This window comes from Leptodactylus fuscus, chromosome 1, assembly GCF_031893055.1.
Source record: "Leptodactylus fuscus isolate aLepFus1 chromosome 1, aLepFus1.hap2, whole genome shotgun sequence".
Lineage (NCBI taxonomy): Eukaryota > Metazoa > Chordata > Amphibia > Anura > Leptodactylidae > Leptodactylus > Leptodactylus fuscus.
The window spans coordinates 216103986-216176074 of NC_134265.1; the positions used below are offsets into that span (position 1 = coordinate 216103986).

The 72089-nt window shown below is 40.5% G+C and overlaps 1 protein-coding gene across 1 annotated transcript; it reads left to right on the forward strand.

Moving 5' to 3' along the window:
- Positions 1–1819: 1819 nt before the first annotated feature.
- ELAVL1 (ELAV like RNA binding protein 1) lies at positions 1820–49183 on the forward strand. The gene is made up of 6 exons (XM_075283655.1): positions 1820–1955; positions 11554–11735; positions 21220–21323; positions 30243–30396; positions 31002–31227; positions 47281–49183. Exons 2-6 carry the CDS (start codon positions 11564–11566, stop codon positions 47603–47605), a joined length of 981 nt encoding a protein of 326 aa, XP_075139756.1. The 5' UTR covers positions 1820–1955; positions 11554–11563; the 3' UTR covers positions 47606–49183.
- Positions 49184–72089: the final 22906 nt, after the last annotated feature.

Consider the following 72089-nt stretch of genomic DNA (forward strand, 5'->3'; position numbering starts at 1 on the left):
CTACACCCTTGGCCTGGTCCAACTCATAGAATCTCATGGCTTTCAGTAACACTGTTATGCCGATGACACCCAAATCTACATCTCTGGACCAGACATTACCTCCCTGCTGGCCAGAATTCCAGATTGTTTAGCGGCCATAGCCTCCTTCCTCTCCTCCCGCTTTCTCAAACTCAACATGGAGAAAACAGAGTTTATCATCTTCAGCCCATCCTGTATGGCCCCTCCACCTGACCCATCTATCAAAGTTAATGGAACCACAATTACCCCTGTCCCACAGGCCCGATGCCTTGGGGTAACCCTGGACTCTGACCTATCCTTCAAGCCATATATTCAAGCCCTCAACACCTCCTGCCGCCTCCAGCTCAAGAACATCCACCGAATTCGCCCCTTCCTCACCCAGGAAACTACCAAGATGCTCGTCCAGGCCCTCATAATCTCCCGCCTAGACTACTGCAACACCCTTCTCCATGGACTCCCAGCTAACACCCTCGCCCCCCTCCAGTCCACCTTAAACTGCGCTGCTCGCTTAATCCACCTCACCCCCCGATCTTCATCGGCTGCTCCCCTCTGCCAGTCCCTTCACTGGCTACCTATAGCCCAGCGAATTGAGTTCAAGCTACTAATGCTAACATACAAAGCCATCCACAACCCGTCCCCTCCATATATCTCTGAACTAATCTCCCACTACCTGCCCACACGTAACCTCAGATCCTCCAATGACCTCCTACTCTGCTCTGCTCTCATCCACTCCTCACACAACCGTCTCCAAGATTTCTCCCGTGCATCCCCCATACTCTGGAACTCCTTACCAAGACACATAAGACTGACCCCCACAATCACAGGCTTCAAGAAGGCCCTGAAGACTCACCTATTCAGGAAGGCCTACAACCTCCAATAACACTATCACTGCACTGCCATCTGTACAGTCTCCCCCTCTCCTTCTGTCTCTACCCCCCTTCCCTCATAGACTGTAAGCCCTCGCGGGCAGGGACCTCTGCCCCACTGTGCCAGTCGGTCATTGTTAGTATTATATCTACCTGTATATTCTGTGTACTGTATGTAATCCCCAAATGTAAAGCACCATGGAATTAATGGTACTATATAAATAAATAATAAAGAAGACCATGTGCCCAAGGACTTGAAAGGTCTTCTTTAACGCTTTCCCGACATCCGCCGTACTAGTGGAGCGAATGTCGGGTGTTTAAAGTGATCCTATCATTAAAATGCAATTTTTTGCACTAGTATGGCGGATGTCGGGAAGGGGTTAAAGAAGACCTTTTAAGTCCTTGGGCACATGCAGTTTTAAATACAGCGCGTTCCTCACTGCTTAGCATTATGGCTGGGTGACAGTACAGATCTATGGACAGTAATGTCAGGAGGGTTGTTCCTCACAGACTGTCAGAAACGCTCTACTTCTTTCACATTCCCTTTAATTAGATACGATGGAGACTGCGTTACAACTGCAACCAATTACCATGTCGCCCTTAGTCTACATTAGACAGTTTGTTTCATAACTTCGTCTGAAATAGTTTTTCCACAGTTTACTACAAGTACGTAACACACATATTTTACCTAGAAATAACCAGTAACGTTACAATCGTATACGGTTTCATTAAGCGGCATCTACGCCATTTTCCCGCTCGCACACCCTTACAAACTCTCGCCTGTCTATGTAGCCGGAAGCGTCCAACAGAGCGCCCAATGTGACGAGCTGTGAAGGCAGCCATTCCTGAGCGAGCTCTCATTCGCTTAGCCAATGGTCTGGGGCGGCAGTAGGGTTTATGCTGCCCACTGAGTTTGCGCAGCTCTTCTCCGCCATGTTGCTTTCCTCTCGTTTTGCCTTTTTTTTCTCCGTGTGACGAAAGAAGGTGCTGCTCTTTTCGCGCTAGGAACTTGCAGGAGAAGACAGGAATCGCGCTGCTCGATAGTCTGCCTGGAGCGGAAAGCTTCAAAGGGTAAAAATGACCGAATTGTTGAAATAATAGCTAGTAGATGTGAGGTGGTGCCCGGAGATGTAGTCGAGGAGGAGTCTCGGGCTGCTCTCTTCTATAGGCCGCTTGTATGAGGCTGCAGTGCGGCCTGTTCCTATATGCTGAAGCAAGTGCCATTGTGCAGTAGGCACAGGCGTCACATCTAAGGTCAAGAGAAATCTGTGACTATTCAGGCGGTGAGGGTGTTTTTTTGTGGAAAGTCCGTGTCGGCCTTAAAGGGATGGGCGAGACGAGGCATCTTCTGTTTGAGCCTCGTGCAATAGAGGATCCTGAGGAATGGATGCAGTAGTAGAAACTTTTTACTCACATGCTTGTATGACTGTTTCTATTGGAAATGCTACTTAACATGTAAACTACCTCGTATCTGTGCTCATAATTGATAATTGTTCAGGTCATTTAAGGGGTTGGCGGCTTAAAGTGGCTGTCCAGGTTAAAAAAAAATTTTTTTTATTAGCCATGGGGTGGTGGGGAAAAAAAACTTGGTACCTGTCTAGAGCTCTGTCATCCTTGTGTGGTCCAGCCATGTTATGTCCCTATTAGCCTCAGCAGTCACGTGCGGCGGAGACTCCTGCTGGAAGAAAACAATGGAGTTGCAGGACTCCGCTGGGATGTCTTGGGGACAGGTGAGTATGTTGTGTGTGTTCTTTGTTTTTTTTCCAAAAAAGACCTTTCTCAGTGGATGATTTTAGTTTGCCAAAAATAGATTGGTCGTGTTTAAAACATTTTCAGTTGGATTAGGAGTTTTTGATGTGATCAGCTGCTTTTTGCTCTTCAATAGCTAACTTCACTTTTTCTTTTTAACCCCTTAATGCATTTTCACATACATGTACGTCTGGGAATGTGGGTAGTTACTGCATCTCCGTATACAGGTACGTGACGGTGATCAAAAGGGTTTAGAAGGAGAGCCCGTGCGATCACTGCGGTAGCCCAGCTATATCTCACATCCAGACTTGCACTGCAGCTGTGGGAATGGTAATAACACTGATCCCCTCCGTTTAACCTTTAAGATGTCGTGGTCAGTAGTGACTGCAGCATCCTAGTTGTTTCTCTGTGACAGTGAATGCCGCGGGCAGCATCGGGAACTGGTGTTAGCTGAGATCCGATCAGGAGTTTAATCCCTTGGATGCTGCGGTCAAAGGTAATACAAAGGGTTCCGCCATGCAAAATGTCCCAACCCACTGGTGTCCCCAACAGCGAAATCAGGGGGTGCCCATATGTATTTTCTGCAGCCTGGGGTCTGACCAATAACCTCAGGCTGCCTGGAGTCCCAACTACACGGTTGTTCCTGCCTGGAAGAGAGGAAGTAAAAAAAAAAAAATCCTATAAAAATGGTCAAAAAGTCATAAGTACCCCAAAACAGTACTAATAAAAAGCACAGATTGTCCCGCAAAAATTAGCCCTTAGCCAACTCTGTCAACTGAAAAAAAATTAATACACATTGCAAAAGATGGCAATGCAAATATAATTGATTTTTTTTCCCCTAATGGGATTCTGTTCTGTAAAACTAGTATTGCATTAAAAAAAACTGTATAAATGAGGTATCGATGTAATCGTACCGACCCATAGAATGAAGGTAACATGTTATTTAAGCTGTATGCTGTTTGGAAAAAAAATTAAAAGGTAAAAAGCAATACCAGAATTGCAGTTTTTTTTTTAATCCATCAAGAAAGAGTTATTAAAATTTATTGTAAGTTATAGGCACCCAAAAATGTTGACGTTACAATGTTGACCCTCATATGGCTACATCACCAGAAAAAAAAAAAAAAAAAAAAGCTTGTACAATTTGAAGACAAAAAATGCCAAATTATTACAACAAACCTGATTGTGGCAGTATGGGAATATACAAGCTGTGTGAGTGTATATCAGGGTACACTCCAAATTTAGAGCTCACAGGTAATAAGAAACAAGAATCCCCCCCCCCCCACCCATCCCAAAAAACAAACAAACAAACCACAGGAGCTATTGGGGGGGATATAGTAGGGAACTTAGTGTATCCAATGTACTCCACACAGCTTACATATTTACTGTTCCCCATTCAGTGAGCATTCACGACTGGGACACTGAATGCTTACTACACCCCTTGATAAATTCGTTGAGGGGATGCAGTTTTCAAAATGGGGTCATTCCCAAAGGGATTCCATTTTTTCTGGCACCTTTGAGGCTCTGCAAACATGACATGGCGCCCAGATACCAAACATCTAAACATACTTGAAAAGCCAAATGGAGCTCTTTCCCTTCAGTGCCCTGTTGTGTTCCCAAACTGCAGTTTATTCCCACATGTATGACACTGGTATATCCAGGATAATGTACTTAATGTCATATGTAGGTATAAACTGCTGTTTGTACACAGAAGGGAAGAAGCACTGTTTTGGTGGATTTGGAGTACAGATTTAGACTGTTTTTTGGACGCCATTACACTTTTGCAGAACCCTGAAATGCCAATTGCCCTACTTTTCGGACGCACTGGACTATAAGACGCACCTAGTTTTTAGAGGAGGAAAATGGGGGAAAAAAATAAATAAAATATTTAATATATGAGAGTTATAGTTTTGTAACAGCTGCAAGGACACATTGACAGGTGACCCTGCAGCTCTACGGGGATGCATAGAGCGTTTTGTTTTTTTTTGTGGGGCCAGGTGTACTTTTTAGTTTTTTTTTGCTGAAAAAGCCCCCCCTCGGCTTATACTTGAGTCAAGCAAAAAAAAAATGTTTTTTTTTTTTTGTTTTTTTTTTTTTGTTTTTTTTTTTTTTGGGGGGGGGGGGGGGGGGGTCTATGACCAGCCGCAATAGTAATGTATAGAATCTCCCATAAAATAGTGGGGGAAAAAGAGGCTTTAAAAAAATAAAGTGAATAAAAGTTCTAAGTCCCTCCTTTCCCTAGAATACATATAAAAGTAGAAAATTACTGTGACACACATACACATTAGGTATCCCTGTGTCTGAAAGTGCCCGGTCTACTGAATATAGGGTAGCTGCAGTGCTCCTGTTCCGTTGGGAAGGGGTTAATAGGAGCACAGCAGAGACCCTATATTCAGCCAGACTGAATTCCAAGTGGGGGGAAAAAAAAAAACAGTGCTCAGGGAATGGGCAGACAGACAATCCCCTTCCCCATCACCCAGCAACTACTGCACCCAAAAACTCCGACCATTTTAATTTTTGAAATTTTCCAGTAGCTGCTGCATTTCCCCCCTAGGCTTATACTCGAGTCAATAAGTTTTCCCAGTTTTTTGTGGTAAAATTAGGGGCCTCGGATTCTATTCGGGTCGGTTTGTACTCGAGTATATACGGTATACCATTTTGGGGAATGTCTATTGCTTAGATCATCTTTTACTTAAATCATAGGCAAAGCGGTGAAAAAAACCAAACCGGTTTGGCACTTTTGATTTTGACATTCGCTGTAAAGGAAAAATATTAGTAGACTGGGCATTTTCGGACACAGGGATACCTAAGGGTATGTTCACATGGCAGAAAATGGATTCTAGGTGTGAACATACCGCGTGGCTACCTGCGACGGAATGCCAGTGCAGTGTATCGACATACCGCTCTGGATTAGGCCTAGTAATTTTAATTAATACTTAAAAATTAATTGCTAGGAAAAAAAATTACTAGGAAGTAGTGGCTGAAATTGTCATGTTAACCCCCTCTAAACCTCATAAGTTTTTTTTTTTTTTTTTTTTTTTGGTTTTTGTTGCTCCACTCTGAGCCATATGAGAGCTTAATGTTTGTGAGACAAATTTTTCTTCATGTTGCTGCCATTAATTATTCTGTACAATGTACTGGGAAGCTGGAAAAAAAAATCAGAATGGGGTGGATTTGAAGAAAAAGTCCAATTATGTGATTTTTCTTGCGGTGTTTATGGTGTTCATTGTGCAGCCAAAATGACATGTCACATATATTCTATGTTTTGGTACGATTCCGAGGATACCAAATTTATATGGTTTTAGTTACATTTTAACCTCTTAACAAAAATTCAAAACTGTGCCAATTATTTTTTTTCTTAAAGTTGCCATATTCTGACACCCGAAACTTTCTTATACTTCTGTACACGGGGATGTATAGGGTGTCTTTTTTTTTTTTTTTTTTTGCGTGGACGGGTGTACTTTTTAGTTATACCATTTTGGGGAATTGCTTTTGCTTTGATCATTTTTTATTTAAAGGGATTGTCCGATCACAAGGATCCTATCTATACTGTTTGCCAGGATGTAAGACTTTTCCTAAATACATTGCTTCAGCAAAACTGCTTTGTTTGTCCACTATCTTACTTTATTCATTTTTTTTGGGACACATCCCTTGACTTATCTGGTCATAAGTCAAGTGATGTATCTGCTCTGAGGGGGGAGGGAGGAGGGGCTATGTGCACGGGAGCGAGCCTGGAAGGGGGGGTAGTTTACCCTTTGGGGGGAAGGGGCCGCCAATATAGACCCGGCATCCGCTGTAATGGAGAGGCGGATGCCAGGGAGTGTAGACGCCAGCACAGATGCCAGCAACATCGCTATGCTTCTGCCCTGCATGAAGCCAGCAGCGGCAGGAGCGATGCTGCTATTCCGGAGGAAAAAAAGTCTATTAACTAAGTCAATTAGGAATTTACATAAGCTAGCACTATACATAAGATGAGAATGACACCTCTCCCTCACAAAAAAAAAAAATTATTGGCGCATTATTCTACTTATTTTTAATTTAAATAATTATTTTATTTAACCACTTACGGACCGCCCATAGACTATATACGTATGGGAAGTGGTTGCCTTGTTCTGACAGGACGTGCCGGTACGTTCTGTCAGAACACAGCTATTGCACAAGATCGTGCAATTGCTGAAGCTGGGAGCTGGCTGTAACTACAGCCGGAGCTCCCAGAGAGAAGACAGGGAAGGTTTATTCCTGTCCCTGCCTACTCGATCGCTGTGTATACAGTGCTCAATGAGCACTGTATACACAGCTACGGGCGCCGCCATGATGCGGCCGCCCTCTGACCCGGCGGTCATGTGATCCGCCGGGATCAGTGTCTTGCAAGAGCTGCTGAGTCCTACAGGACCCAGATCAGCTCTGTATACTGTGTATACAATGTGCAGGAGGCTGTATTCCTCCTCCAACTGGGGCTAAATGTACCAGCCACAGTTGCAGGGGAAATCAGCCTCCTTAACAAAGAAAAAAAGTGATCAGATGTCCCCCAAAGGTCTCTTATGACCTTATGGGGACACCATCTAAAAAAAAAAAAAGTTTACATTTTTTTTTTTTTTTAACCACTTCAGTACCGGGCCAATTTGTGGTCCAGGACCAGACACATTTTAGGTTTATTTTGTATGTGCGGTTTTGAGGTCTGTAACTTTTTTCTCGTATGTCTCAGTCAACTAAGTTTTGCGTCTTTTTTCAGGGACACATAGGGCTTTATTTTTTGTTGTTTTTATTTTCAAATGTGTTTTAATTTATTTATTTTTTTTAAATTCAGGAAAATATAAACAAAATAGGGGGGATTATGGGTCTGGTTTTCAATTAATTTTTTTTTTAATTTAATAACACAAAGTGTCACTGAAAAACTTATAATATAGTTTTTCCTCTCCATTACGGTAATTTTTATTTTGTATGGTGTTGCCGGGGGTGGGGCTATAACCATTAATAACAGCGTTTTATTAGCATATTATTAATTTTTTAAATTATTTTATTTACATTTTTTTTTTTTTTTTACTTTTCCATTTTTATTTTATTCTTTTTTCAGATTGTGTCCCCATAAGGTGATAAGAGACCATTGGGGACATCTGATCACTTTTTTTTTTTTTTTGTACTGGAGGCTGATTTCTCCTATAACTGGGGCTGCTACATTTAGCCTCAGTTGCAGGAGAAATCCAGCCTCCTGCACACTGTATATACAGCTTACTTACTTTGAGCGCTGTATACACAGCAATCGAGAAGGCAGGGGAGGTAATAAATCTTCCCTGCCATCTCTCTGGGAGCTCCGGCTGAAGTTATAGCCGGCTCCCAGCTTCAGTAGCTGCACGATCTCTGTGCAGCTACTGTGTTCTGACTGGACGTACCGGTACGTCCTGTCAGAACAAGGCAGCCACTTCCCGGACATATATAGTCTATGGGTGGTCCGGAAGTGGTTAAATAAAATAATTATTTAAATTAAAAATAAGTAAAATAATGCGCCAATAATTTATTTTTTTTTGTGAGGGAGGGAGAGGTGTCATTCTCATCTTATGTATAGTGCTAGCTTATGTAAATTCCTAATTGACTTTGTAGTTAATAGACTTTTTTTTGTCTAGAGGGGCAATCCAGAAGATCAGGTCAGTGATATTACAGTTTACTTATAAAAGGTCAGTGAATGTTATCTTTTTATCACAAAGATAAAATTGTGAGATGAGAAAACTTTCTTTTAAAGGGATCCTATCAGTCAGACACAATTTTTTGTAGGTACCACGTTGGAATAGCCTTAAGAAAGGCTATTCTTCTTCTACCTTTCCTCGTCTTCTCTGCGCCGCCGTTCGCCTACAATCCCGTTTCATGTCGGTATGTAAATGAGTTCTCTTGCAGCACTGGGGGCGGGCCCCAGCGCTCACACAGCACTGGGGGCGGCCCCAATGCTGCGAGAGAACTCTCTCCCGCGCCGCCTCCTCTTCTTCAGCACCGTCATCTTCAGCCTCTTCTTCCAGCAATGGCTTGTAACTTCTAGGCCTTGGGCAGAGCAGACTGCGCATGCCCACAGGCCACGAGAAAGCGGCCACGAGAAAGATGACTCTGTTGAAGAAGAGGGGGCGACGCTGGAGAGAGTTCTCTCGCAGTATTGGGGCTGCCCCCAGTGCTGTGAAATAACTCATTTACATACCGACAAGAACTGGGATTGTAGGCGAATGGCGGCACGGAGAAGACAACAAAAGGTAGGAGACTAATACCCTTTCTTAAGGCTATTCCGATGTGGTACCTTGTGTCTGACTGCTAGGATCCCTTTAACAATTGACAGTAATAAGCAGTTTCTCTAGGTTCACAGGTACTTGCAGGACTTTTCTCTCTGCATTTTTTTTAAGTGGTTTCTGGGACAAAGCTCCAAGATGATGTCACTGAAGTTCTCCTTCATCCACTTCAGTGCTCAGCCTGGATCGCTTCTCTGGGTCTTCTGTGCAGCCCTGTGAAGAGACGTTTGCCTGATCTCACGAGAACTCACGAGATTAGGCAGGAGAAGCAGCTCCGACACTGTCCACTGCTAATTGGACAGTGTCAGACTGACGTAGCTTTTCTTTTTATCGTCAGAAACGCCCTTCTGACACTAAAGCCTTAATTACCATACAGGGCGCCAAAATTTACGGGGCTCACAGCTCCAAAACGAGGGGGGCTAGGGAGGTAATTCAAAGTGCACTACAGTCTATGCAGCTGCATCTATAACATGGGGCAGAAAGCTGCACAGGTTGCAAAGTGGTGAAAGGTCCTCTTTAAACTTTGGGCACAGGAGCGCTGTTTTGGCTTTTGAAAATTATGCGACTTTTGCAGAGCATCTGAATTGCCAGTAAAGTGAAATCCGCAAACACGTGACCCCATTTTGCTTCACATTTTTGTTTGGAAAATGAATGCAATGCTTGGGGTTAAAAATGTTCAATGCAGCCCTGAATAAAATCTTTCATAGGTATATTTTCCAAAATGGGGGTCGCATGTCAGGGAATTCAACTTTGCATTTCATTGGCTCTGCAAAAGTGCCATGTTGTCCAAAAACCAAACTTCTTCCTTTGTACCCAAAAGGCAGTTTATACCTATATATGGCATTAAGTACGTTATCCTGGGTACTACCGTGTCACACGTGGATGTAAACTGCAGTTTTGGGTACACAGCAAGGACGCATATGTGAAGAGGTGCTATGCGGCTTTTGTAGCACAGATTTAGATGTCATATTTGTAGAGCTACTGAGGGACCAGTAAAGTGGAATCCCATTGGAATTTTTCAAAGTGGAATCCCGCTGAAGGTAGGTGATGTCGCTTTTTTTTCCCTCTAGCTGAAAAAAAATCAGCTAGTGGGGAAAAAACTGCTGCTGACTTCCATTGACATGAATGGGAGGGGGATTTCACCTCAAAATCAGCCTGAAAAAAACTGTGTGAACCTACCCTTACACAGCTCTGTATGCGAAAATTTTACAGGTAGCAAAATATAGTGACTAAAATAACTTAACGTTTTACAGAGTTTGATTTGTATAGAGGTATTAACCCCTTATTGACATCTGCCATAATTTTATGGTGCATGTCTGCAATAGCCATCGCGTCTCTGTAGTCTACAGGTAGCCTCCATCTTTGTGTAGACCGTTGGCACCCAGAACCAGATCTGGGGCCTGGCATTCAGTTGCTATGATGGGAGCCTTTGGAAGGCTCCCAGGTTTGTGTCTCATTAATTTATACTAGCCTCTGCCCGTGACTTTGTCTGTGGGTTGTTGGCGTCGATGATCTGCCTATATTCAGAAAATTGCTGCCATCGATGGTTTGCCTCCTCCAGCGTTTCGGCAGCTCTCAAGCTGTCCTGCTGCTGAACTTGTTCCTCTCACCGTGCCTGTGATTGTTCCGCCATGTCAGAAACTCACTGGGATGCCATATAATGAGCGTGTTGTTGGTGTTGATGATCCGCCTGCTCCGGCGTTTCGACAGCGGTGAAGCTGGCCTGCCGTTTAATGGGATCCTATCATTCACACACTATTTTTTTTCTAGGTACCACTTCGGAATAGCCTTAAGAAAGGCTATTCGTCTCCTACCTTTCGTTGTCCTCTCCGTGCTGCCGTTCGCCTACAATCTCGTTTTTTTTGTCGGTATGCAAATCAGCTCTCGCAGCACTGGGGCGCGGGCCCCAGCGCTCAAACAGCACTGGGGGCGTCCCCAATGCTGTGAGAGAACTCTCTCCAGTGCCGCCTCCATCTTCATCAGGAGCCTCTTCAGCCTCTTCTTCCGGCGGTGGCTTGTAACTTCTAGGCCTTGGGCAGAGCAGACTGCGCATGGCCACAGGCCATGAGAAAATGTCCACTTATAATACTGTGCAAGAATACATATAAAAGTAGAAAATTACTGTGAAACACATGCACATTAGGTATCCCTGTGTCTGAAGGTGCCCGGTCTACTGAATATAGGGTATCTGCAGTGCTCCTGTTCTGTTGGGAAGGGGTTAATGGGAGCACTGCAGATACCCTATATTCAGCCATGCTGAATTCCAAGTGGGGGGGGGGGGACCCAGTCCTCAAGCTCAGGGAAGGGGCAAACAGACAACAAAAACACCCCCTCCCCTTTCCCAGCAACTACTGCACCCAGAAACTCGGACCATTTTAATTTTTGAAATTTTCCAGTAGCTGCTGCATCCCCCCCCCCCTTTCCCGGCTAATATTCAAGTCAATAAGTTTTCCCAGTTTTTGTGGTAAAATTAGGGGCTTCAGCTTATATTCGGGTCCGCTTATACTCAAGTATATACGGGTATTAATGTTGGCTGGTATAGATGAATGTAAATGTTGAACATCTTTTAGCGCGTGACCTTCTTATGACACACTGTTCTGAGTTCTACTTGCCACCCATTTATGTAACTTTTTTTTTTTTTTTTGTTTTTAAATCAGGTAATTTAAGATGTCTAACGGTTATGAAGATCACATGGATGATGTGTGCAGGGATGATATGGGCAGAACTAACTTGATTGTGAACTATTTGCCACAAAACATGACGCAGGATGAGCTGCGCAGCCTTTTCAGCAGCATTGGGGAGGTGGAATCTGCTAAGCTAATACGTGATAAAGTTGCAGGTAAGTTATACAATTGCTGTACATATAAATGCTTTCTTTACAACTGAAGAACGGCATTGTAAATAAAACCGCAAATATTTTTTTCACATTGGCTACAACTGTCACATTCTTTGTGGTATAACTGACATATCAAGTTTGATTCAAATAATGCTATCCATTCAGAACCAGAAATGTGATTACAGATGTATTCTATAGAAAGCTCATATGATCTCTGCTTGTTGGCAATCCTTAAGGTAATATATAAACTTGGAAAATTAATAAAAAGAAGTTAGAACTTTATTAGTAGTTTTTTAGCATTTTTTTTTTTATTCACATCTGAATATATTTAAATATTTTTTTCCTCATACAAGTTATTTATTTTTGACTTCTAAATCCTTGAAGGAGACTGTGCCTAGAACACAACGTATTCCCAACAGGATGTGTTTGGACAGTGGGATCTAACCAATGGCACCTGTCATTGATAGGAACTCTAGTAGGTAGGATTTGTAGGCATTGTCCCACCAGTCAGACTCCTCATCTATCCTATGGATATGGAGGACAGATGGTGTGGAGCTGCAGAGGGTGGGTTCATACCACAGTTTTGCTGTCATCAGTCATAGGATGATAGCAGGGAACATTAACTGTGGTAGAAAGAGTGCAGGACTCTTTCTTCCGTTACCAAAGTAAACAAACTTAATGTAAGACAGCATGTTGTTTTACATTAGTGTCAGTGGGAATAGACACAGACTCGGTCTGTGTCCCGTTACGCTAACAAATTGCTGTCACCTTATGACTGATAATAGTAACGGACATTAACAACCGTAGTGTGAACCCTATTCCCAAGGCTCCCACAAAATTACCCATAAAAGTGTATCTAAAAAGTTGTCTTTTAATAAATGAAAATAGCTTCATTCTCTGTTACCATAAATTACACGGTCTACAAATAAGCATTTGGAGACCTGTGGTAGAATAAAAAAAACCATTTATTCATATTCAATAGTTGGTAGAGCCTCCACAAGCGGCAGTTACAGCCTCAACCCTCTGGGGCATGCTTTCCACAAGTCCTTGTATGATGGCTAGTGGTATTTTATTCCATTAGGCTTGGAGAAGACAGGTAAGTTCTTTCACTGATTTTGGACGGCTGCAGTTTCGGGGGAGTACTGGGGGTGCATTCCTCACCGTTCAGCGTCATGACTGGGTGGTAAGGAACGCCCCCTCTTACAATAGATGCTACTGTGAGGAAGGGCGTTCCTATCTGTCAGAAACGCCCTTCTGATAGTGAAGAGCTACAGTACCAGCACCGACAGCTCTTCACTGGGGACGCAGAAAGGGAAAGCCTTTCTAGAAGTGTATTACACTGCATGTGCCCCAGGAGGTGAAAGGTCCTCTAAGTATTTACAATGCTGAACCACTTTAATCTGTATTCTCTACCCTGGCACATTCTCTTTGAGAGGGACCAGGGGCAACAAGACACATTTATAGATCTCTATCACTATTTATAGATAATCCATAACTGGCTAAAATGAGTACCATCATTGAATAGAGCAAAGTTGCTACATCAACCAGAAAAAGTAATGGTTATCAGCATAGAGTAATAAGCGCTCTTCAATATTGCCACATTTAAAACTGGTGAGTTCTGGCAATGAGTGAAGCTTACAGGCTAGAAACTCTATGGTCAAGGCAAATGGTAAAAGAGAGAACATCCTTGTCAAATCCCTAGTCTAGGTCAAAGAATACAGTCGGTACCCTGTTAGGCCTGAGCCTTACCCTTGGAGAAGGTAGGTTCATGCACGTATGTATTGACACCCCTAAAATTTGTCCAGAAAATTAAGTATTTCTCCCAGAAGTCTTTATTTCAATTGCACATGTTTTGTTATAAATGGGCCAGACAAAATTACTGGCACCCTCAGCTTAATATTTGGTTGCACACCAAGTAACTGAAATCAATTGCTTCCTATAACCATCAACAAACTTCTTACGCCTCTCAAATGGATTTTGGAACCACTTTTCTTTTGCAAACTGCAATAGGCTTTATATTTGAGGGTACCAACAGCAATTTTAAGATCTCCCCACAAGTGTTCAATGGGATTTGGGACTTCTTGCTGGCCACTTAAGAACTCTCCAGCACTTTGTTTCCATCCATTTCTTGGCTCTTCTTGAAGTATGTTTTGGGTCATTGTCCTGCTGGAAGACCCATGCCCTAGGACACAGACCCAGCTTTGAACCTCCACCATATTTGGTTGGTTCTTTTCTTTGTAGGCCTTGTTCTTTTTTCAGTAAAAAGTAGAATGATGTGTTTTACCAAAAAGCTCTATCTCGGTCTAGTCTGTCCACAAGAAGTTTTCCCAGAGGAATTTTGGCTTGCTAGCCCTTACAGATCCGAAGTAATTTGCTGGTGAAAACGACATTGAGATCCCAACGAAGATCTTCATTCCCAACAACATTTTTAACGGCGAATTGCTACAAATTAATCCAAGCTCCTCTTCCTAACACTAAAGGATCCTGAGATATGGGACTGTAAAGTGTCATCCCCTCTTCTGCTTCAGACAGCATCTTAGAACTACGTGGAGGAGGAGGGCGAAGAAGCAGAGCTGCAGATTGCACAGACGGTCATAACTCATCATAGACTGTGGTTTCTGTCCATGTTATCCCCTCTCCTATCAGTCAGAGAGCATACTATACTTTTTGATTGTCACATAGAGGGATAATGTAATACCCCACTGAGCCTAATCAGAGGGGTATTCTTATGTAATGCCCCCTCTGAACATAACCAGGAAGTTTATTGGTGCTGTGATCCAGACATTTATCATCCAGCTCGCATCTCTGAAAGACTTGCACTAAACATTACTCAACACATATACTCATCAATAAAGTTTACATTTGATCCTATCCCTGTCCTGTCTATCTGATAGAGTAAAATATGCCGACTGTCTCTCTAGCGATATCCACTACATGCTATAATGATTGCAGTAATGATCATCACTAGAGATAAATGTATAAAACACTTCTGACAGGCGAAAAAGTTCCATCAATTAGAAGACAATGTCACCAATTGAATGTCACCAGATAAAATCCCAGTTTTTTGGCAGCTTTCATATGGGTATAATACTGGGTGTTTCTTCCAGTAGGTCATCAGATCTAGAATTATGCCTCTTGTACACCAGCAATGATGAAATGCAGAAACTTCAATAAAGCGGCCATGTTTCATCAATCTGAAATTAGATTTAGTTATCACTTTATTTAGGTATAGAGATAATTGTTAGTTATAGGGTAGAAATTTATATTCTTATGTAAGCCCCTATTTAATTTGCATGCACAAAATCGGTTAGTGTAATTCTTCAATTTTGCAGTTTCTTTAAAGAGGACCTTTCACCACTTTTGGGCACATGCAGTGTTATATAGTGCTGGAAAGCTGACAGTGCGCTGAATTCAGCGCACTGTCTGCTTTCCCGATCTGTGCCCGGTGTAAAGAGCTTACGGTGCCGGTAGTGCTCTATGGTCAGCAGGGCGTTTCTGACCATTAGCCAGAGACGTCCTTCTGCCTCGCGGCGCCTATCGCGCTGTGCTGTGGAGCCGGGAGGAACGCCCCCCTCCCGCTCCTGATAATGCTGGTCTATGGACGAGCTGTGTGAGCAGAGGGAGGGGGCGTTCCTCCCGGCTCCACAGCACAGCGCGATAGGCGCCGCGAGGCAGAAGGACGTCTCTGGCTAATGGTCAGAAACGCCCTTCTGACCATAGAGCACTACGGTACCGGCACCGTAAGCTCTTTACACCGGGCACAGATCGGGAAAGCCGACAGTGCACTGAATTCAGCGCACTGTCAGCTTTCCAGCAGTATATAACACTGCATGTGCCCAAAAGTGGTGAAAGGTCCTCTTTTAACACGTGCATGTGTATGTGGCATGCATGCATTCCACACATTGCAGTTTGAGCTTCAGTGTCAAATTTAGAATTTATCTGCAGTTTTTGCGTGTAATCTGTTTTGCTGTAAAGATGCATTACGGTGGTTGTATATATGAAACAATAAGTTGGGTGTTTATATACGGTATGCTGTGCAATTTCAAAAAAAGTTACATTTTGGTGCCACAATCAGTTTATGCACAGTATAGATTTTTTTTTAACATCGTGAATGACAGCAAAATCTTGCTTGTCTTCTGTATCGGTGTTTTTGAGAGTACGAGCTCTTGTTGTAGTTGATGATTGCAGTATTTATAAATCATGTACACCTTGATCTATTTTAGGTATTTTGTGTGTAACTGTACAATTTGAATAGCAGTTTTAGGTGCAAATGTGCAAATTTTTTTTTTTTTTTTTTTTTTTTTTTAAAAAATTTGTCACAATAATAGTTGAAGGTAGACATGGCTATTGATAACTCACTGAGATGAAGGTAATCTTCAGGTTGTCTACTTTCAAGAAATATATAGAATTTAGGGGAGCACTTGTTTTTTTTTGCGTTGTGCAATCCCACCATACGAAGAGAGAGAGAGGTGTGTAGTTTTTTTTTTTTGTTTGCTTTTTTAAATTTTTTTTGTCAGCTTCAGAGCAGATATTTGTTCCTTCCTGCTCTGGTGATTTTTATGAAGCTATGCAGATGTAGGCCTTATTCATATGAGTGAACTTAGTACGTGTTGAACTCTTATTTTTAGTAGATTTGGTGCATATAACGGTTTGGTTTCCACTTTTAGCAACTAATCTGAATTTATCTGCGTTTTTTTTTTAATATATATATATATATCATACTTTATATCACTTATGTTTTATATATAATAAAAAAAAAAATCAGTAAAAAAAAATAAAAAAAATTGCATGAAGGTGCCAGTTCATATAAAGTACCAAGTGGCATTCTGACAATGCTGCAGGTGTCTATTTATTTTCAGAAAATATAGAGGTACTAGCATTTGCCCGTGACTTTGTCTTCGGGTTGGCGTTTGTGTCAACCTACGCAAATGTATGCAATTGTTGGTGGTGATGTGCCATGTCTCAGCCACGCTGTATCTCTGTATATGTACAGTATATGCAGGTGTGGGCCGGCACCGCCCTCACGCGCGCCCGCCTGCCCGAGGTCCCCCGCTGTACTGTGGATCTCTGTGCACTCTTCCCACCCAATGCCCCCTACTTACCCACCCTGACCTGGGACCCCCTGCTCCCTACCCCAAACCCTCCTCCCTCACAGTCCTTCCACCTTCTCGCGCCCCTCCAAACCCCCCTGCTGTTCTTAATGTTGTAGTTTAGCTCCTCTTTGTCCATCTCAAAACTGTGAATGCCATGACTACCAGAGTTGTAAATATCCAGAAACCCCTGGCAGAGAAAGGGTTAAAGTTGTATCTTGATCGGTACAGGGCAAGGTGGTAGTTTCAATGGTGCCCTATAGGGGCACTCCACAACAAACTAGCAAAACGCTGCAGTCAGGATGCAATTTCCTGGGTTTTAGGTAAACCAAAAGGTGCCTGTGTCTTCACTGTGACTGCGGTCATCTACGTCCCTCAGTCTGTTATTCTAGGTGTAACTCAGAAGTATTTAGCAAACTTACTGATAATTTGGGCTGGCAGTGATTTATTTGTTAGAAAACCAAAATAGGATTCCACAGGATCAGTAGTTGTAGTTCAGCATTGTGTTTTTGTTGATCTGCTAGACTAGGCTCTGCTCCCTATATTAGATGTTTGATTTTTGGATGCCATGTCATGTTTGCAGATCCCCTAAGGTGCTAGTAAGGTGGAAGTGACTTCATTTTGAAAATTGAGAGCAGGTTATTAGCTATAAAACATCCGCTCCAGAAGCCACTCTCTGTGTGTGTGAAGGATCAAACAGAGTCTCTTCTAATGGATCAGTGGTTTGCCTTTAGATTTTGGAAGCAGCTCCATATTATTCTGTAGCATGTCTCTAAGGGCTTAATACAGTAGGACAAGTGGCGCACGCAGTTCCCACATAGTTCCTGGTTATGGGGTCGCATGACTGGATAGCAGCTCCTATTGCTGTGCACAATCGTGAAGACTGGGACGGTAATAAACAGTCCCTATCTTCTGCACAGGTGGTCTGGCACCAGACAACATTGCGATCTTACAGATAAACCATTTCATGCACGGTTTTTGGACACCATGTCACATTTGCAGAGTCCCTAAAAATTTTAATTTTTTTCCCTCAACTTTTCTCTTTAGAAGACACTCTTGCTTTTGTGTTGACTTCCATGGATGAGAGATGGTTGCAGTTCCATCTTTGTTAAAATTTTGTATCGCACTTGCTGTGGTATTCTGATAGATACGTTACGCTTGCTGGTTTTCTTGCAGCCTACCCCTTTCTTGTGTAAAGAAAAGTTCCTCCTCAGGGCTTGCGACCTTTATCTTCCTTGTGTACATTTATGTATACATATTATGTATATATAGAAAGTGAGAGATGCCTATTATATCCTGTAAGATCAAAGCTTGGTGGTAGGGTATATGCATGGAGACTGTCAATGTAATAAAAATAAATAAAAAGATAGGCTAGCTAGTAACTGCTGCTCAGCCACTGCTCCGAAACAATCCTTATCGGGCACAGTTATAGTCTGCAACTGCAGATGGCTTCAAATATCCTTTTTGGAGAAAGGTCTTGGTAAGTTGATCATGGCAATGGCAACATTATGTTGTGCTTTACTGCAGGATGAATTGGGACACTTAAAAAATGTAAAGCTACGTTGGAAAAAAAATTAAATATTGAATGCATAGCCCATCAATATTAGATTTGCAGTGGTCAACTGGGATCCCCACAGATCAGCTGTTCCTGAAAGTGCTGCTCCCAGTAATGTTTGTACGAGAGAACAAAGGGGATTTTGGAATATAAAGTGTAGTGACGGCTTCATTGACTGAGGTGTTACCCCATAGACATCCTGAATGGTCCTTCTTCCTATACCATTCTGGGATCTGCTAGTGATGTCTGCAAACCTGCACCATTGTGCTAGAGTCCAGAAAAAGAGCAGGAGGGTACAGAGGGAAAGCAAGGATAGGTAACTGGTAAGTGTTACGTGTGTGGTTTTTTGTTTTGTTTTTTGTGATGTGGACGTTCAGAACGTTGTAGGATATGTTCAGAAGATGCAGTTGTGGTATAATTTAAAACTGTATCCAGAAAATGTATGTAATTTGGATGTGGTTATTTGTGAGATTTGTGGCTCATTCTCCATTTCTAGTTCACTCCAAAAATTTTGGATTGGGTTTAGGTCACGGCTCTGTGTAGGCCAGTCAAGATTACACAACCATATATATTGGTTTTGTTTGTTTGTTTTTTTATGGACCTTGCTTACTCACAATACAAAAGGGTTTTTTTTTTTTTTTTTTTTGTAATATGGTGTGTCTTTTAATTTCTAGTCCCTTGTATCATTGTTTTGGGGATTATATATGGTCAAACCACACTTCAGTTGTTAACTTGATTTGACGTTAAAGCAGCTTAGCTAGTTTCTCTACGTTGTGCTGACAAGATCCAACCATATCGAAACAGTGCTATCCATAGTTGGGACTCTGTTCTTTTTGGAATAGATATACAAGTTTGGCAATAATCCTGCATCATGGTATAAGGCTGTCTGGCATATATGGCAAATTATTTATTTTTTTAATAAATTCTGCAGGCCTTTTGACTGCCACAAAAACTTCTGGGCTTTGTGTTTCATAGCATGGGCACCAAACTCTAACGAAAAGAGCCACTCCTAACCGCTTCAGTGTTACAGTTGACTTTGAACTCTAGTGGTGTTGGGGGAAGGGAGTTAGGGTCCATTCACAGAGTTTTTTGGCGCTGAACCTGTGTCAGAATCAATGTGGACAAAAACGCCTCCCCATAGAGTTTTATGGGTTCTGCTAGCTTTTTTTTTTTTTTCACTAGCAGAAAAAAAGTTTCCTTCAGGCGGATTCCGCCTACAAAACCCAGCGCAGTCAATGGGTGGCGGAAAATCCACGTGGAATTGGCAAACTTACTAATTCCTGAATCATTTTTTTTTTTACCTCGCCAAAAAACTGTGCAAGTGTTGCTGTTTTTAGTTTTTGTGTTTTTATTTTAATATATATATATATATATATATATATATATATATATATATATATATATATATATTTTATTTTTTTTTTTCTGATTCGTAGAGTTTTCTTTTTATTGAATTTTCTGTACAGGATTATGGGGGTGGTCATATTACCTGAGCTTTTTCCATAGCACTTTTAACAGCATTTAATGTTTATGCTTTACATCCTAGTCATGGCAATAAGTTGTAATAGACTGGAGCTGACTCTGAATGTTTTCTAGACATTCTCTTTGGATGGAGTAGATAAGCTATGACCTCTATTGTCACCAGTGGATATAGGTATAGGTTACAATGGGTGTTATGTTTAAAGGTGAGAAGTATAAGTGTTGAAGTTTTAGTCCTGTTTGAGATGTAAATGAGGTTACTCCTGAAATTAAATGCCCTACAGATTTGGCAAGTCTAAGGGTCCATTCACACAGAGTAAACGCGCGCACATTTTGGCAAAATACACGTGTAAAGAAAACACGTATAAAAATAAGACTCCCATTGACTTCAATGACTTCAAAAAGCGTGCAACGTTAACAATGCCTTGCATCAAGGATTAGCTAATGATGCTGTAAAAGTGCAGGGTTGAAATAGTTTGAGGGTCTACTTGTAATGGATATAATTTTTTTTAAATGTAATGACCGTTGCGGACTTGATTGGGGTAGGTTCAGTGTGTTTTGTGAAATCACGAAACAATTACACGTTTACTGCATTGTCTGAACACATGCTTCGAGCACTGTCCAAGCACCTGTGTCATATGACTAGAATTTCAACACCGGAGGAAGTTTCCTATTGCATGACTGCAAGCAATCTTGAAACCTACACAGAATGGTATATTGAAGATAGCGTTTCCTCTCACAAAAACTAACCTTTATTGGCTAAATCTGGTGCTCTGCTGTGAGTCTTACTGTAACTTCCACTTCCATGCATCTTACAATGGAACTTGTCCACCAATATCCAACTATGAAGTGTGGATTGTCAGGTCAGTATTTGTGGGGTTTGCAGCTTTTTTAAAAAAAAAAAAAAATTATGAAGATTGCCTTCTGCCTTGTATAACATGCAGCATTTATTGTAATTGTCATTTTATGTAGGTAATCTTGTAGATGTCATTTTTCATATATAAAATTGTCAGATTATGTGCACTGTTATGTACGTTGCAGAGCTGATGTTTTTTTAAATGAGAGGAAGCTATCCTACCTACAGTAATATAACATAGAAAATCTTAACTTTTCTTCTTGTTTCCAGATTTTTACTGATAGTTGTCAATAGGTATTGCTGGACAAATTTGAATGAAACATGAATGTTTGACAAATATTATCATTTTGATAGCAAGCTCTTATGTTTACTGGAAAGAAAGATGATTGGGTTTACTTTCCCCGATTTTTCTACTATGTATGCAATCAATTCAGCGAGGACAATTTTTTTTTTTAATTGTGTTTTTTATTTTTATGTTTTTGTTTTTTTTTATTTTTCCTTTTGCAGGGCACAGCTTAGGATATGGCTTTGTGAATTACTTAAATGCTAAAGATGCTGAAAGAGCAATAAACACACTTAATGGATTGAGACTGCAATCAAAAACTATAAAGGTGAATATATGTCTTATAAACCTTAAAGAGCAAAGTCCTATGATGGGATATCTTTGGCTTTGACAATGATGTTGCTCAAAGTCTGTCATGGTTCTAGGGCTCTGTGCTTCTGTTCTTCTTCCCTGAATCACACAGGTATATTGCCCTCTACTGGACTATTTTGTAAAGAGACCTAATTAATTGTTGCAGATTTCTCACAAGAGACTGCATACCTTTGTTTTTGAGTTTAACTTTTGACCATTTGTAGACTGTAATTTTAGGATTGGTAATCTTTGGTAGTCTGAGGTGTTTCTTGGATTGTGGTGCAGCTCTACAGTCTTTTCCGTACACTCATGGACATCTCTCCAGGGTTGTATGTAAATTCTATCTTTACCTTTTGGATTTTGTAGTTGATGATTTTCCTCCTTTGCCTTTTGTTTTATAGACTGCTACAGTTAATTTCTCAAAAGATTAAAAGTACTAGTGTATTATTTTAACCCTTCCTGCTTTTTGCCATACTATTAAGTTATGCTGAGCGTACAGTTAACTCTCAACGCCAAAATAGTCAAATACTGTTCTGTAGCAGGCACAGAAGCTGTACCTGCTATATGGCTTCTGAGTCCTCTGACTCCAGCAGCTTAACCCCTTAGGGTCCATTCACACGGAGGAAAATGGTGAAGAATGGTGACTTCAGTGGGTTCCTTTTTCTGCTAGCAATGGGAGGCTTTTTTTTTTTTTTCTTCAGCGCTGAAATCCTGCACCAAATTCCTCACCATTTTCCTGCGTGTGAATGGACTCTCAGATGCCATGATCAATAGCAATAATGACATCTGGGTGGTTAATGAGCAAGAGCAAAACCACCTCCTCACTCCCTCGAGTTTCCAGTGATTAAATCATGTATTCCGAGGGGTGTACATGGCAAGGCCTATCACCTTTAGAAAAATGGTGACCCAGGCAATTTTTTTTCTATTTTTCAAACACGACTTTTGTTATTTTGTTATACTTCCATGTACAGAGCTGTTTTTATGTGTTTTGTGTACGCAGGCATATTTTTAATTGATACTCTAGTGATTCTGTGACATTTTGATAACTTTTCATTCAATTATTTGAGTTAAAACAGGTTCCCCCCCCCCCTTCAGCATATGCAATAATATTTGTTTTTAGTGACAGGCGTAGATGCAGTGATGTCTGATGTATTTTTATTTGAGATCTAGGAAAAGTAGGGAGCATTGTATGATTATTTAAAAAAAAAAAAATATATATATATATATATATATATATATATATATATATATATATATATATATATAATTTTTTATTTTTTTTTTAACTTTTGTTTTTAGACCCTCAAGAGGGAGCTTGGTCACTAATACAATATACTGCAGTATATTGAGAAATCAAATTACTTCTATTACTGATTGCCTCAAATCGCTGCTGCTGTTGTGCAGGCAATGTAGTGATTTACATAGGCCGCCAATCTGCAGAAACCTGTGTCACATTTGACAGAGGCTTCTTAATGGTTGTTGTTTTATGATCAGAAAGGTCTGTGATCACGGGCGCTGCTGCAGGGACTCTGCTATATAGTGCCATTTTTCCTGGTTAAGAGATAGAGATAAATATGTACCGTATATAAATTTATATTTTATTTTTTGCTAAAAGCGTTTTCTTTTTTTTTTTTTTTTTTTTTTTTTTTTAAAATGTTAATATCTGAAGAAAATGGTAGGGTTACCTCAAAAAATTACTAAAACCTTTTAAGGCAGAGGCTCCACTATGCGGAAACGCAGCTTTTTTTTGGTTGCAGATTTTTGCATGCATTTTTTTTTTTTTTTTTTTTTTTTTTTTTTTTTCAGCCAAAGCCAAGAATGGCTACAAAAGGAATGGGAATTAAATAGGAAATTGTTATACTTCTACCTTCTACTAAATCCACTCCTAGGTTCGGCCATACCCACACCCTGCCATCGGATTGCCACATTGTGTACCGTGATTCATCACTCCACACAACGTTTTTCCACTGTTCAATCGTCCAATGTTTACGCTCCTTACACCGAGTGAGGCGTTGTTTGGCATTGACCTGTGTGATGTGTGGCACCCAATCACCACGTTCAAAGTCCGTGAGTTCCGTGGAGCGCCTCATTCTGCTCTCTCACGATGTCTGTCTATGTGATCAAAAGTATCTGGACACCTGGCTGAAAATGACTTGCAAGTTTATGGCGCCCTCCATCGGTAATGCTGGAATTCAATATGGTGTTGGCTCACCCTTAGCCTTGATGACATTCTTTCCCATATAAGTAAGCGTAATACTGATTATATCCAGGCTAAATTTCAGTATGGACTGTGAAGTTTCCCTGATAAGTCTGGGTTTATATAATGCTTTTTCAGTGAAGAACTGTATGTGGTTTTTAATTGCAGTAATGCCTAGCACATATTACCGTACATTTCACCTCAGTTAATGGCCTTTAACCTTTATTCAGCGCACTGTCGGCTTTCCCGATCTGTGCCCGGTGTAAAGCGCTATCGGTCTCGGGACCGTAGCGCTTTAGTGTCAGAAGGGCGTTTCTGACAGCCAGGAACGTCCTTCTGCCTCGCGGCGCCTATCGCGCTGTACTGTGGAGCGGGGAGGAACGCCCCCTCCCTCTGCTCACACAGCTCGTCCATAGACGAGTATTATCAGGAGCGGGAGGGGGGTGTTCCTCCCCGCTCCACAGTACAGCGCGATAGGCGCCGCGAGGCAGAAGGACATTCCTGGCTGTCAGAAACTCCCTTCTGACTGTTAAGCCCTACGGTACCGGGACCGATAGCGCTTTACACTGGGCACAGATCGGGAAAGCCGACAGTGCGCTGAATTCAGCGCACTGTCAGCTTTCCAGCAGTGTATAAAACTGCATGTGCCCGATCTGATGAAAGGTCCTCTTTAAGTGTATTAGAATATGTAGTACCTTTACCTACACTACTGATTATTTATGTCGGTGGACCACTAAAATAGTGGTTTGACATAGCTCAATGGGTTCCCTTTGACTTTAGTGAGGTCTCTCAGCTGTTCATTGTTTTAGGGGGCATTTACACAGTGGAATTTGGCGCGGCCTCCCATTGACTTAAATGGATTCAGTTCTCCGCGCGGTACCCATTGAACTCAATGGGGGAGAGCGTGGAAAACTGAACACATTGAAGTCATTGGGAAGCTTTATTTCCTGTGCGGATTCTGACACGAGTTTTGCGTCAGAATCTGCGCCAAATTCCTCCATATGAATGCCCCCTTAAAACTGAAACCGGTGGACAAAGAAGCCATTTGTGCAGAACTTTGTCAATTTCAGTCTGACATTGCAGTGGAGTCTCCAAAAACACAAAAGTGAATGTAGCCTAATAGAAGTGAATAGTCTTTATTTTATACAGCAGTCTTTTTATGTTTTAGTTTTTGGGTTTTTTTTAAACACCTTTATTGAGAAAGAGCTGCCATATTAATTATGGTCACTACAACATGGACAGAGCTTTGCCTGTTGTAGTGTATTTTTTGAATTGCCACAAATCCTTTAATCAGCCGATTGGCAGGTATATCTGAAGTCAGACATTTACCAATCTGATATTAATGTCCCATTCCAAGGATAAGTTCTAAATAAAAGGGATTTTGCCAGTGCGCTTATAAGTTCTTTTTCCTGGTGGTTGCAGCCAGTCATTATGGTATTACTTTTATTTTTTTTATTTTTTATTTTTTTAAATTATATCTATGGTATTTTGTACTGTGCATCAGAAAAGCAGCTCTGAACTCCTGAAGGTATTTTAAAAACCACTACGCTCATTGGACATATATTCACCTCCTGGTGCACGTGATTAAATATAGTGTCTGATCTGAAACAGAGCGGACATACTAGCTGCCAAGTCTGTGCTTTTTCACAAAGCTGGGACTTGGCAGCATTGTCCGTGATCAGAGATGGCTCAAATGCGACCACGGTATCTGGTTACTTTCACTATCAGATTTGGTAACTGGGTGACGGGATTCTGAAGGCTGCCAGGCCTGCCATAGTAATGTATCTATTGAGCTTTGCCTGCAGCAGGCTTCATTAGTTACATGGCAAATACATTTATTTCAGTGTATGATACAAGGGATCTGAAGGTTGCATGTTCAAGCCCCCTAGGGGAGTTGGGGGTTGTGCGTGTCACATTGAAAGCAACAGGAAAAAAGCCTCCTATTGATTTCAATGGGGAGTGCGTGTATGTTGGCAGCCATAGAAATCAATGGGATCTGTTTTAACACCGCTCGCTCTGAGTTCAGACTGAGCGGAGCGTTTACTCCATGTGAAGGCTCCCTACCTTTCCTATATCACATATAAAGTAATATAAGTAAAAATAACACATTCAGCATCTTGAAGTTCAAAAATGCCCACACTATTAAAATATAACATTTGCCCCATATGGTAAACTTCACATTAGGTGGTGGGGGGAGGACTGTTAATTGCTCTTTCTTTTTGTTTTGTTTTTTGTTTTACTTTGTTTTTTCATCTTCTTCACAGATTTGCCTATTTAAAAATATAAATAGTGAGCAAAACAATTATTTATTCCCCAACATTACACCAATAAAAACTACATATTGTTATACCACAAAAAAAAAAATGCCATTGAACAGTGTGGGGTCTCCCTCAATATGTGAAGTGGGTGACGGCTGCTCCCCATGACTGCAGCATTTAAATAGTTTTAGAAGAAGGGGGCCAATTGGCCTTCTGCAAATGCAATGGTTTGCAATGTATATCTAATGAAGGCCCATAAGTCTGCTTCAGTGTATCAGAATGTGACAGGCAGCCAGTACATAGGTAGTTTAATATAATATGTAAGCAATCAGAAGTTTGGAAGCTCATAAAAATTATTTTATTTAACCAATTCCGGACTGCCCATAGACTATAAACATCCAGAAGGTGGTTGCCTTGTTCTGACAGGACGTACTGGTATGTCCTGCCAGAACACATCGTGCAGCTGCTGATACTGGGAGCCGGCTGTAACTTCAGCTGGAGCTCCCAGAGAGAAGGCCTTCCCTGCCTTCTCGATCGCTGTTGTATACAGCGCTCAATGAGCGCTGTATACACAGCTATGTGCGCCGCCATGATGCGGTCACCGTCTGACCCGGTGGTCATCTGATCCACCAGGCTCAGCATCTTGCAAGAGCTGCTGGGTCCTAGAGGACCCAGATCAGCTCTGTAAGCTATATACTACCGTGCAGGAGGCTCTATTCCTCCTGCAACTGGGGCTAAATGTACCAGCCCCAGTTGCAGGGGAAATCAGCCTCCCTAACAAAGAAAAAAATGATGTTTCCAAAGGTCTCTTATGACATTATGGGGACCCAATCTGAAAAAAAAAAAAATAATAATTAAAAAAAAATAAAGCACGCCAATAAAACGCCATTATTAAAGGTTATAGCCCCACTCCAACACCATATAAAATATTACCGTAACTGAGGAAAAACTATTTTAGAAAGTTTTTCAGTAGCACTTAGGGTGCATTCACACTGAGTATACGCTGAGCTGATTCTGAACGTAAAACACGTTATACATAACTCGCAGAATATTGCTGCGCTTGTATTGACCTGAACATTACAACTGTAACATTTTCCCTGCATAGTGTAAAAAAAAAAAAAAGTATTCAGATGCTCCTAAAGGTCTATTATGACCTTATGGGAGACACAATGTTGTATATATAAAAAGTAATAAATGAACCCTTTCGGGACCAAACTTTGATGCCCGAATGCTCAGGCCAAATTTAGCACTTTTGTATGCATTGCGTTACACAGCAATATCTCTTCTATCTATATCACACAAGGCTTAAAATACCGTATATACTCGAGTATAAGCCGACCCGAATATAAGCCGACCCCCCCCCCCCCCCCTAATTTTACCACAAAAAACTGGGATAACTTATTGACTAGAGTATAAGCCTAAGGGGGGAATGCAGCAGCTACTGGAAAATTTCAAAAATTAAAATGGAGTTTTTGGGTGCAGTAGTTGCTGGGGAAGGGGAGGGGGTGTTTTGGTTGTCTGTCTGTCTGCCCCTTCCCTGAGCTTGAGGACTGGGATTTCTTTTCCCCCCAGTTGGAATTCAGCCTGGCTGAATATAGGGTATCTGCAGTGCTCCTGTTCCGTCGGGAAGGGGTTAATAGAAGCACTGCAGAGACCCTATATTCAGCCAGGCTGAATTCCAACTGGGGAAAAAAAAATCCCAGTCCTGCAGCTGCAGATCCCCTATATTCAGTAGACCGGGCACTTTCAGACACAGGGATGGATACCTAATGTGTATAATGTGTTTCACAGTCATTTTCTACTTTTATATGTATTCTAGGGAAAGGAATGATTTAGAACTTTTATTTTTTGTAAATCTTTTTTTTTTCTTTTGCACTATTTTATGGGAGATTCTATACATTAATATTGTGGCTGGTCATAGACCCTCCCCCCCCCCCTCCTAAAAAGAAAAAAAGAAGAAAAATTTTTTTTTTTTTTGCTGACTCGAGTATAAGCCGAGGGGAGCTTTTTCAGCACAAAAACTGGGCTGAAAAATTCGGCTTATACTCGAGTATATATGGCAAGTACTTATTTGTTAATTACGTTCAAAATTTATTTTGGTAGAAGAATAGTATTAAATGGGAAATAAAAGGTAAATGTTGCTGAATTAATCTTAAAGAAAAAAAGCCTACTGCATATAAACTTATTAAAATTAGATTTTATGTTTGTTCGGACTTACAAGTGGCTACACATATTCATATAGTTTTTCAACATTAAAATAGAATTTATATGGTTTTGTAGTCCTTATAGCTTTTTGTTCTGGACTCCTTGTCCATGCGTAAATTAACCAGTAGTTTAGTATAGTTTATGGCTGTAAACTGCTTTTTGTTATCTCAAGCTAGGCCCCCTGGCTGGTAGAAAAGCAAGTTCTACTAGAACAATTTGAGTGGGAAGTTTTGTTTCACCTCATGGTAGGCAACATAAAGGCAACATAAAGTTTGTTGACAAAAGTGATAAGTGTCCTAATAGCTTCCCTTATCACAGTGTAACTTGGGGACAATAACTTCAGCATATAAAGTAGATGCCAGCACTTCCCTTGTACAAGAGCTCTTGTAAATCACACCTGTTTGACTTTAAATTAACATGACTGCATCAGGGGCTACAGTTTGAGCTGTCAGAGAGAGCTAAGTAAATAGCTAATTAGTGATGTATAGGGATTAAATTAAAATATATTAATAATAATTTAAAAAAAGCCAATACCACGCCCACATCACAGGTTCTAGCCCACCCCAATACAAAATAAGAATTACTATAACAGAGGAAAAACTATTTTAAAAAGTTTTAGTAGCACTTTCTGTTCTTTAAAAACAATAAATAAAAATAAAGCCCTATGTTTGACCGAAAAAATTTGAATAACTCAATTGATAAAAATGTTACAGCACTCAATACCACGCATGTGAAAAAACACAAAAATGTGTGTGGTCCTGAACTAAATTGGCCTGGTACTGAAGTAATTAAGACCTCCTTCTGTTTTGAAAAGTTAGCATGCTAGGATTATACATGCATCGTCTACCATGCAATTGTACTTAAAGTGGATTTCTCCCTAACTATAATGTAAAGCTTACGTTACTGATCTCCGTATACTAGGAAGTAACATTTTATGGGCCTCCTAAGTTTTGACCACAACCTTTGCACACCCTCAAGTTATGTCTCTGATCCGCGTTTTCTAAGGCTAAAATTGAGTCAGTTTGCGGAGATTAAAAGTAACGTTAAAACTAATGGGAACTATAGACTAGACTCGCCTTATGCTTTAGATAGGAGCATATACAGATGACAATAGGAGCTCCATGTTGTGTAATTTCTTTCTCATTATCAGAATGGTGAATTACAGCATAGTAGATGGGATGTAAACAAATCTAGTGTGTGTGTGTGTGTGTGTGTGTGTGTGTGTGTGTGTGTGTGTGCACTTTTCACTACATATTTTTCTGAAATGTGTGTATGGGATCCACTAGAATCTCCTCTACTTTGCAGGGACTATAAAAAGCTGTAACATCACTTAACACTCCCATCCTGCATTCAGCTTGTGTCAGTTGATCCTCCCACTGCCCAGGGGGACCAGCTGAATGCAGGATGGGTGTGTTTAGTGATGGTACAGCAGTGCTTAGTAATAGAAGAAAATTCCCCCTGTGCTCCAAGACCCTCATTTGAGTGAAGAATTGAAGTACTTTTTCTTAGCTTCCCTGGGGCTCTAAAACATAAGAAAGGTATTGTGGTGGATTTTTTTTTTTTTTTTTTTTTTTTTAATATTCTAACAGCATCTACAGTGCTGTGGGAGTGGTTTAAAGTAGTTGGGGGCAGTAATAGACTCCCATTATTGAAATGGAAATACCCCATTTAAAGGGGTAATTGTGCTTGGCAGCAGGAATAAGGGGAAAGCCATGATGTAGGATGGGCCATTTTCAACTAGGAAATTTACAAATCATCTGGGAAATGAGGCGGTGTTGGGGTTCCTTGTGGATGTGTGCAGGTTAGAGAAATGTGTACATTACTATGGTTGTGTTATTAATTCTTTTCTCTGTAATATGCTGATGTCATGTCAAGCAAATTTATTTATTTATTTTTATTTAAAAACCTTTCCTCAACCACCATCCTCCAATGTTTTTTTGTTTTTTTTTTTGAGCAGACCACTCAGTTTTCACTGTACCTATAACGTATAATCCGGTAAAGTAACCAACTTAAGATGGTACCAAATTGCCTTACATTAAATCACATTACTTTGTTTGGTTTTATACAATGATGTGGTGTATTGCAGGTGAAATGTTTAAATGCTTCCCTGTATACTATTTCTGTAGCAGTAACATGCTTGTTGGAATTTTGCTTTTAAATGAGAATAGAGGTTCCATCTAATCAAATGTGTTCTTACAGCCAACAAAATAACTTTCTCTCCCTTTTTCATTTTGAGGTATCATTTGCCCGTCCAAGTTCAGAAAATATCAAGGATGCGAACTTGTACATCAGTGGTCTTCCAAGGACAATGACACAAAAAGATGTAGAAGATATGTTTTCAGGATTTGGGCGCATTATCAATTCTCGTGTTCTTGTTGATCAGGCTACTGGTAAGTAGTGTGTAGGTCACTTGGTGTGTGCAAATTTTTGACGTTGATTGCTGCATTAGGGCCCCTTCACACGGAGTTTACGCTCCGTGTATTCTGTACATTTTACACGTGTAAAATGTAGTTAGCCAATGAGTTCAATGGCATGTTCGTATAACACGCGTCTTTTTGCGTGCGTGCAAAAAGACACGCGTTATACGAAAAAGCCATTGAACTCATTGGCTAACTACATTTTACACGTGTATTTTTACAGATATAAAATGAACAAAATGAGCGGAGCGTATACAGAATACACAGAGTGTAAACTCCGTGTGAAGGGGCCCTTAGAGAAATATTGTTAAAGAAGTTGGCCAAGATTAGAAAACATACCTGCTGGTTTTTTTTTCTTAGGCAGTGATGTCACAGTCATTGGTCATATGGCTATGCTGGCACTCAGTCCCTTTCAAGTGTGCCTTGTTTTTCTAATCTTGGATAACATCTTTAATCTTAGAGCAGCTTACAAAATGCCATGATACTGAGGTAATAGACAGCAATCTTAATATACTGTAAAATAGAAGAGTTATTTAAATATGTAAAGTGTTGTAGCTCATTGTAATTGTTATTTTAAGGTCTATCACGTGGTGTTGCTTTTATACGATTTGACAAGCGATCAGAAGCAGAAGAGGCAATTGCCAGCTTCAATGGACATAAACCACCAGGCTCATCTGAACCAATCACAGTAAAATTTGCTGCTAATCCAAACCAGAATAAAAACATGGCACTTCTGTCTCAGCTGTGCCATTCTCCAGCACGACGTTTTGGAGGCCCTGTTCACCACCAAGCTCAAAGATTCAGGTGATGTATACTGTAATCATGTATATGGTTTCTTCCCTATTAGCAATTAAAATGTAGTCTGTTTTCTCCAGACTAGATTCATTTATTTAATTTTATTTATTTTTACGGGATTAAAACATATATCCCTGGAATCGCACCAACCCATAGAATACAAGTAAGGCATAGTACACATCTGCGTTTGGCAAATCCGTTTGAAATTAACCCCTTAGAGACACAGCCCAAAAGTGACTTAAGGACCAGGCCTCTTTTTTCAAATCTGACATGTCACTTTAAATGGCGATAACTTTGAGACGCTTTAACTTACACAAGTGATTCTGAGATTGTTTTTTCGTAACACATTGTACTTCATGTCAGTAGTAAATTTTCGTCGATATGTTTTGTCTTTAATTATGAAAAAATAGGAAATTTGGTGAAAATTTTGAAAAAAATGCAGTTTTCAAACTTTGAAATTGCAAGCCTTTCAAATAGAAAGTCATACTACCCGAATTTTTTCATAAATATAATTAACCATGTCTCTGATTTATGTAGCAATCAAATTTTAAGCACCCTTTCATTTTTTTCAGATATTATAAGGCTTACAAGTCAAGCAGTAATTTTCCAAATTTTCAAGAAAATTTCCAAAACCCATTTTTCAAGGGACCAGTTCAGTTCTGAAGGGAACTTGAAAGGCCTCTCTAATAAAACCCCCCAAAAGTCACCCCATTCTAAAAACTGCACTCCTGAAAGAATCTAAAACAGCAGTTAGAAAGTTTCTTAACCCTTTCAGCATTTCACAACAATTAAAACAAAATGGAAGTCAAATTTACATTTTTCAATTTCTGTCACTAATATATTCATTTAGCCCTAGAATTTACACATTTACTAAGGTTTAAAGGAGAAACTGCACCCCACATTTTGTTACACAATTTCTCCCGAACACAATACCCCATATGTGCTGGTACCCTAATGTACGGGCACACGGTCGCTCTCAGAACAGATGGAGCACTAATTGGATTTTGTAGGCCAGATTTTGCTAGAATATTTTTCAGGCGCCATGCCCCGATTGCAAAGCCCCCAAGGTGCCAAAACAGTGGAAAACCCCAAAATGTCACCCCATTTTGGAAACTAGACCCCTCAAGGAATTTATCAAGGGGTATAGTGAGCACTTGGACCCTACAGGTGTTTCACAGATTTTTTTTTACCATTGAGATGTGAAAATGAAAAATTACTTTTTTTTATAATAAAATGTCACTGTAGCCCCAAATTTTTCATCTTCACAAAGGGTTAAAGGAGAAACTGCACCCCACATTTTGTTACACAATTTCTCCTGAACACGACAATACCCCATATGTGCTGGTACCCTAATGTACGGGCACACGGTCGCTCTCAGAACGGATAGAGCGCTAATTGGATTTTGTAGGCCAGATTTTACTAGAATACTTTTCAGGCACCATGTCCCTTTTGCAGAGCCCCCAATGTGTCAAAACAGTGGAAACCCCCAAAATGTCACCCCATTTTGGAAACTATACCCCTCAAGGAATTTACCAAGGGGTTTAGTGAGCCCTTTGACCCTACAGGAGTGTAACAGAATTGGCCCAACAAAAGGAAAAGTGACATTTTTTGCTATAAAATGTAGCTTTAACCCCAAATTATGCATTTCCACAACGGGTTAAAAAAGAAAATGCACCCCACAAATTGTCAAGCACTTTGCCCCAACTACAGAAATGCCCCACATGTGGATGTAAAGTGATGTATGGGCACACTGTAAAGTCCAGAGCTGAAGGATCGCTATTGGGATTTTGGAGGGCAAATTTAGCTGAAATCTGTTTCAGGCACCATGTTGCATTTGGAGAGCCCCTGAAGTGCTAGAACAGTGGAACCCCCCCCCCCCCCCCCCAAAACGACCCCATTTTGAAAACTAGACCCCTCAAGGAATTTATCAAGGGGTTTAGTGAGCACTTGGACCCTACAGGTGTTTCACAGATTTTTTTACCATTGAGATGTGAAAATGAAAAATTACTTTTTTTCCAATAAATCGTCCATTTAGCGCCATATTTTTAATTTTTGCAAGTACTTAAAGAATTAAGAGCCCCCCACAATTTCCCCTGAACACGGCAATACCCCATATGGGATCATAATCTGCTGTATGGGTACATGTTGGGGCTCAGAATGGAAAGAGCGCTATTTGGATTTTGGAGGGCATATATTGCTGGAATAGTTTTGAGGTGCCATGTCGCATTTGCTGAGCCCCTAAAGTATCAATAGAATAGAAACCCCTCAAAAGTGACCCCATTTTAGAAACTACACCCATCAAGGAATGTATCAAGTGGTATTATGATTTTGAGACTAAAAATGCTTCCCAAAATTTGAAATTTTTAAAGAAATATGCCATTTTGGTATCCAATGCATTGCACCCACTTTGTATTGTCAGAGACCTGCACTCCTAAAACTATTAAGTGGGCGATCCCGAGGGGCAAAAAATTTATATATGTGGGTATAAACTGCTGCTTGGGCGCACAGCAGGGCTCAGAAGGGAAGGAGCACTGCGCTTTATAGCTTTTGGGGTACAGATTTAGAGGGACTTTCTGGGTGCCATGTTGTTTTTGCAGAGCCCTGGAGGTGCCAGTAAACTGGAATTCCCCAAGAAGTGACCCCATTTTGTAGGGGAAATTTTAGAGTCTCTGCAAAAGTGCCATGGCATCCAAAAACCAAACCGTTTAAGTCTGTGCTCCAAAAACCAAATAACCTTCTTCCCTTCTGTGTCTGGCTGGGCCCTAATATCAGTTTATACCCACATATGACATTACGTACGTTATCCGGGGTACACCAGTGTCATACATGTGCCCTAATATCAGTTTATACTCGCATATGACATTACCCCGGTTACACCAGTGTCATACATGTGTCATACATGTGGCATAAACTGCAGTTTGGGCACACAGCAGGGGTCAGAAGGGAAGGAGCGCGATGCGGCTTTTGGAGTACAGATTCAGATGTTTGGTATCTAGACGCCATGTCATGTTTGTAGAGCCTGTAAGGTACCAGAAAAGTGGATTCCCCAAAGGAGTGAGCGCAGTTTGAAAACTGCACCCCTAAAAGAATTTATCAGGGGGTGTAGTGAGTATTAGTATCCCGGACGTGACTGCACAGCGGATGGCGAAGAGGGAATGTATAAGCGGTGCGGAGGACATTGCAGACACTAAATTCCCTACTGTACCCCCAGTAGCTCCTATGATTGGGGAAGTCACACTGGGGTCACTTCAGGTATATTTTCCCTCGTAAGCTCTAAATCCGGGGTGTCCCCTGATATTCGCTTGCACAGCTTATACATTCCCTGCCTGCCGCACCCAGTTGTGTTCTAATGATTTGGCGATTTTGCGGGTTTTTGTCTTCACATTGGTAGAGGCTATATTTTCTTTATTTTTCTGCTGATGTGGCCATATAAGGGCTTGTTGTTTGCGGGATACGATGTATTTTGTAATGACACCATCTTGGGGTGCCTAAAACTTACTGATTACATTTTATTAACTCTTGTTTTGCTGGATTTAAAAGAGAAAAAATCAATTCTGGTATTGAGTTTTACCTTTTACATTTTTCGCCATGCAGCGTACAGTATAAGTAACATGTGACCTTTATTCTGCGGGTCGGTACGGTTACGGCGATACCTCATTTATGTTATTTTTTTATGCGATACTAAGTCTGCAGAACAAAAACAGATTTGGGGACATAAATCAGTGATTTTTGCATCGCCATCTTCTGAGAGGCGTAACATTTTTATTTTTCGCTTGACAGTGTTGGTTGAGGGCTAATTTTTTGCGGGACAACCTGTGCATTTTATTGGTACTAATTTGGGGTGCATATGACTTTTTGATCACTTTTTATAGCACATTTTGTAAGGTGAGATGGCGAAAAATCACTACTTCCGGCGAGTTTTTTCCGTTATTTTTTACCGCCGTTCACTGTGTACATTAAATATTGTTTCAGTTTTGTTGTACAGGTTGTTACGGACGCGACAATACCAAATATGTATTGTTTTTATTAATTTTTTGTATTTTTTTTACATAATTCATTTTTTATAGAAAAAAGGGATTTTTGGGACTTTATAACTTTATTAATTGTTTTCAAATACTTTTTTTTTTTTTACACTTTTTTTTTTACTTGTTCTTGTGTCCCTATGGGACACATGGATCAGTGATTGCATGTATGCATGCAATCACTGATTCTCTACTGTAGACTGAGACACAGGCTGCAGTGACAGCCTGCACGTGTCTCACTCGAGAAACAGGAAGTGAGCTGTGCGGACGGCACAGACTCACTTCCAGAAGACGCCGGGAGCACCAGGTAAGTAAGTGAGTGCTCAGGGCTGTCTGGGGTCACTAACCAGACCCCAGACTACGTATTACAGATACCGGCACCCCCCGATCTCGCCGCGGGGGGTGCCGGCGGGGGGGGGGGGGGGGGATGGGGGAGAGATCGCGGCACCCTTTGTTTGCGGTGGTCATGTTTGACCATCGCAATCAAAGGGTTAAAACCTCCGATCGGTAAAAGTACCGACCGGAGGTTATGGAAAAGGGTGATAGCTGTCAGTAACAGCCATCACCCAGTTCCGATTCCGCCCGCTCAGCTAGTGAGCGGGCGGAATCACCATGACGTACAATTACTTCATGGTGCGCGAAGTACCTCGTGTCCATGACGTAATAGTACGTCAAAGGTCGCTAAGGGGTTAATATTTAACATCTTCAAAAACTGATTTCAAACTGTCCGGATGAAAATTGTGTCAGGGTGGGTTCACATCTGTGCCCGGTGTCCACTTTCAGGCTTCCGTCTTCTGCCCAAGAAACTGGACAGTAGACGGAAACTGGCAGTCAGGTTTCAAACCCATTGTGAGCGTCTTTTGGTCTCCGCAGCGAAACCCGTGTTTGTTTGTTTTTTGTTTTTTTTTTATACTGGACACAGTCAATCATGAAGGAGTTTGTGTCCGGTAAAAAAAACAAACAAAAAAACAGTTTTGCCGCAAAGACCAGAAGACGCTCACGTGCGGACACTGACTGCTGGGTTTCCGTCTCTTGTCGGCAGAAGACGGTAACCCACAAAATAGAGAACAGGCACAGATGCAAACCCGCCCTCAGTATGTAGTCAGTTGGTTGCTATCAATCTGGACTCCTTATTTTTTCAGTACGGAGACAAAGTCCTTCCTGCAAGTTCTACTTTTCTCTCTGCACAAAAAAACTGATACCAGACGGAATGGCACAAACTGATTTACATATTGATTACTTTTAAAACCCATTGAAGTCAATGGACTTTCATCCAGACCGTTTGAAATCAGTTTTTGAAGATGTTAAATACTGATTTCAAATGGATTTGCCAAACGCAGAAATGAACCAGGCCTAACATATCATTTTGGCTGCGTAGGGAATGTTGTAAAAACAATGCCCATAAGATCTCAAGCAAATGCATTTTTTCTCCAAATTTTTAGCAGCTACTGGAAAATTTCAAAAATTAAAATGAGTTTTTGGGTGCAGTAGATGCTGAGGAAGGGGAGGGGTTGTTTTGGTTTTGGTCTGTCCCTTCCCTGAGCTTAATAGAAATAAATTTCCTGCACTCAAATTAATGCTTCCAAAATATTGTGAACTTTTATTAACATCCGACAAAAACGTTTCGGTCTTATATAGACCTTCTTCAGTTTGTCTTAAAAATACAAAAGGAAATAACAAAATATAAGTGATTCCATCTCATAAATATAGTACAAATAATATACAAATAACATACAGACAATAGTACACAACAAGGTAATCAATGGTGTTAGATATGTAGCCCAAAAGGTATAAGGTTTATGACATGTGCATATCTGGGTAACACCATAAAATGAGCAGGCAATAGTAGAGCATGCATAAACAGGTGAAGTAGGTGTATTCAACAAGATGATATACTGCCAAACTGAATAGGATATGTCGCCGTGCTTCTACTGAGGAATGGTGCCCAGCTTACTAGACAAAATGTTATGTCCTATGAATACAATGGTATCACAAATCCTGTACAATCTTACCGGTGGGGTATAGTGGAAAGTGGAAGCTTCTGAAATGGTCCAGGTCAGAGGGTGCAGTAGAGGTATGAGAGTGTGGGGTTAAAAGGGATTTTTGGCGCCAAGAGCCATCAGACCGGGAGCCCCGCCCCTAAAGGGGGCGTGGCCCCAAGCCAAAGGACCCTCGGCGCCTCCCCCACAATGTCTAATCAGCTAAGAGGAAGAAGGAGGAGAAGGAGGATGGCGTTGGTGGTATAGAGGGCAGACACAGGTTTCCCTGTGTCCGCAGCGTTATAAGCCGCCCCGTGGAGTGTGGAAGTCGGGCACTTCCGGTTCGCGTGTGCCGCGACAGGAAGTTATGCGTTCCACTGTGGAACGCACAAGGAAGACGGGCACTTCCGGCTCGCATGTGCCGCGGCCGGAAGTTATGCGTTCCACAGTGGAACGCATCGGGGGAAGTATGTTGTTCAGCTAAGATAGCCGATAATAGGAGAGTGCAGGCAAGTCTACATAGGAAGAACTAATGGAGTAGATCACAGGAAAGAAGAAAGGAAGGAGAAAGTATAATAAAAATAAAGAATAAAAAATAAAAAACAAGGACAAGTGTATAATGGAATAACCATGCGTTCCAGGCTGGAATACATGGAGGAATTAAAGGGACATGTGTATATAAAAGGAAAAAGGAAAAAAAAAAGGGGAAAAAAAAGGGGGAAAAAATCTAAATAAGAAAAAAGGAGAAAAATAAGGAAGAAAAAAGTGAAGGAATAATGGGGAAAAAAAGGGGAAAAATCAGAAGAGAGGGGGGAAAAAAAAGGGGGGTACTAAGGGGAGGGGGGGGAAAGAAGGAAAAAAGAAAAAAGAGGTGAAGGAGGGGAAAGGGGGAACGAAAGGAAAAAAGAAAAGAAGAAGAGAAGTGGGTAAGGGGCAGCGAACTACCCCTTGTAAGAAGACACCGGTAAGTATTGCCCGGGCACCATAATTTTCCTCCTAGGTCATAATCGATTCTGCAGAGAAAGAAAAATATATTTTAGTAATCAAATAAAGAGTCTAAGCAAAGACTTAACAAAAACTCCTGATGTCATAATCACGGTTCAGTCCGCGAGGCTCTAGTGTTTGGAATTTGTGAATCCAAAAAGCCTCTCTGAGTTTTAATGTTTTAATTCTGTCACCCCCTCGTCTGGCCTTGGGTATATGTTCTATGACCTGGAATTTTAACTGAGAAATGGTGTGTTTGGCTTGGTGGAAGTGGTAGGGAATTGGTAATCACAAATTTTTAGTTCGTATGGTACTCTTATGTTGAGAGATACGGTCACGAATGGCCTGTGTCGTTTCTCCAATATACGCTAAACCACATGGGCATTTAATCATGTAGACTACAAAATTAGTGTCGCAACTAAAGTAGTCTTTAATAGGAAACTTCCTACCTGTGTGTGGATGTGTAAGATGGTCACCTTTCTGAATGTTATTGCATTGTGGGCAATGTAAACAAGGAAATGTACCATTTTTGCGGGTATTGAGAAATGTTTGTCGTGGTTGTCTAGTACTTGAGCCTAAGTCTGCTTTGACTAATTTGTTGCGTAAATTGGCGGCTCTCCTGAAACATGGAAGGAAAGGTTGCGTGAAAGATGGAATATCAGGATAACCTTTTTGTAATAACGGCCAATGGGTACGGATAATTCTGTGGACCTTGTAAGTAAACGGATGAAATGTATGGATAAAGGGGATACGCTTAGAGTTATCATAGTGTGTTCTGGGGGTATGATTTCTGTTCAAAGTAGTGATTTTTGATGGGTATCCTCTCTCGGTGAATTTAGATTGTGTTTCTAGTAACCTTTGTTCCCTGAGTGAGCTGTCAGACACAATGCGCGAGACCCTTTGGTATTGGGACCATGGAAGAGATCTTTTAGTTGCTGGGGGATGGTAGCTAGAATAGTGTAATAAACTATTACGGTCTGTAGCTTTAGTGAATAAGTCAGTTTGAAGAGAGCCATCAAATTGTTTAATCACTGTGGTGTCTAAGAAATCAATTTGCTGTGTATTATGGTGTATGGTGAACTGTAGTTCAACCCATACTGAGTTCAAAAAAGAGTGAAAATGGAGGAGGGTGTCCAATGGGCCCTCCCATATGCAGAAAACGTCATCGATGAACCTTTTCCAACATAAACAATGTTGTTGAAACAAAATGTTGTTGTAAATGTATTTCTCTTCGAAGAATGACATATACGCGTTTGCATATGGGGGGGCCACATTGGACCCCATAGCGGTACCCTTCCCTGAGCTTGAGGACTTTTTTTTTTTTTTTTTCTTTTTCTTTTTTTTTTCCCCCCAATGTGGAATTCAGCCTGGCTGAATATATGGTATCTGTAGTGCTCCTATTAACCCCTTCCTGATGGAAGAGGAGAACTGCAGATCCTATATTCAGTAGACCGGGCACTTTCAGACATGGGGATACCTAATGTGTTTGTGTTTCACAGTCATTTTCTACTTACCGTATTTTTCGGACTATAAGACGCACCCAGGTTTTAGAGGAGAAAAATAGGGAAAAAAAATTTCAGGCAAAAAATGGTAAAATATTTAATATATGGGAGTTGTAGTTTTGGAACAGCTGCAAGGCCACATTGACAGGTGACCCTGCAGCTGTACGGGGATGTATAGGGCGTTTTTTTTGTGGGGCCAGGTGTACTTTTTAGATATACCATTTTGGGAAATGTTTATTGCTTAGATCACCTTTTATTTAATTCAGAGGCAAAACAGAGAGAAAAACCCGGCAGTTTAGCACTTTTGATTTTGATGTTCACTGTACATAAAAATATTAGTAGACCGGGCATTTTCAGACACAGGGATACCTAATGTGTATGTTTCACAGTAATGTTATACTTTTATATGTATTCTAGGGAAAGGAGGTGAACTTTTATTTATTTTATTTTTTATTATATTTTTTTTAAGTGTTTTTTTTTTTTTTTTTTTTTTTTTTTTTTACTATTTTAATATCCCCTGCCTAGGGGGCTTGAACCTGCAATCATTTGATTGCAAGTCCCATAGACGGCAATACAAGTGTATTGCCGTCTATGGGAGATTCTATACATTACTATCGTGGAGGGTCATAGACCAGCCGCGATAGTAATATATATCTATGACAGGCCTCGGAGCCTTCATTAGGCTCCCGGCTGTCATCGGAACAGGTCGGCTCCTGCGGCCTCGCCGTGCAGGAGCCGGCCTGCATCACTAAAGGTATGGGGCCGGTGGGGGGGTCTAACTGACTGCCGGGACCTGTGGAGGAGGAGTGGATTTGCAGCGCGGCCCCAGCAGCTAAGACAGTCCCCGGCATCTGCTGTAATAGACCGGCGGATGCCGGGGAGTGTCTTAGCTGCCGGGGCCTGCAGTATTGTCACACTCCTGCCGCTGAAGAAAACCAGCGGTGGCAGTAGCGCGGCAATCTGCAGGCCCAGGCAGCTAAGACACTCCCCGGCATCCGCCGGTCTATTACAGCAGATGCCGGGGACTGTCTTAGCTGCCGGGGCCTGCAGATTGCCGCACTACTGCCGCTGAAGAAAACTAGCGGTGGCAGTAGCGCGGCCATGCTGCAAACCCACTCCTCCACCCACATTCAGACTATAAGACGCACCCTCATTTTCCTACGAAATTTTGGGGGAAAAAAGTGCGTCTTATAGTCCGAAAAATACGGTATGTATGTATTCTAGGGAAAGGATTGATTTAGAACTTTTATTTTTTTATACCTTTTTTTTTTTTTTTGCACTATTTTATGGGAGATTCTATACAGTGGGGCAAAAAAGTATTTAGTCAGTCACCAATAGTGCAAGTTCCACCACTTAAAAAGATGAGAGGCGTCTGTAATTTACATCATAGGTAGACCTCAACTATGAGAGACAAAATGAGAAAACATCCAGAAAATCACATTGTCAGATTTTGTAAGAATTTATTTGCAAATTATGGTGGAAAATAAGTATTTGGTCAGTAACAAATGTTGGCCCATTCCTCAATGCAGATCTCCTCTAGAGCAGTGATGTTTTGGGGCTGTCGCTTGGCAACACGGACTTTCAACTCCCTCCAAAGGTTTTCTATAGGGTTGAGATCTGGAGACTGGCTAGGCCACTCCAGGACCTTGAAATGCTTCTTACAAAGCCACTCCTTCGTTGCCCTGGTGGTGTGCTTTGGATCATTGTCATGTTGAAAGACCCAGCCACGTTTCATCTTCAATGCCCTTGCTGATGGAAGGAGGTTTGCACTCAAAATCTCACGATACATGGGCCCCATTCATTCTTTCATGTACCCGGATCAGTCGTCCTGGCCCCTTTGCAGAGAAAGAGCCCCAAAGCATGATGTTTCCACCCCCATGCTTTACAGTAGGTATGGGGTTTGATGGGTGCAACTCAGTATTCTTTTTCCTCCAAACACGAAAAGTTGTGTTTCTACCAAACAGTTCCAGTTTGGTTTCATCAGACCATAGGACATTCTCCCAATACTCTTCTGGATCATCCAAATGCTCTCTAGCAAGCTTCAGACGGGCCCGGACATGTACTGGCTTAAGCAGTGGGACACGTCTGGCAGTGCAGGCAGATTCTTAACCCCTTAAGGACCAGGCCATTTTTTGGTTTCGCATTTTCGTTTTTCCCTCCTCACATTTCAAGAGCCATAACTTTTTCATTTTTCAGTTCACAGAGTCACATGATAGCTTATTGTTTGCGGGACAAATTGTACTTTGTAATGGCACCATTCAATATGCTGTGCAATGTACTGGGAAGCTGGAAAAAAATTCAGAATGAGGCGCAATTGGAGAAAAAATGCATTTGCGCCATTTTCTTATGGGTTTAATTTTTACAGCATTCACTGTTTGGTACAAATGACATGTTACCTGTGTTCTACGTGTCAGTACAAACGCGGTGATACCAAATTTATATAGTATTTGAAATTTTTTGATACTTTTAAAAAAATGATAAACTTTGCAAAATAGAAAAAAAAATTTGTGTCATCATGTTCTAACACCTGTAACTTTTTCATATTTCCATGTATGGAGCTGGTTGTGGTGTCTTTTTATGCGGGACAAGATGACGTTTCTATTGATACCATTTGGGGAAAGATCCGATGGTTTGATCACTTTTTATTCAATTTTTTATAGGAGGCAAAGTGTTGAAAAAAACGCTTTTTGGCTGTTTTTATTTTTTTTGCCGCTACGCCGTTCGCAGTACGGGATAAATGTTTTAATATTCTAATAGTTCAGGCATTTTGGAGCGCAGGGATACCTAATATGTTTATGTTTAATGTTCTTTAATTACTTTTATAGCTGATCTAGGGAAAGGGGGGTGATTTGAACTTTTATATTTTTTTTATTTTTTTAATACTTTTAAAAACTTTTTTTTTTCTTCTGTTACATTTATGATCAGACCCCCTTAGGTACCTTGAAACCTAGGGAGTCTGATCGCTCATACTATTCACTGCAATACTACAGTATTGCAGTGAATAGGAAAATCGCAGCACTTCTATTAGACGATGCCTCTGGCATCGTCTAATAGATCTAGTGCAGAGACAAGCCTGGAAGCCTTCAATAGGCTTCCTGCTGTCATAGCAACCGATCACCGCCCTCTTGTGACGTTCAGGAGGGCGGCGATCGGCAAAACATGGCGGCGCCCATGCCGCCGGCGCCGTTTACACACTGCGGTCACGTTTGACCGCAGTGTGTAAAGGGTTAACAGCAGCGATCGGCTCGGGCACCGACCGCTGCTGTTAGTGGCAGGTCCTGGCTGTATTATACAGCCGGCATCTGCCGTGTATGGAGTGAGCTCAGCGTGTGAGCTCGCTCCATACATCCCCATGCGACCCATGACGTACAGTTACGTCAAGGGTCGCTAAGGGGTTAAAGAAGTTGTTACAGGTCTGTGAGAGCCAGAAATCTTGATTGTTTGTAGGTGACCAAATACTTATTTTCCACCATAATTTGCAAATAAATTCTTACAAAATCAGACAATGTGATTTTCTGGATTTGTTTTCTCATTTTGTCTCTCATAGTTGAGGTCTACCTATGGTGTAAATTACAGACTCCTCTCAACTTTTTAAGTGGTGGAACTTGCACTATTGGTGGCTGACTAAATACTTTTTTGCCCCACTGTACATTAATATTGTGGCTGGTCAAAGACCCCCTCTCCAAAAAATAAAAAAAAAATTTTATTTTTTTTTGCTGACTCGAGTATAAGCCGAGGAGGGCTTTTTCAGCACAAAAACTGGGCTGAAAAATTCGGCTTATACTCGAGTATATACGGTATGCTCTCACAGCTGCTTTGTTTGCTACATGCCGCGGCTAGTTTTGTCCTAAAGATGTGGCTTTCTCCTTCCCTGGAATACTCCTGCTCTTCCCATTTCTCTTGCAGAAGTTTACAGTCATTCTCTTGTCCAGCTTAACTACGGAATTTAGGCTGTTCTGTTTTATTTATTTATTTATTTATTTATTTTTTCCTTTTCTGTCAGTTGGCTGGCCTCCCAAGCTACATGGTTCCAAGCTGCAGATTGCCCCTCCTCACGCTCTCACTCCTTATGGATACATATAGTGTTCTCCTTCCTTATCTACCTTCTCTTTCTGGGTCAGAATGTTTTTTTCCCTCCCCTTCTCAGCTACATATGATCAGGCCAAACCCTACGGCCCTCCCTATGCCATCTGTCGTCTTTCTAGTTGAGGTCTATTTCTTGGTCCCTTTCCTCTGTTCCCATCTTCTCCCAGCTGAGTTATTGGCTTGCTGTGGTTGCCCATTGTCCCCTTATATGCTGTGCATGCCTCCCCTAGGGTGCCCCCATCTTAATCGTAATTTCTTTATTTTTTACCTTTGCCCTATTTGGAGCCATCTTAGCTACCTTCTGGGCCTGCTCTTGGCCCCCTCCTCCCTTCACAATCTTTTGTCCATTATTAGCCTGCTTGGGCGAAGCCAACACTTTATTTCCTAGTGGTCGGGCTTATACCTAAGGGCTAGTTCACACGGGGACATGGACGCTGATTTTGACAGCAGATTTTGCGGCCAAATCAGCGTCCATACAATGTCCACACTATGTGAACTGCTCCCGCCGCGACCATCGCGGTCGCGGCTTTCACCTCCGCTGTCGGCTCAAATGAATGAGCCGACATGGAGGGCGCTGCGGCTGGGCGGAAGCCGCGGCTCATCGCGAGCGGCTTCCGCCCGAAAGATAGGTCATGTCGCTTCTTTTTCTGCTAGCTCGCTAGCAGAAAAAAAAAAGTCAGCAGTTCACATAGGGATACATTGTATGGACGCTGATTTGGCCGCGAAATCCGCTGTCAAAATCAGCGTCCATGTCCCCGTGTGAACTAGCCCTAAGCCATAGCACATTGTCGGCTTTCCCGGTACTGGAGATAATGGTACCGGCACCATTATCTCCCTCTGTCAGAAGGGTAGACCTTACATCTCAGCTTTACGTCACCGATAACTCCAGCATTAGGGCACATACCGAGAAAGCAGACTCAGCAGTGCTGAGTCTCCGTTGTTTTATACAGCATAAACTTGGTGGCAGTGTCTGCACTGATCACAAGCTTTAACCCCACTAAAACATCGATCGAACAATTAGTATTGCAGTGCATTTTATTAGTGATTAGCCCCCCTGGGGTTCAAGACCCCTAGGTGGTCTGAAATAGGAGTTCAAATTAACTCCCGATCTCCCAAATCCAAATACCTAGAACACGAATAAAAGTAAATGAAGTAAAATACATACACATTAGGGAGAAAGGGGAAAAATCCAAAGGGCCAAAGTGCCATTTCACCTCCTATAAAAATTTGGATAAAAAGCAATCAAAAGAAGACCTCCAAAATGGTATGAATAAAAAGCAACAAAAGACACCATATGCAACACCGTGCACTGAAATATAAATGTATGTGTCTCAGAATGTGGCAACTCCAAATTTATTTATTTTTAGAGATGAGCGAACACTGTTCGGATCAGCCGATCCGAACAGCATGCACCCATAGAAATGAATGGAAGCACCTGTGACGCTGACTTTGCCGGCGGCCGGCCAGCGTCACAGGTGCTTCCATTCATTTCTATGGGTGCATGCTGTTCGGATCGGCTGATCCGAACAGTGTTCGCTCATCTCTATTTATTTATTTTTTCAAAGTTTGGGATTTTAAGGGGTTAAAATGATATAAATTTGGTATTGTCACTGTTACGACCTACAGAATTCAAGTGACATGTTATGTACAGTGAATGCCATAAAAACAAAGCCCATAAGAAAAATGCGCAAGTCTGGTTTTTCCCTCAGATTCCACCCCATTTCGATTTTTTTTTTCCCTCCAGCTTCCCCAGTACATTTTGTCACCCAAATTTTAAGCCCTCGTATGTCTCTGTTAGGGTGCGTTCACCCGATGTAATGTGCTGTTTGATCTGGCACGTATACAGCGTGTGAGAGTTTGCGCGCCATATACGCTCCCATTGATTTGAATGGGAGTTAGGATTGTATATGCCGCATTATTTTGCAGCCGTGATTTTGTGGCCGCAAAATCACGGGCGCAAAATAACGCAACGTATACGATCCTAACTCCCATAAATCAATGGGAGCATATATGGCTCGCAAACTCACACGCTGTATACGTGCCAGATCACACGGCACGTTACATCGTGTGAACGCACCCTAATTGGAAAAATTAAAATTAAGATGTTTGGAAGGCTGGGAGTAAAAAAAAAAAAAAATGAAGAAGAGAAAAAAATGATTGCAGCCGGAAGCGGTTATAAACTTCCTCTCTCATGAGATTCTTATTTGAAGGGAACCTGTCAGGTCGATTTGGGACAATAAACCACCCACAGGTCCTTATAGACTGGGGATCTAGTGTCCCAGATCTCCTTGGTTTTAAATTAATCCGTGCCCACGTTTAAAAAAAAATAATTATATATATATATATATATATATATATATATATATATATATATATTCTCTCTCCCTCCCTATCTATCTATCTGTCTGTCTGTCTATCTAATATATGTATTAAATAAAATTTATAATTGCCTAGAGAAAAGTCTGATGAACATGACCTCCAGTGAAGCCAAGAGCATATAACCTGGCCTAACTGTGCAAGAGTGGTGGGAGGTACGCGGCATGCGCACTGAAGCTGAGGTGTACTCCTCCGGCTTCAGTGAAGAACTGTGCCAGTACAAGGAATACAGCAGCAATGAGACTATAAAGCTTTTTTACTATTATTATTGTGGACACGGATGGTTTTATCACAGTGTGATTTCAGATACTAAACCCATGATTTAACCACTTGTGTGGTATGTCACAAGAAGACTACCCCTAACACTGTTGGCAGGACTATTGGGACCTCATACCACTGACCCAGAAAAAGGTGCAACTCTTACCATGTCCTCTCTTCAGCTGGACAGAGTACACTTCTGGAATCTGAAGCAGACTGGCACAGGCTCTCGGCTCAGTGGGCTAAAAAAATGTAGGAAGAGCAGGGGCTGTTCAGCAAATATTGTACCTGGTGGAAGACAGACTCTAGACACTATAGTGTAAAGGAGAGCAGTCAATGTGTATGAAGGTGTGGCATGGTACCACAGAAGTTCAACACATAGCTGGAAGGGTTGGGTCAGGGACACACAATTTCTAATGTGGAATCTGGGAACAAGAAGAAATGGTCCAGGGAGGTACTGATTCTGCTGCTCAGAGACGAAAAGATCAGTGATCCTGCCTACAGACTTATTATTGAAAGTGATTGGAGGAGAGTCTGTCACTACATCTGAGGACTGGTCCAGTACACCAGATAGAAAGGGTCCCTATATATTGTAGGAATGCTATTTAGATGTACAGAATGTGTTAATGTATGTTTGCAGTTGCATATATCACACATAATGTTTGAGAACTTGTAGTTAAAGAGGACTTATCATTTTTTCTAACAGTGTCTGTTAACTTATTTATTTATTTTTTTCTATCAAGAATCTTTCTAAATGTATGTGTGTATATGCACTTGCATATGTTAATGTGTAATGCGTGTGTATATGTATGTTTATGATCTTTTTTTTCTTCTCTCTTCTTCTCTTTTAAATAGGTTTTCACCTATGGGGGTAGATCATATGAGTAGTATATCTGGTGTGAATGTAGCCAGCAGTGCTTCATCTGGATGGTGCATCTTCATCTACAACCTTGGCCAAGATGCAGATGAAGGAATCCTTTGGCAGATGTTTGGTCCATTTGGTGCTGTCACTAATGTGAAGGTTATCCGTGATTTTAACACCAACAAGTGCAAGGGTTTTGGCTTTGTGACCATGACAAACTATGAAGAAGCAGCAATGGCCATTGCAAGTCTGAATGGATACCGTTTAGGGGACAAGACCTTACAAGTTTCTTTCAAAACCAGCAAGTCCCACAAATAACTTGCTCTTAGTTGTCTTTTGTATGGAATAGAGGAAATAAGATTGACAAAGTTTGGGGGGAGGACTTTTTTCTTTCTTAGTGTAAAACTCATTTGCGCCAATTTTCACAAGTGTGTTTTTTGTCTTAGTCTAAATGAAAAGTGGGGGAAAAAAAATTTTATACACTCGGGATGCAACTTACATGTTCAAATGTTTGAGAGATCCCAACATGTTAGACCAATTTTAATTTCTTTAAGTTATTTACTTTAAATATACAAATAAAATATGAAATAAATAACGTTAAATATACCCTATGGATAAGGATAACTTTAAGCATGTGCTAACCTTAAAGACTTTGAGAAGGTTTGCTCAGTGGGATTGTCTTTTCCAGACTCTGGAAATTGCTTTTTTTTAAAAAAAGCTGTAAAGTTATCAGCTTAGGCATTTGTGTAAATGTATACGTTTTTGTTTTTTGGGGGGTTTTTTTGGGGTTTTTTTTTTCAGTTTTTCAACCTCCCTCTTACTGATTTTTACAGACCTGATCCTTTGTTGTCATGAAGCTGCAATATCAGTTCACACAGAATAAAGATGCATCAAGGACAGGTTTTTATCACTGTGTGCTGCTCCCTAGATTAATGTTGCTACTAATATTCCAATTCCGCTTTCTTTTGGTAATTCTCAGCATTTCATAGAAATGCAACATGTTCCTACAATATTTAGTGCCCCTTTCATTGGATTTTGTTGTCAACTTCTGAAAGTAAAATATGCTGAGATGACTTCCTTCTAAATTCAAATGAGTCATCATGGGCCATCTTGACCCCCCCCCCCCCCCCCCCCCCAGCATCCCCCTCTGATCTCAATTACGCACTCACACACATTCACATGAATGCTTGACTATCTACGAATGTGTGATTGTGTTGTCACAAATAATTTACCAATTAGACAGTTGAAAATACAACTGCCTAATCCTTGTCTCCTATGACTTATGCCATCAACAGAGAATCAGGAGGCCCCATATACCTGAGATGGTTTAGCTGATATACATTTAATATGTATTATAGAGCTGTTGTAAAATATAATCTCTGTTGAAATAGTTCTCAGTACCTGTCATGTCAGGCCTCGACTCCAAAACCAGATTTTTTCATAATCTCTAATTGCTACACTTCCTTTTTTTGGATTTTTTTTTCCTTATCCGCCCATATGAGAGGCAGGGAAGGACCAAAGAGTTCTGTATTCAAATAACTGAACTCTATAAAACATGTTTCATGTTCATATAAATTGATTTTTTTTTTTTTTGTCTTGTTACTCTTCTCTTAATTATGTCACATACTGTGCATAGTGCACTTAGTATTAGTACAGTATAATTGAGTTAATGTGTATAGTTTCAAGTAGAAGTAAACTGTATGACTTTGAAATAAGATAACTGTTTTAATAACACTTGTAAACATTTGAGCAATGTGCATTTTCGCATCCCTTTCTTTGTGAATTTCTTTTGTGGGAGTATTGACCATTTGCAAATAAGTTTAATTTCTTTAAGGCTAAAATATTAACTAACAAATTGATTTTTAGTTTAAAATTAATTTCCTTCCTAAGTTTTCTACAGACTGCCTTGAATTTTCAGTTTTGTTTCTCTTGTTTTTCTTTTGCTTTTTTGTGTTTTTTGTTTGTTTTACTTTTGAATTTAAGACCATTAAATTTGATTTTGTTTTGCTCAAATTTTTGTTTGTTTTTTTTGTTTTGTTTTGTTTTTTTGTTTTGTTTTTTTTTCTTTTTATAAGTGCTTTCAGGCTTTACTTGTAGACATCTAAAATTTTAATACAGTGAAACCTCTTTGAGACCTCCCAAAGTTGCATTAAAAAGGTTTTTTTTTTTTAGGGGGTGGTCTTCTCGAAGATGGTTAATATGGAAAATGTAATCTGTCACAGGAAATGTGGTCTGGATAAAGGGGGGTGACCTTTTGGAAAGGTTTCACTGTATTTTTTCTGGCAACTGGTTATTAAGGTGAGGTTTTATCAAGCAAAATCAATGGCTTATTCTTTACAGATACAGTGCAAATGCACATTTCAAGCTACTTTTACATTTGATATATATAATACAAACTTGCTTGTTATGCTGGAGAAATAAGGTAGAAGTGCCTTCTCTAAATTAAACTACATTTTAGCTTGCATTCTGCCCACATATGGTACATCTGCAGCAAATTTGGTTAATGTTTTTTGTAGTTTTAGACAACCTTTTATAAAGTTGCGTGATTTTTTTGGATTTTTTTTAAAGTATTGGAGCAATTAAAATTTTAATTTCAGACAATAAAAGCTATGGATATTGAGTCAAATGTATTGAAATAGATTTGCCACATTATTCACTCGTTTTATGTATCAAGTCTCAAAACTTGCAATGGCACCATATTTATAATCAATCCCAGGAGACTAATGTGCATATAAGACTTGTGGAAAATCTAGCACCATATCTAAATGTCCAGTTATTTTTGGACCTGAAACTCAGTATATTTTATTTTAGTAGTATAGAGCTAGTTTAGTTGAAACTTTGTAGTGTATAATAATGTCTTTGTTACTGAGTGATATCCTTACTATAGTCATTGTTTACCTGTTCCTTTTCCAATGCCATTTAAGTATTATACAAATGTTTTTGGTGCCACTAGCTTACAGTTGCTCAATACTGGTTCCTAATCTGAGGTTTGAGTTTTTTTTATAACCCATTTGTTCAGGGTATATTTTTCATCTTGTGGTTTTACAATATTAAGGTTAAAGCTCCACATGGTGACCCGAAGTAAAATAGCACTGTGGGAAAAACCACGGCAGTAACACAGTTTTTCCCGCAGCGCTTAGGACAAAGTTTTGCAGAGGTTTTCTCTGCTGAGTTTCTGATTCAATTATGCCTATGGGGAAACTGCCGGTGTTTCTGTAGGTATAATTGACATGTTGCTATTTCTAAAACTCTGCTAGTTTTGGAAATTGCAGTGTGTCCGCAGCCCAGTTTTTTACTGCAAAGTGGGCATGGGATTGCTTTGACTGTAAAACGCCACGATTTTGTCCGCAGCGCTTCAGCCATGGGCAAATCTCAGTGTTTACGCCAAGTGGGGCCCCGCCTAAAGGAGTTTACTGGGAAACGTGTTTTTTTTTCTTTTCTCCAGACTGCTCCATATACTATATAAGGGCCGGCTGCATTACTGCAACTCCACTTCCATCGACGTCATTACTCTACAGTGTGTGTGTGTGCTTCCAACTCTGTATATTGCATAGCACAAGGATTGGATTCAGCCTCAAACAGCTAATGCAGTTTTGAACAAGCAAGACTCCGGGCTTGAGCTAAGTGCATTAGTGTTCAACCAATAAGTTCAGAGACTCTGTAACTGCAAACAGCTTTAGCTCCAGAGCTGCAATCTTGCTCTTGTTTTAAAGCCAAGATCATGTCTGTAGCCCCCCAAAGATTGAGAGACCACTGGTTATAGTGTTAATGAAAAAAATAAATAAAAATTGGTATCACCACATCTGTAGCAACCCCTAAAATAAAATTAATATGTTATTTATTCCTCATGATAAAACCATAAGCTTTAAAATTCTCATTTACCCACAAAATTCAAGGTGTCTCAAAGCTACATTGACAAAAAATGTATTAAAGCTGGAATGCAGAGAGATATAACATGTTACTGGTTTAAAGCTATAAGTGTTAGATCTTTAGAGTAAGGGCTCGTTCACACGGGGCAAGAGGGAACGGATTTTGGCGCTGAATCCACGTCAGAATCTGCCCCCTCACAATAGAGGTCTATGTAGACCACTAGCTGTAGAAGCGAACTGCCCTTTCTTCAAGCAGATTCTGCGGCTGATTCAGCCCCGGCGTCCGCCTTGTGGCAGCACTCTCTGGGCTAGGCCCATTCAATTGAGCCTGCTCTGGAGTGGGAAGCTGCGACTGTCAGAAGTCGAGGCAGGCGCATTTTGATCCTATTCTGACGCGGCTTCCCGCGTCACAATCTTGACCAAAATCCACCATTCCGTGCCCTGTGTGAACTAGCCCTAAGGGGGTTCACACTACAATTACTAAAGTCCATTGTTGTCTTCCATCATAGAATGACAGCAATGGACTTTAGCTGTCACAGATTGATTCTGTGTCTGTTCCCATTGACACTAATGTAAACAACTTGACAGATGCTAGCTTCTGTCATGTTTGTCTAATTTTGTAACGAAAGATAAAGTGGAGGAGCAATAATTGGCTAGGAATGCTAAAAATCTGAAGAAAACTTGAATAGATAAACTTTTGAAAAGATTGCAAGTTGTTTTTTTGCTACTTTTAAACATGAACAAAGGTATGCAAACCCTTTTAAATTAAAGAGGATTTCCACTCAAAATGTAAATTCTAAATAGTAAATCCGTTAGTTGTAGAGTAGCTGGAAACTGGTAAATGATGTATTTGAAGTTAATGCCATGTGTCTTTTTGTTTTGGGGTTTTGTTTTTCCAAAAGTGAGATTCCAGCCTTGTTGGTACTGGTAATAAGATATTTAAAACATTATATGCATAGTTCAGACTTGACCCGTGAAAAGAAGATTTATAGAATGGCTATTTTCCCCGTTTTGTCCACCAAAAGTCATGGTAAAGCTAATATATTTAAACTTAATTTTTTTGTATGTGTATTTATAGATGTGTATTTATTTAAAAAAAAATTGGTGTAGATATTTTTTTTCATTGTAATTAAGGTGGCCATCTCAAAGAAATGACATTGCATCAGTTCATTGCATCAACATTTGTCATTTAGAACCTCTTTGAATGCATTTCTTGCAACGTCCTGAGCTGCATTGGTGAATAGTTTCCTGAAAACTTACTAGGCATAACTTGTATTTTATTAATTCAAATCCATGGTACCTATGGGCACTTATCCAGAGTGCAGTGTTAAAGCTGTTATGTCATAAACAATACTTTAAATTGCTGATCACTTGGGGCCTGACCAGGGAGGCGGGGTGCCTTTACCTCCATTGTGAATGTCAGAGCAGAGAAAGCAGCCACACCCATTGAGGATGTGTGCAAACGCCTTGCTCCCATTCAATTCTTTGGGAATACTGTACTCTTTTCAGCTTTACCATTGAAGAGAATGGTAGCAGGAGGTTTCGGCTGCTCTCTCTGCAGCTGCATTCACAACACAGGTAAAACACCACCCCATTCTCAGGTTATGTGGGGGTTTCAGAATGTGAATAACCCCCAATTGGACTTGTAAGCCAAGAGTTCATATAATTACTGGTGATCCTGTATGTTTTCACACAGAACTTCATGTATGTCTGCTCCTTGTACACTATATCCAATTGCCTCGGAAGATAAAATATTTTACTATAAGGCTCCATGCACATGTATCCTTCTGATGAAAATGGAGCAGGCCCTGCCCAGCTCTGTGTCATTGGAACGAACTGTTAGACCCATAGATGTCAGTGCATAACAACATGTACTGTCATCCAACTGCATTCTGCTTCAACCTCTGCCCCACATCAGAAGCACATTTGGTCGTGTGCACTGGGTTGTGATTTTGAAATATGAAGCCCTGCAAACACAAGTATATGTTCTGTGATTGATTTAATGGTTTTATTGCATTGTAATCGCATTCATAAGGACCCAAAATAATATTCAGTATTTTTTTATCTGTGCTGTGATGCCTTTTGATCTGGGTGAACATTTTTTTTTTTTTTTTTTTTTTTTTTTTAATTTCTGTATGGTGTATGTTCTTCATAGTTTTCAGGAATATGGACTTTTGTTCGATATCACCCTTCATTATCAAGAATACTTGCCATTTAAGCTCTTATGTGCTGTGGCCAATATTGACTGCAACACAAGTCATTTTACAGAAAAAAATGTACCGTATTTTTCGGACTATAAGACGCACCTAGGTTTTAGAGGAGGAAAATAGGGGAAAAAAAATTGGAAGCAAAAAATGGTAAAATATTTAACATATGGGAGTTGTAGTTTTGCAACAGCTGCAAGGCCACATTGACAGGTGACCCTGCAGCTGTACGGGGACGCATAGAGTGTTTGGGGTTTTTTTTGCGGGGCCAGAAGTACTTTTTAGTTATACCATTTTGGGGAATATCTATTGCTTAGATCACCTTGTATTGGAAAAAAAAAACGGTGGTTTATGATATATGATTTTCTACTTTTATATATATATTCTAGGGACAGGAGGTGATTTAGAACTTTTATTTCATATTTTTATTATATATTTTTAAAGGTTTTTTTTATTATTATTATTTTATTCCCCCCCGGGGGCTTGAACCTGCAGTCACTTGATTGCAAGTCCCATAGACGGCAATACAACTGTATTGCCGTCTATGGGACATACTGTATATTAGTATTACGGCTGGTCATAGACCCAGCCGCAATACTAATATAGCAGTGACAGGCCCGGGAGCCTTCATTAGGCTCCCGGCTCTCACCCGAACAGGTCGGCTCTTGCGATATCGCCGCGCAGGAGCCGGCCTGCAACTTCACAGGTACGGGGTCGGTGGGGACCGGCCCCGGGGGAGAAGGGGCCGCCAATCCAGACTACAGACCCGGCATCTGCTGTACTAGAGAGGCGGATGCCGGCGAGGGATAGACGCCATCACAGGTGCCGGGGCCTGAGACATCGCTGCGTTCCCCTGCCCTGCATGAAGCCAGCGGCGGGGGGACGGAGGAGCAGAATAGCATCGCCGCTGCTGGCTTCATGCGGGGCAGAGGAGCGCAGCGATGTCTCAGGCCCCGGCGTCTATCCCTTGCCGACATCCGCCTCTCTATTACGGCGGGTGCCAGGCGCCACATTCGGACTATAAGACGCACCCTTCTTTTCCCCCCAAATTTGGGGGGAAAAAAGTGCGTCTTATAGTCCGAAAAATACGGTAAGTTATTTATTCTGTATGGCAAACACCATAAACATAAAAATTCTGATGACAGAATTGATGTTTTCTGACCATCTCACTTTTCAAAAACAAAGTAATAAAAACTGATCTAAATTCTTATGTACCCCCAAAATACAAGGTCTCATAAAGCTACAATGAAATAAAATGTAATAAGTTATGAAAGCTGAAATACAGCTGGGGATAAAATGTTACTGGCTAAAAGCTTTAGATCACTAAAGGGATGCACGTAAGGCACCGGAGGTAAGTGCCAGTAATATTTATTTCTGCAATAAGAAAAGTGGCAATTTCGGGAGGGGTTTTGCAATTCATAATGTGACTGTTACGTTAAAGGGGAATACCAGTTTAATTAATTTAATTAATGCATATGCTGTAATATGATTACTGTGGCCTCAGTGCATTACTGTACATTTTTCAACATTTTAAGGAAACTTGCCAGGTGTTTTTTCTACCATAAATTGGCCCCAGCGTGTGCAACATCGATTAATGACCTTTTCCTATGGTGTCCCTCAATAAGCTTTCTGTTGCTGCAAAGTCTAGTTATACACTTTTAAAACCTTGGATCAGGATTTACCTTATCTGGTTGTCATACATAAATCATACCCTGTGAGACCGGCAGTTGGGTATCAAGGTCATTATATCAGTCACTCTGCTGAGGGTGTGATGTAGTGACTCCATGACTAGATGAAGGTGAATTTGCATAGGAATACGGTCATCAATTAATGCTGCATGCACTCAGACCAGTGGATAAAACATTAGACGGGTTCCCTTTTTAAATTCATCTGCCATGTTTTTGCTTATGCTGCCAGCTTATCAAGTAACATTTTGAAACCAAGTGTGTAAGTATTCAGCAAAATTCTAAATGATTGGCATTAAGCCTATCAACACTAGTGTGTGAGTTTTTGCCCCTATGCGGACTCAAAAGACTGAGACCCTGTCATCAAAAAAGTGGTTAAGTACCCCCGTAGACAAAAGGTATCTGCAGGTTTTATACTGAAATCAACCAGAGATAAGTGGACTTTTCTGACAATTTTAGGTGCTTGATTCAATGCTAGCATGAATCCAGCCTAAATTGCATTGTATCCTGTTCGCAAACTCATTACTAAAAAGATTAGAGAATTGGGTCTAAAACAGATCATCATGGTACTCATACTGCTAACAGCAGTTTTGAAATGCATAAGGATTTTTAAAAAATTTTTGAATAGTTTTTAAAAACATTATAGAGCTTGTCTTGCCAATCCACCTTTTACCCAATAGCTGCCTTTAATAGAAAATACAGCAATAGGTTGTTTTTTTTAAAAAAAAAAAAAAAAAATCAGTTGACTAGCAACCACCAGAGTAAGGCAACATGCACGTGAACGTATTTACATACGGGTCAGTAAAAAAAACTGCACAGATGGCACATGAATGATCAGTGTGCCATCCATGCCCTCCACAGACCCATTCATTTCATAAATGAGACATACTTGGAACAGCGGTCTCCAAAAAAAAAAAATGCACATCTCTATTTGATGTTAAAATGTGGAGGCAATCTTGTAATTTTTAATCTATATTTATCTTGCATATGTTCTGTAAAACAGCTTGATACAAATTCTGCTCGACTACTTTTCCTTAACATTTGATATATGAAATGTATGACTGCTGCATCATTTCATTTATTTCATGTTACACACAGTACAAAAATGTAAGCATGCAAGTATTTTATAATAAAAACCTTTTGACTTCAAACTCTAGAATAAGATTCATTGCTTACTGAATTGAGGAAAGTGGTGGCTCTCTGTTATTAAGATACTACATATAGCCTTTGTATTTGGATTTGGTCCATCCTTCTAGCAAATGCTGTTTTTGCATTTTTAGTTGCTCCTTAATTAGCTACAATCTCTTTCAAAAGCTCTATAAATCATGGCTTTAGTGCGCTTTATAATGCATATACCACCCTACAGTTCTGTAAACAAATTCTAAAATTTATGGAGTCTCTTACAAATCATTCTCTATGAATTAACTTATAACCCAAAGAGAATTATGTTCCTGAGTTCTGGCCTGTGTGTTTTGGTTTTTTTGTAACTATTAATGCATTGTTTTTGGTGGGTTGGTGTCCTACTGTAGACAAATGGGTTCAAAACAAAGATGTACATGTTAGTTCTTTTAAACATTTTCGGACCAACCATTAACGATATACGTCCATGCAGTCCTCTCCTACCTCTGCAAGTTTGTACCTATCTGTCCTTGCATGGTTGGGCTCCTGCACGAAATCATAGCTACAGCTGTACCTCCCTTGGGAAAGGCAGGAACAGTTCATTACTGTCCCTGCTTTTCCAATTGCTGTGTAAATAGAGCTCAATAAGTGCTGTGTGGACAGGTATTTGAGCTGTCATGATGTGACTCCACTCTGACCAAGAGGTCGTGTGAGCTTCGGGGTCCTAGGGGACTCTGATAAGCTCTAGTGAATACTGGATCTGGGTGCATTCCTCCTGTAACTGAGGCATAATGTGAAAAAAAAAAAAAATGTGAAAAAAGCCACTCCTGCATGAAACTCTGTAGTATGGGTCATCTTCATAAGAGAGGTTGAGGTTGAAAAAAATAAATTTTTGTGATTTTTTTTTTTTTTTTTTTTTTTTAAATATATATATATATATATATATATATATATATATATATATATATATAAAAACATTTTCTTGAATTTAAAATAAAGATAAAAGTTGGAAAATGAATGCTCAATCTCAGTAAAAGAAAATAAGATAAACCTGAAGGAAAAAAGTTATAGCCCTCATATCCACATGTACAAAAAACCTGGATGTGTTCAGTCCTGAACCAGGGAAAATAGACCGATCCTGAAGTGATTAAAGTTTAACACTAGTGAACCTAAGTTACATTTTAAAGGTGACCCTGCATGAATATCCCAAAAGAATATATTAATTTTATAGTGTCTCGCATGCATGGATTTGGTTAAAAAGACACACCTTTAGTGTGTTTCCGATTTCCCCCCCCCCCCCTCTCTGTATTTATTTGTTTTTGTTTTTAAAGATCCATTCTACATGCCTTAGTTACACCTTAATAACTCTTTCTAGGCAACTTTGATTTTGAGTAAATTACTTGAGGCTAAGGCCCCACACTTCAGAAACGCAGCTTTTTTGCTGCATTTTTTTGAGCCAAGGTCAGGAGTGGCTACACAGAATAGAAAATATATAGGAAGGACTTCTACCTTTGGCTCAAAAAAAAAAAATGCAACGTGGCACCTTAGCCTTTAGAATGTTTGTTTGATTTTTATTTTTATAGATCTGAAATGATTGGTACAAATGATAATTTCTAGTTAGGTAGTGTTTGCTTGAACCTTATCAGTTTACGGAGTTCTTTATTTAACCCAACTAATTGATTCAGTGCTAAACACTTATTTTTTTTTTATTATTCAAACACAAATATGATGGTGAGCTAAATCACAACCATTTATTTTTGTTTTTTTGATTCTGTATGAGGGTCGTGAAGGGATGACATTTTATTGAATAATAGAGAATATATTGTGAGAGTAGATGGGTGTTAATACACGACTAAAATTTAAGAAGCCTCAACAGTTCAAACCTTGTCTTGCATAGTATTACAAATGTAATACTTGTGTCCCTGTGTGAATACTGATTTACGTATATTTATTTTATTCAAATTGTAATTATCAGTCAAAACTTCAGTTTTGTTTTACTTGAAACATCTCACCTTATTAACTTAATATCTTGATTGTTTTATATCTGATGTACAGTTTGTTGGATAATGTTGGAGCGAAGGTTGTTTCCCATGTTGTATATGGTTAAATATTTTTGTATATTTGGTGTTTTTTAAGTTATTTTATTTTATAAGAACTTCATTTTTCAGGCATCTTTTTCCTTTGAAACTTTTTTTTTTGTTTTATTTTTTACATGGTTTTATGTAAAATAAAGTATGACACTGCTTTCCAAGTGGAATTGAAGTCCTTTTGAAGTTGGTTGCCTAACCAACTTAATCTTACTTTCTGCTTATATATTGCAAACATTTTCCCACTCAAGTGCCATATACACATTTAATATCAATTAAATGCTGAAGGTTGTTAAAAGAAGCATATAAACCTTCCGATAATTTATGGTAAAAACTGAAGTCACTGAAACCTATCTGAAGATGTTATTGGTAAAGGTCAGTGGCTTGTGATGCTCACCTCCTGGATTAGAACAGCAATCGTGTACCTTAGTGTTAAACTTCTGGTATGCTTCTTTGCTGTAGCTTATTCAGAAGCTTCACAGACCTCCAGTGATGACATTCACTTTTGTAAGGCAATAAAACATCCTTTACTTATTATATGACACGTATAGCATAATAACCGTTATTAGTGTATGAGTGATGTAAAAAGGTTAGCAAAGTTATTACAGTGCTACACATTCTAAAGTTATACAAAATGTATATAACCATCCAGAGCACCAATTTCACCTTGAGTAGAAGGGCCTTAAACACTCACAATAGATTATCATTATATTATGATTTTTCATTAATCCAGCCTTGTTAGTGAGGTAACACTTCTGTCATGGTAGTACAAGGTCCTTCTCATCTCTGCACAGCAATGCCACCTATTCCATCCCATTATAGCAATAGAATGTTGTTTTTGTTACAACCAGATGGCTGCTGTAAAGCAAATCTCTGTTGTTGCAACAAATTAAACAAGATAGCTACTCATAATCTGAAATTACAATACAGATTAGGAGAATTGGACTATAGAGTGTAATATTTCAAAACTGCAAGATAATTTTGGCACACACGCCCCTCTGTGAGAGAGTAAATTCTCTATCCTGGTTTTCAGACAAATTATGTATTATTTTTTATGTTGGCAGGAATAAACCTTAATCTCTGGCAATTTATCTCTGCGGACAAAAGCATCAAGAAGCAGACTTTGTCAACAAGCAGGCCTTGAGAGATTGGAAGTTAAGACTAAAGAGGTTTTTCATTTGCTGGTTGACCAGTGTGGTTTCTCCTGCATAAACCTATTTGGGACTAGTATGAAAAGACAAAACTCAAAATAGTTATTTCTTCAACCAGAAGCAGTGGATGGCCTGTTAGACCTGGCTAGAAGGCCTTCTCTAGGTTTGTTTCTTGCATATACCAAGATATCTGTTAAGAATTCAAGAAAAAAAAAAAAAGCTAATTTTATTTTGCTTGTATAGCCGTATCATATTCCACAGCATTTTACAGATGTTAATACTATCTCACATAGGGCTCACAATCTGAATTCCCTATCTGGAGCCTGTAAGAAAACCTATGGAAACATACCTGCTCCTTGCAGATATCCTTGGCTGGACTCAAATCTAGGACTCCAGCACTACAAGGCTACAGTGCCAACCATTGAGCCAAATAGTTCTAGTGCTCCTTCCTGGTTCGAGAGGTCCTGGTTTTCCCTTTTTCACTTTTCAAAGGGTAGTAACTTTTTCTATGCTGCAGTATACCAACTTTATTTGACAGCATGGAGAGTGGACAACTGCTGCCACTAAAAAGAGGAATTTTCAGACAATCTGGTCTCTACTCCTCTGAAGAAAGCCAATTGCAAAATCCCTTACTTAACAATCCTCAAGGACTGAATAATATGAAATCATACTTTGCTCCAGCCAGTAATTGTATTAAAGTTCTACTGTGTCCAGAAAATTTGCTTCCCTTCTGTCTACCAAAATCTTTGTCAGATGAAAAGTTGAGCTGTCATAATAATGCAGAATGAGCCCTAATCAGATTTTATGACCGATCATTGCTAATTATTTTAAAAAAAAGTCTGCCACCTTAACTCTTATCCAAAAAGCTCTGCATTGCGAAGAGAGTTATTGTAAAAATGGCAAAGAGGATCACACCAAAAAATGTACAAAAGAGATTTTATTATAAGAGTCAAACCAAATTATCCCAAAAAGGATGCAAAGAAAAGAGGAAGAGCCCAGTGAAACAATCTTGTCTGCATAACATGTGATGGTGGACTGCAACAGCTGTGGACAAAAAGTTAACATGTAAAGTGATATCAGTTATACTCACATCAAAATACTAGTGTAGCTCAATAAATTAGATTATCATCAAAAAGTAATGGACTGTTGCTCAGTGATCAAAGTTGTTTTCAGAAGAAAGTAAATTTTGCATTTCATTTGGAAATCAAGGTCCCAGAGTCTGGAGGAAGAGTGGAGAGGCTGCACATCATCCAAGCTGCTTGAGGTCTAGTGCGAAGTTTCCACAATCAGTGATGGTTTGGGGAGCCATATCATCTGGTAGTGTAGGCCCACTGTGTTTTATCAAGACCAAAGTCAACGCAGCCGTCTACCAGGAAATTCTAGAGCACTTCATGCTTCCCTCTGCCGACAAGCTTTTTGGAGATGGAATTTTTATTAGCACCTGTCCACACTGCCAAAAGTACCAATACCTGGTTTAATAACCACAGTATTGCTGTGCTTGACTGGCCAGCAAACTCACCTGACTTAGAGAATCTATGTGTTATTGTCATGAGGAAGATGAGACACCAGACCCAACAATGCAGACGAGCTGAAGGCTGCTATCATACAACCTGGGCTTCCATAACACCTCTGTAGTACCACATTGCCGCATTGCTGCAGTCATTCATGCAAAAGGGGCCTGACCAAGTATTGAGTGCATTTATTGTGCATACTTCTCATTTAGCCAACATTTGTTAAACATAAATTTTTACAGTTAGTCTTATATAATCTAATTTTCTGAGTTGCCTTTTGGGGTGTTCCTTGGCTGTAAGCCATAATCCTCAATATTAACCCCTTAACAACCCATGAGGTACTATTACCTCATGGATGTCTGGTACCTAACGACCCATGAGGTAATACTACCTCATGGATGTAAACAGTCCCCGTTTCTCAGTTTGGGCGTAAATGGAGCGGGTGTTAGTTATATCTGACAACTAACACCCTGCTCCGTAATCCCCCAACTGGTTGCGCAATCTTGTAAGGGTCTCCGGCACCTCCCACGGCGAGATTAGGGGGTGCCGGTATGTAAAACATGCAGCCTGGGGTCTGGCCAGTGACCCCAGGCTGCTACATGCCCCCCGTTACCTGGTTGATCCTGCCGTGTGAGCAGGAAGCCCGGCTGTCTGTGTTCACAGCTCACTTCCTGCTATGCACTACGAGACACAGCATTCAGTGTCTCATGTCTCAGTGTCTGCATTCAGTGCATAATACAGGATCAATGATGAAAACATCACTGATCCAAGTGTCCCAAAAGTTAAAAAAAAAAGTGAAAAATCAATAAAGTGGTTGAAAAAATTAAGTTATAAAGCCCCAAAAATTCCCTTTTATCTAAAGAAAATTAATTATATAAAAAAAACCTAAAAATTAATAAAAACAATGCATATTTGGTATTGTCGCGTCCGTAACAATCTGTACAATAAAACTGAAACAATATTTAATGTACACGGTGAACGACGGAAAAAAAACCCGGAAAAAACCTGCAGGAAGTAGTAATTTTTTGCCATCTTACCTTACAAAATATTCTATAAAAAGTGAGCAAAAAGTCATATGTATCCCACAATAGTACCAATAAAAAGCGCAGGTTGCCCCGCAAAAAAATAAGCCCTCAACCAATACTGTCAACCGAAAAATAAAAATGTTATACCTCTCAGAAGAAATATTGATTTACCGTATATACTCGAATATAAGCCGCCCCCCCCCCCCCCCCCCCTAATTTTTGGGTGCAGTAGTTGCTGGGGAAGGGGAGGGGGAGTTTTGGTTGTCTGTCTGTCTGCCCCTTCCCTGAGCTTGAGGACTGTTCCCCCCCCCCCCACACACACACACACACACACTTGGAATTCAGCCTGGCTGACTATAGGGGATCTGCAGTGCTCCTATTAACCCCTTCACGACGGAATAAGAGCACTGCAGATCCCCTATATTCAGCCAGGCTGAATTCCAAGTGGGGGGAAAAAAACAGTCTCAAGGAAGGGGCAGTTAGACAACTTTTTCCAGCTATAGCGTTTACCATACACGAAAAATATTTTTATAGATTGGTAGAGCGGGCGTTTTCGGACACAGGGTTACCTAATGTGTATATGTTTCACAGTATTAGTTTTATGTGTTCTGGGGGGGGGGGGTGATTTGAATTTTTTATACTTTATTATTTTACTTTTTTATTTTTTTTGCATTTATTAGACCCCCTAGGGGTCTTGATCCCCAGGGGGTCTGATCACTAATGCAATGCATTACAATGCTAATGCGTTGCAATACATTGCAAAAATCGTCATTTCTTTTGCAGGCTGCATAGAGCAGCCTGCAAAAGAAAAGCACTGCAGCCGGGGAGCCTTTACAGAGGAGCTGAGGGGAATCCCCGGACGCAGGCAGGAGCGTGGACCTGAAGGAAGACGTCTGCCGCCGGAGCTGAAGGGGAACTGTGGCCGGCCACCGGCAAAAGCGCTGAGGGGAATCCCCGGCAGACTCGGCTGCCTGGATTTCCCCTCAGCGCTTCTGCCGACGGCTGGCTTTTCTTTTGCATGCCGAGGTCTTCAGGTACATGCTCCTGCCGGGGATCTGTCCTTCAGCTCCGGCAGCCGAGGTCTTCCTTGAGGTACGTGCTCCTGCTGGCAGCCGGGGATCACCCCAGCGCTTCAGGGCTGTATTTGAGAGAGCGGTTGCGTCCGCTCTCTCCAGAGGCATGGTGGCATCTCCACTGTAACTCCACCTTTACCACTGTAAGAGTTACAGTGGAAGTGCCGATTCTAATGGTGACCGCTCTGGAGCAGAGCAGTCGCCATTATAGCTACAGACTACGCAGCACAGACCCGGCATCCAGACACCGGGGAGGGTGCTGGGCCCGCAGCATCATTACCATGGCGATGTTGTTCATCGCAAACTACAGAAGTACTTACGGTACTTCTGCCAGGAGCGTGGCGATGCTGCGGCCCGGCACCAACCCCCATGTCTGTATGCCGGGTCTGTAACTACGGTATTATCGTAATGACCCGAATATAAGCCGAGGCAGACTTTTTCAGCCCAAAAACTGAGCTGAAAAACTCGGCTTATACTCGAGTATATACGGTATGTCCCCAAATGTGTTTTTGTTCTGTAGAATTAGTATTGCATAAAAAAAATATAAATGAGGTATCGCCGTAATCGTACCTACCCACAGAATAAAGGTCACGTTAATTATACTGTACGCTGCATGTCGAAAAATTTAAAAGGTAAAATGCAATGCCAGAATTTTTTCAAGTTAATAAAATGTATTCAATAAGTTGTAGGTACCCCAAAATGGGGTCATTACAAAATGCATCTCGTTCCACAAACAACAAGCTCTTATATAGCCACGTCACCAGAAAAATAAAAAAAACATAGCATCTAGCAATGTGAAGACAAAAAAAAAACCAAAATCGCCAAATTATTAGAATACAACTGGCTGCGGCAGGAAGGGAATATATAAGCTGTGTGAGCATATATCAGCGGACACCTCAGATTTACAGCTTATAAGCAAAAATATACCAGAAATAACCCCCAGAGTGACTCCCCCAATCATAGGAGCTATTGGGACATAGTAGGGAATTTGGTGTTTGCAATGTACTCCGCACTGTTTAAATATTCCCTCTTCACCATCCGCTGTGCAGTCAAGTTTGGGATACTCACTACACCCCCTGATAAATTCTTTGAGAGGTGCAGTTTTCAGAATGGGGTCACTCCTTTGGGGAATCCACTTTTCTGGTACCTTACAGGCTCTACAAAGATGACATGGCGTCCAGATACCAAACAACTGAATCTGTACTCCAAAAGCTGCATAGCGCTTCTTGCCTTCTGCGCCCTGCTGTGTGCCCAAGCAGCAGTGTACACCCACATATATGTTTTGACCCTCGGGATGGCCCACTTATCGTATATACTCGAGTATAAGCCAAATTTTTCAGCACAGTTTTTGTGCTGAAAAAGGCCCCCCTCGGCTTATACTCGGGTCAGCAAAAAAACCCATTTTTTTTTTTTTTTTTTTTTTTTTTTTTCTTTAACCAGCCGCAATATAAATGTATAGAATCTCCCATAAAATAGTGGGGGAAAAAAAGAAGCTTTAAAAAAAAAAAAACACCTTCTAAATCCCTCCTTTCCCTTTCCATACAAAAGTAGAAAATTACTGTGAAACACATACACATTAGGTATCCCTGTGTTTGAAAGTGCCCGGTCTACTGAATATAGGGTATCTGCAGTGCTCCTCTTCCGTCTGAAGGGGTTAATAGGAGCACTGCAGATACCCTATATTCAGCCAGACTGAATTCCAAGTGGGGGGAAAAACAACAAGCTCCCCTCAAGCTCGGGAAGGGGCAGACAGACAACCAAAACACCCCTTCCCCAGCATCTACTGCACCCAATTACTCCAACCATTTTAATTTTTTGAATTTTCCAGTAGCTGCAGCATTTCCCCCCTAGGCTTATATTCGAGTCAATAAGTTTTCCCAGTTTTTTGTGGTAAAATTAGGGGCCTCGGCTTATATTCGGGTTGGCTTATAATCGAGTATATACGGTAATAGTTTTAGGAGTGCAGGTCTCTGACAACACAAAGTGGGTGCAATGTATTGGGCACCGACATGGCATATTTCTTTAAAGATATCTATTTTCATTTTGTACATTAATTTTTGGGAAGCATTTTTAGTCTCAAAATGATAATACTTCTTGATACATTCCTTGGCGGGTGTAGTTTCCAAAATGGGGTCACTTTTGAGGGGTTTCAATTGTATTGATACTTTAGGGGCTCTGCAAATAGGACATGGCACCAGAAAACTTTACCAGCTCTTCAAAAGCCAAATAGCGCTTTTTCCATTCTGAGCCCCTCCATGTACCCATACAGCAGATTATGGCCACATATGGGGTATTGCCGTGTTCAGGAGAAATTGTGTAACAAACTGTGGTGTGTTTTTAATTCTTTAACTACTTGCAAAAATTAAAAATATGGCGCTAAATGGATGATTTATTGGGAAAAAAAAAAAAAAAAAGTAATCATTTTTACGTCCCAATGTTAATAAAATCTGTGAAACAGCTGTCAGGTCAAAATGCTCACTCTACCCCTAGATAAATTCTATGAGGGTGTAGTTTCCAAAATGGGGTCACTTTTAGGGGGTTTCCACTGTGTTGGTATTCTAGGGGCCCTGCAAATGCGACATGGCACCTGAAAAATATTCCAGCAAAATCTGCCCTTCAAAAGCCAAATAGCGCTCTTTCCATTCTGAGCCCCACCATGTTCCCATACAACAGATTATGACCACATATGGGGTATTGCCGTGTTCAGGAGAAATTGTTTCATAAACTGTGGGGGGCTTTTTCTCCTTTAACCCTTTGTGAAAATTAAAACTTTTGGGGATAAAGTGACATTTTAGTCATTTTTCATTTACACATCCCAATGTTAGTAAAATCTGTGAAACAGCTGTAGGGTCAAAATGCTCAGTGTACTCCTTGATGAATTCTGTGAGGGGTGTAGTTTCTAAAATGGGGTCACTTTTATGGGATTACCATTGTTTTGGTACTCTGGGGGCACTGGAAATGGGACATGGTGCCTGAAAACTGTACCAGCAAAATCTGCTGTTCAAAAGCCTAGTGTCGCTCCTTCCCTTCCAGGCACTGCCTTCTGGCCAAAAATCTGTTTAAACTCACGTTTGGGCATTTCTGTGCTTGGAAGAAATTGCACGATAAACTACCATATGCATTTTCTCCTTTAACCCTTTGCGAATGTGTTAATTTTAGGTCTAAATGAATGTATTAGTGAAAAAAAATGAAATTCCTAAATTTCACCTCCATATCCTTATGAAATGCAAAGGGTTAACAAACATCCCAAATGCTGTTTTGAATTATTTGAGGGGTGCAGTTTTGAAAATGGGGGAATTTATGGGGGTTTCTATTATATAGGCCTTCATAATTTCTTTCAGAACTGAAGGGGTCCCTAAAAAATTAGTTTGGGGAGTTTTCTTGTAAATCTTAAAAATCGCTGTTACACTTGTAAGCCTTGTAATAGCCAAAATTAAATTAAAATACAATAAAAAGATGATGCCGATATAAAGCAGAAATATGGGAGATAATATTTATTCATGTATTTGGATGGTATGACTATTTGCCTGAAAAGCAGAGAATTTCACATTTTGAAAATCACAATTTTATCCAAATTTCCATCAAATTTCCTATTTTATTTTTTCTTTTTAATAAATACAAAAATATTGATTAATGTTACTAAAAAAAATAACTTATTTGATTTATTGAGAAGCACTAGTAAATCTACTATGATACAAAATCCGGACATAACTGCAGCACACAGAAAATACCAAATCCAATACGCAAATGAAAAAGTAAAAATCCATATTCACATAATAAGGAATAACTAAATCCCAAACAAATAAAGGACACAATACACACAAGTGTGAACGTATGAAAATCCAACTTACTAATTAATTATAATAAATTAATGCATTTACAAAATAAATGCATCCATTGTGGCTTAATCCATGTGCCAAACAAACTAAACTTTCCTGAAGACACAGTACCAGTAGCGTTAAGGGACACTATGCCATACCAAATTCCAGTCCTCAAAGTGATTACTTAAAAAAAAATAAACAAAAATCAATAAATACATAATAAAAAATAGCCAACCTAAATTACCCGATAAATAAAATTTGCACCCTTTTATATACATAAAAAAAAACACTTCAAGTTCAGACTAATTAAAACCAAGTGATGATGCTGTAAGGAAATAGCACCTAGTTTCTTTGTAGCAAACTCTATGAAATTCTTGGAAATGATGTGGAATTGGTTCAAATTTTTCCACATCCCTGATAGCAATAGCCACAGCTAATTTCATTATTAAATTTCAGTTGAAGTGTTCTCTGCAGCTTTAACCCTTTCCCGACATCTGCCGTACTAGTACGGCGCATGTCGGGTGCTTAACTATGGAGGCCGCCCAGGAGTCAGGCTGCCGCCATGGCCGGCGGGTGTCTACTGTGTTACACAGTAGACAGCCAGCACTAATGCCTCCGATTGGTACCCGGACCAATCGGAGGCATTAACCCCTCTGGTGCTGCAGTCAAAGGCGCCGGAGGCACCATTTTCCCGGCCGCGCATGGGCGTCACCATTTTACCGGTGATCGCCGGCGCCTGGAGCATGCTCAAGGGTCGATGTCATGTTTCCATGGCTTGTCTGCAGTGATTTCCTTTTGCAGGCTGGTCTATGCAGCCTGCAAAAGAAATTATGATTTTTTGCAATTCATTAGCATTGTAATGCATTACATTAGTGATCAAGACCCCTAGGGGGTCTAATAAATGCAAAAAAAAAATTAACCCCTTAACGACCGGCCCATAGTAAAATTACGTCGGCACTTGCAGGTCCTTCCTGACTGCCCTATAGTAAAATTACGTCGGGCAGTCAGGGAAGGATTCCCTGTCAGTGCCGATGTAATTGGAGCGGATCTTAGCTGTATCTGACAGCTAAGACCCTGCTCCATTACCCCCCATCGGAGGGGTCTCCGATCGGGGTTTTTAACCCCTTCAGTTCCGTGATCAAACATGATCATGGAACTGAAGCGGTTCCATGACGGTGCCGGCCGAATCTGCACCCCCCGCGGCGAGATCGAGGGGTGCCGATGTCTCTAACATGGAGCCTGGGGTCTGGCCAGTGACCCCAAGCTCCAAGAGACCCCCAATACCTGGTTGATCCTGCCCGGATTAAGAGGAAGTCAGACGCAGGCAGCCCCTGCGTCTGACTTCCTCCAGACGCTGCAAGACACTGACAGCTGTGTCCTGCAGCGTCTAATAGAGAATTAGTGATGCTTTTATCAAAGCATCACTAATTCAAGTTTTCTAAAGTAAAAAGTGTAAAAGTAAAAAAAAAAAAGTGAAAAATAAAGTGTCTGATAAAAATGAATAAACTTATAAAGCCCCAAAATTCCCTTTTTTCTATAGAAAATGAATTATATTAAAAAAACCTAAAACTTAATAAAAACAATACATATTTGGTATCGTCGCGTCCGTAACAATCTGAACAATAAAACTGCAACAATATTTAATGTATACGGTGAACGTCGGGAAAAAAAAACGGAAAAAACCCGCCGGAAGTAGTGATTTTTCGCCATCTCACCTTACAAAATATGCTATAAAAAGTGATCAAAAAGTCATATGCACCCCACAACAGTACCAATAAAAGTGCACATTGTCCCGCAAAAAATAAGCCCTCAACCAACACTGTCAACCGAAAAATAAAAATGTTACGCTTCTCAGAAGATGGCGATGCAAAAAACATTGATTTATGTCCCCAAATGTGTTTTTATTCTACAGAATTAGTATCGCATAAAAAAATAATATAAATGAGGTATCGCCGTAATCGTACCGACCCGCAGAATAAAGGTCCCATGTTGTTTATATTGTACGCTACATGGCAAAAAATTTAAAAGGTAGAATGCAATGCCAGGATTGATTTTTCTTTAAAAAATCCAGCAAAAAAGGGTTAATAAAATGTATTCAATAAGTTGTAGGCACCCAAAAATGGTGTCATTACAAAATGCATCACATCCCGCAAATAACAAGCCCTTATATGGCCACATCACCAGAAAAATAAAGAAAATATAGCATCTAGTAATGTGAAGACAAACAACCCCAAAATCGCCAAATCATTAGAATACAGCTGGCTGCGGCAGGAAGGGAATATATAAGCTGTGCGAGCGAATCTCAGTGGACACCCCAGATTTACAGCTTACGAGGGAAAAGAAACCGGAAGTGACCCCCCTAAGTGACCCCAGAGTAACTCCCCCAATCATGGGACATAGTAGGGAATTTGGTGTTTCCAATGTCCTACGCACCGCTTATATATTCCCTCTTCGCCATCCGCTGTGCAGTCACGTCTGGGATACGAATACTCACTACACCCCCCTGACTCCTTTGGGGAATCCAGTTTTCCGGTACGTTATAGGCTCTACAAACATGACATGGCGTCCGGATACCAAACATCTGAATCTGTACTCTAAAAGTCGCATAGCGCTCCTTCCCTTCTGCGCCCTGCTGTGCGCCCAAACTGCAGTTTATGACACATGTATGACACTGGTGTACCCAGGATAACGGACGTAATGTCATATGTGGTATATACTGATATTAGGGCACAGCCGGACACAGAAGGGAAGAAGGGTTATTGGGTTTTTGGAGCGCAGACGGTTTGGTTTTTGCATGCCATGACGCTTTTGCATAGCTGAAGCGCCAGTAAAGTGGAATCCCCTGATATGTGACCTTATTTTGGAAACTACACCCCTGAAGGATTTATCCAGGGGTACAGACAGCATTTTTAACCCCCAAGTGTTGCTATAACATATTATCCATAAATGAATACAAAGCTGTCTGTGAGAGGTGAAAATGACAATTTTTCCAAGAATCCGTCATTTCAGTGCGTAATATGTTGTGCCCGACTTGTATCAGAGATGAACGCTCTAAAAGCTGTTATGCCCGGGATACCCGCTTAACAGTTTTTGGAGTGTGTATCTCTGCTGACATAAGTTGGGCACAACATATCAGATACTGAAATGGCGAGTCTCTGGAAAACTTCATTTTTAACTTCATTATCAGCCGCAATTTCATTTCTGGAAACCAAATAAATGCAACACTCAAGGGTTAAAAATGCTTGCTACGCCACTTGATAAATCCCAACAGTGGGCTAGTGTCCAAAATGGGGTGACATGTCTGCAGATTCCACTTTATTGGCAATTCAGGGGCTTTGCAAAAGTGGCATGGTGTCCTAAAACCAAACTGTGCTCCAAAAACCAATATAGCGCTCCTTTCATTCTGTGCCCGGCTGTGTCCAAACAGCCGATTCTACCCACATATGGCATTAAGTACGTTATCCGGGGTACACCAGTGTCATACATGTGGGCATACACCGCCATTTGGGTACACATCAGGGCGCAGATGTGAAGGAGCGCTATGTGCTTTTGGAGTGCAGATTTAGATTGTTGGTTTTTGGACACCATGTCATATTTGCCGAGACCCTAAAATTTCCCCTACAAAATGGGGTCACTTCTTGGTGAATTCCAGTTTACTGGCACCTCCAGGGCTCTGCAAAAGCAACATGGCACCCCGAAAGTCCCTCTAACACTGTACCCCAATAGCTAAAAAGCCCACTGCTCCTTCCCTTCTGAGCCCTGCTGTGTGCCCAAGCAGCAGTGTACAACCACATATATAACTTTTTTCTACCCGGGATGGCCCCTTAATAGTTTTAGGAGTGCAGGTCTCTGACAACACAAAGTGGGGGCAACGTATTGGGCACCGAAATGGCATATTTCTTTAAAAATTTCAATTTTCATTTTGTACATTAATTTTTGGGAAGCATTTTTAGGCTCAAAATGATAATACCCCTTGATACATTCCTTGATGGGTGTAGTTTTTAAAATGGGGTCACTTTTGAGGGTTTTCCATTGTATTGATACTTTAGGGGCTCAGCAAATGCGACATGGCACCTGAAAACTATTCCAGCAACATCTGCCCTCCAAAAGCCAAATAGCGCTCATTCCATTCTGAGCCCCACCATGTCCCCATACAGCAGATTATGGCCACATATGGGGAATTGCCGTGTTCAGGAGAAATTGTGTAACAAACTGTGGGGGGCTTTCTCTCCTTTAACCCCTTGTGAAAATGAAAACTTTGGGGATAAAGGGACATTTTAGTAATTTTTAACCTACACTTCCCTAAGTTAGTAAAATCTGTGAAACGGCTATAGGGTCAAAATGTTCACTATACCTCTCAATGAATACCTTAAGGGGTCTAGTTTATAAAATGGGGTCATTTATGGGGGGTTTCAATTGTTTTGGTATCGCAAATCTTGTTTGAATGTGCAATGGGCCTAAAATATCTGCAAGCAAAATTTGAGTCTTGAAATCCAGTTTGTGCTCCCTTCTTTTTGGGCCCTGCCGTGCGTCCGTACATAGAATTAAGGCCACAAAGTGTACATTTTTGAACACGGGAGAAATGGGGTCATCTATTTTGGTGTGTTTTTCTTCATTTTCATGTGTTATGTGCAAAAAAAACTGCCTTTAAAATTACTCTTTTGTGTAAAAAATATGAGAATTTTTTTGTTTGACCCAAATTCTTTTAAAACCTATGGGGTCAAAATACTCACTATACCCCTCAATGAATACCTCAAGGGGTCTAGTTTATAAAATGGGGTCATTTATTGGGGTTTTCAATTATTTTGGTAACTCAAATCTTGTTTAAATGAGCAATGGGCCTGAAACATTTAGAAGCAAAAATTGTGTCTTGAAATCCAGTTGGTGCTCCCTTCTTTTTGGGCCCTACTGTGCGTCCATACATAGGATTAAGGCCACATAGTGTACATTTTTGACCACGGGAGAAATGGGGTCATCTATTTTGGGGTGTTTTTCTTCATTTTCATGTGTTATGTGCAAAAAAAAATGACCTATAAAATGACACTTGTGTAAAAAATATGAAATTTTTTTTTTGTTTGACGCAAATTTTCTCAAAACTTATAGGGTCAAAGTACTCTCTATACCCCTCAATGAATACCCTAAGGGGTCTAGTTTATAAAATGGTGTCATTTATGGGTGTTTTCAATTGCTTTGGTAACTCAAATCTTGTTTGAATGTGCAATGGACATAAAATATCTGCAAGCAAAATTTGTGTTTT

Excerpts from the sequence above, each read along its gene's own strand:
- ELAVL1 (XM_075283655.1), top strand. The coding sequence starts at position 11,564 with ATGTCTAACGGTTATGAAGATCACATGGATGATGTGTGCAGGGATGAT. Across the intron at positions 11,736-21,219 it reads AATACGTGATAAAGTTGCAG|GGCACAGCTTAGGATATGGC; the intron begins GTAAGTTATACA and ends TTCCTTTTGCAG. Across the intron at positions 21,324-30,242 it reads TGCAATCAAAAACTATAAAG|GTATCATTTGCCCGTCCAAG; the intron begins GTGAATATATGT and ends TTTCATTTTGAG.